Source organism: Grammomys surdaster, unplaced genomic scaffold (genome assembly GCF_004785775.1).
Source record: "Grammomys surdaster isolate TR1022 unplaced genomic scaffold, NIH_TR_1.0 125553, whole genome shotgun sequence".
Classification (NCBI taxonomy): domain Eukaryota; kingdom Metazoa; phylum Chordata; class Mammalia; order Rodentia; family Muridae; genus Grammomys; species Grammomys surdaster.
Genome location: NW_021620402.1, coordinates 1 through 59,072, shown reverse-complemented (window position 1 = coordinate 59,072; position 59,072 = coordinate 1). Strand labels below are relative to the sequence as shown.

The window sequence follows — 59,072 nt, the reverse complement described above, 5'->3', positions numbered from 1 at the left end:
ATAAATAAATAAATAAATAAATAAATAAATAAATAAATAAACAAATAAATTTTCCTGAATTCAATTCCTCTCAACTGAATTCTTCTCAGCTTAGTTCTTCTCAATTCAGTTCAGACACTTTGCTTTACCCTTAGCATTTAAACATCTTTCAGATTACATGATCACATGTTAAAAGTTCATCACAAGTTCACACAAAAATGTCAAATCATCAATTGTAATAGAAGTTTACAACAGAAAGGAGTCAGCAACAGCTGCCCCAAACAGGCAGTAACTGGGACCTATGGGAACTCTGGAACTCACTCCTGGCCAGGGGTACCAGTTCCTTCAGGCCTGTGCCTGAGCACTGAGCCGATCTTGAACCTCAACTCTGCACCCAATCCCACAAAACCCAGAGAAATCTGGATTCCCAGGAACTCTAACATGCTCAGGAACATGGGATTATAGGATCACTGGATCTCAGGAGATTGGTCACATCAGGATTTCAGGATCCCTGAGGCAGCCTGAATCCTAAGAGCTCTTACACCCAGGATCTCAAGTTCACAGGATCACAGAGACAGCTGGAATCTGAGGAGTTCTGACACAGCCAAGATAATAGGGAGACAGGCTCCAGTAAGACACAGTGAGTGCAGGTAGCACCAAAAATAACCAGATGGTGAAAGGTAATTGCAAGAACATAAGCATCTGCAACCAAGTGTACTTGGCATCATCAGAACCTAGTTCTTCCATCATAGCAAGTCCCGAATACCCCATCACATGGGAAAAGCAAGCTACAGAGTTAAAATCACTTCTCATGATGATGATAGAGGACTTTAAGGAGGACATAAATAAGAAATAGAGCAGAACACAGGTAAACAGGTAGATGCTCTTAAGGAAGAAACACAAAAATCCCTTAAAGAATTATAAGAAAACAACCAAACAGGTGAAGGAATTAAACAAAACCATCCAAGACATAAAAATGGAAGTAGAAACAATAAAGAAATCACAAAGGGAAACTACCCTGGAGATAGAAAACCTAGGAAAAGAGATCAAGAGTCATAGATGCAGTCATCACCAACAGAATGCAAGAGATAGTAAAGTCAATCTTAAGCGCAGAAGATGCCATAGAAAACATTGACAGGACAGTCCAAATAATGCAAAATCCAAAAAGCTCCTAACCGAAAATATCCAGGAAATCCAGGACACAATAAGAAGACCAAACTTAAGGATAATGGATATAGAAGAGAGCAAAGATTCCCAAATTTCAGGGCCAATAAATATCTTCAACCAAAGTATAGAAGAAAACTTCCCTAACCTAAAGAAAGAGATGCTCGTGAACATACAAGAAGCCTACAGAACTCCAAATAGACTAGATCAGAGAAGAAATACCTTGCTTCACATAATAATCAAAACAGCAAATGCACAAAACAAAGAAAGAATATTAAAAGCAGTAAGGGGAAAGGTCAAGTAACATATAATGACAGACCTATCAGAATTATGCCAGACTTCTCACCAAAACCTATAAAAGCCAGAAGTTCCTATACAAATGTCATACAGACCCTAAGATGACACATATGCCAGCCCAGACTACTAAACTCAGCAAAACTCTCAATTACCATAGATGAAGAAACCAAGATACTCCATGACAAAACCAAATTTACACAATATATTTCTACAAATCCAGCACTACAAAGCATAATAGGGTGAAAACTCCAATACAAGGAGAGAAATTATACCCTAGAAAGAGCTAGAAAGTACTCTTCTTCCAACAAATCCAAAAGAAGATATCCACATGAACATAACTCCACTGTTAACAAAAAAATTAATAGGTAGCAACAATCACCTTTCCTTAATATCTCTTAACATCAAGGACTCAATTATCCAATAAAAAGTCATAGACTAATGGATTGGATATGTAAACAGGACCAAGCATTTTCCTGCATACAGAAAATGTACCTCAGTGACAAAGAAAGACACTACCTTAGAGTAAAAGGCTGGAAAACAATTTTCCAAGCAAATGACCCTAAAAAACAAGCTGGAGTAGCCATTCTAATATCAAATAAAAACAACTTTCAACTTAAAGCTATCAAAAAAGATAAGAAAAGACACCTTCATACTTGTCAAAGGAAAAGTCAACCACAATGAACTCTCAATTCTAAAAAACTATGCTCCAAATGCAAGGGCATCCACTTTCATAAAAGAAACCTTACTAAAGCTAAAAGAACACATTGCACCTCACACAATAATAGTGAGAGATTTCAACAACCCACTCTCACCAATGGACAAAGCATGGAAACAGAAACTAAATGGAGACACAGTAAAACTAACAGAAGTTATGACCCAAATGTATATAACAGATAGCTATAAAACATTTCATTCCTAAACAAAAGAATATACCTCCTTCTCAGCACCTCATGGTACCCTCTCCAAAATTAATCATACAATTGGTCACACAACAGGCCTCAACAGATATAAGAAAATTGAAACCTGAAACTAGCAGACATAAGTCAGAGCCCAGCAGATCCTGCTGAGATAGTACAAAGGCTATTTGCCTAATCCTCTGCTATTAGACTACAGGTGTTAATTACTGAAACCTGCAGTCTTCTACCCTCAGAAGATTTGAGGACTTTTTACAACTTATCATCAGCATTTCAGTTCAGGTCAGGGAGCCAGAAAGCCCTGAGACCCTCAGACTTTAAAGCCATCACCAGAGTCCTACTCTGTGCCCCTGCCAATACCCTCTCCTGGCCGGGAGGCTCCAGAAGGAAATAATCAAACTCAGCACTGAAATCAACCAAGTAGAAACAAAAAGAACTATACAAAGAATCAAGAGTAATTATCTGGCTAAACATTCATTACCTCTCACAGCTCCACAGGTTCATTGAAAGTTTGAAACCATAACTAAGATATTAGTGAAGTTTTGTGTAGGTAAACACAGTCAAGATTTTATCTTCTGTCCCAGCACCTATAATAAATCATTACTTCCCTTTTTTATGACCTTTGATTAATTGTTTTATGAACTCTTGGAATGTGCTCTGAGTAGGAGAAAGTATAGTTACCATTAGAGAGCAATTAACTGGTGACACATAGGAAACTGACAGAATTCTCTTTGCAGTTTTCACTATCTGAAAAGGACATAATAGCAGTCCCACTATAAAAGAGCTTAGTAATCACTGATATAATTTTCGGAATTCTTATGGGATCATCGTTAAGACTTAAGAAGCCATCTATTTGTCTGTATAGCATCACTAGAAGACAGGACATCTTCATAGATTCAGAGATCTGCTCCAAAGGGGTGAGCTATTACTTAGTGATTGTTATATGTGTTTAATAATAACAAGAAAAACATACTAATAGAAGGAATCTTTCCTAAAATTAATTCTCTTAGGGCCTTGCTTAATAAGAGAGGACCAAAGGAGTGATATAAAAGAGAAGCAGTTATGGTGCCTCAGAGAAGACTTCTCTAAGGGGCCAAAATAAAACTAAAGTGAAGACAAAAGATTCTGAAAATAAGACAGTCATCAAAGATGTCATGGAAGGATTCTGTTATGTGAGTGGGGAAACGTCCACAAAAGTCAGACTGTTAGGACTATTATAACTTCTACTCAAGATATTAGTAAGTACTTATTTCTTCACAATTCTAGTATAAACTGAAGATCAGCTGTAATTTCCTGCAACACAAAATCAAACAGTCCTTGGTTTTTCTAATTATCCTTGGACAAAAGCCTTTCTTGGGACATTCTATTAAATACCCTTTCTATATGCATAGAGAGTCATTCTCTCTATGATTTGAGATATGTTTATCTAGAGAACCTGTACTAATACAAGTGTAGTTTTTCTCTGGTTCATCATTGATGAGGCTGTGCTGGTTAACAATAGTGCTCAACAGTGTTTCTGAAAGCTTTATCGTGCTTAGATTGGAACAGATGACAGTAGACCAGAGGGTTCCATGAGGGGGAGTTTATTAAGAGAGAGTGAGTGCGGGAGGAGAGAGAGAGAGAGCAGAGAGTAGTAGAGGGGTAAAGGCCAGCCATGACCACGTGGAGAGAGGGTAAAGGGGAGGGGGGAGGGGAGAGGGGACAGAGAACAGACAGGCAGGAGTCAATGGAGCAAGAGAGAGAGGAGGGGCCAAGCAGCCCCTTTTATAGTGGGCAGGCCTACCTGGCTGTTGCCAGGTGACTGTGGAGGTGGAGTTTAACAGATTACTAACAGTTTCCCTTATGTTTCTGGCTTTTCTCCCAGGGTTGTTTGATACCTATCATCTGCTGAAAGGGAGTTGCAATTTCCCTGAGCCCAGCTTGAAGCCACAAAACAGAACTGTTGTTTCCTAAAATCCCTCTTTGATGTTAATAGACTGGGCAGTCTTCCATTCCTGAGTCAGATTGATACCTCCACTGCACCTATGAAAGCTATTCACCTTGATTTGAGGAAGAAGAAGGCAAGTGCTGTGAGGAAAGCTCAGGCAAGGTCTAGAGTCAGGTCTTGATGAGTGCAGGAACAATGCTCACAGAGGTGGGGGAATCAAGTATCTGAATAGCCTGAGCTGGAATGGTGAGTTCTCCCCTAGTGTTGGGTGAGGTGAAATTTTGCTTGGAGGAGAGGCACAAATGCTAATGGAGTGCAAAACTCTCCTGAGATCTGGAAAGGTCTGATCCTTAATGGGAAGTAAACTTTAACCTTGAGGAAAATTCACTGGACAATCAGGCCTCTAAGTGGACCTGCTAATCAGACAAAGAGGTGGGATTTTCCAGGTTTCTCTCTGTAAGTTTGCTGTAATTGTGAGGCTTCAATGGTTTTCTGCTTCCTGCTCTGAACTGTGCTGTTGGGTGCTGTGAGAGGACCCCAGGAAAGCTCTGAAATCATAACATGGTGAGTACAGGAAAAAAATGCCCACAATGGGAAGAACAAGTGGCTGAGCATTGGGAGCTGGAGTGATGGGTCCTCTCTGGGGCTAGAGGGAAACCATCAGCCTGATGTGAACACCTGTGTGGTCCCTTGTGGTGCTCCTCACTTGCCAAATCAGGTGGTGACCTATGAATAACTTCACTATCTTCACTATCCTCGCTTATTCTGAATTTGCCCAAAATATTTGGATCACTGACTTTCTTGGAGTAACATGGGTGGTTTCTTTGAGTCTGCAGCAAATGTGTCCACTTTTTCTTTTATAGTATACATTAAGATACAGGTATATATCTAATAAGTCTGCTTTTATATGTTACTTGTTTTTGTTTTGTTTAGTTTTTGTCAATTTTTTTTTTTAGAGGGGTGGGTTCGAGACATGGTTTCTCTGTGTAGCCCTGGCTGTCCTGGAACTCATTCTGTAAACCAGTCTGGCCTCGAACTCAGAAATCCGCCTGCCTCTGCCTCCCAAGTGCTGGGATTAAAGGCATGCAGCACCACTGCCCATTGTCAATTGTTTTGTTTCAGTTTTTTATAATTCTTGATATATTTAGTGTTTTCATTATTATGTGGAAAAGGAACTTTTTTTTTTGGTCCAATCTATTTGCTATTTTGTTTTTGTTTGTTTGTTTGTTTGTTTTTTGATTTGGTTTTTCGAGACAGGGTTTCTCTGTGTAGCCCTGGCTGTCCTGGAACTCACTCTGTAGACCAGGCTAGCCTCGAACTCAGAAATCTGCCTGCCTCTGCCTCCCAAGTGCTGGGATTAAAGGCATGCGCCACCACTGCCCGGCCTATTTGCTATTTTGGATGCTTCTTTACCTTAATAGGCATCTTATTCTTTAGTTTAAGAATTTTTTGATTTATGATTTATTCAAAATATTTTCTAGAATTTGATCTGATATTCTCTTCTTATATTCCAATCATCTTTAGTTTTGCCTTCTCATATGTTGCAGTGTTCCTAGTTGCTTATTGTCACAGTACTGTTAGACTCAACATTTTTGTTTTTGACTAATATGTCCATTTTTGTATTTATTTTCCCTTCTTGTTCTGTGGGTGAACCTTCCCTCTGTAGTTGTAAGTATACAGACAATTTCAATTGCCTGCATTCAGGGACTTAGCAAATTCTTAAGTCATTCCCTGACTGCCCCCACCTGCTGCTGTTGTCAGGTGCACAATATATACATGGACCACCAAATACAGCAGCTCTCTCTGTTTGTTCCCTGTCTCTGTTCTCTGCATATGCCCCTTCTCTATTCTCTGTTTCTACCCTCACGGCTCTCAGTCTGCTCCCTGTCTATCTGCCTGTCTGTAGGTCCTCTTGTGTACCTCTATCCCTTCCTCAGGTTCTCACTTCTCTCCCTTCCCCCAAACAACTTCTTTTGCAAAATATCTGTTACATGTTTTGATTTCTAATGACCTGCTGTGATAGGATAGCTTGGATTTCTTGATGACATACCTTGCTGTTATTTATTATATGCCTATGTTTGTATCTAGGTATCTGGGTTTGAGGTGATTATTGGTCTACTTACTGGTTTCTGCCTTTGTCTTGTTTGTTTGGAAGTTTTGTTCCTGGTTTACTATTTGATTTTTGGATTTTTAGAGAGTGTTGACTGAGTGTTGCTTCTTTTACTGATCTCTTTGGTGGATATGTTCAAGAGGGAATGCTTGCTCCTGTATAAAGCAGGGAAAAAGGTAGGCAGGAAGAGATGATCTCAGCAATCCACAAAGAGACATAGTGAGGAACAAGGTTAAGTTGTCTCTGGTGTTTAGGACAGTGGTAGAGGAAACTCTTTAAATTGCATCTGGGAAAACAAATAGTGTGGTAGATCTATGGAAAGCTAACCTTGCATATTTTCAGGCATGGCATGTGGATGAACAGGGCGTATATGCCTGAGTGGGGGCTAAGACACAGGAATGAGGCAGGAAAGGAAGGGCAGGTGTGGATTATCTTCAGTGTTCATAGGAGCCATGCACAAGGGGAGAGGTACCTTGCACTTGTATACTGTTCCAGTGGTAAGGGCAACTGATATTAGGATCTGCAGTAGCTGATAGTGAGGTAGGTCTTTTGAAAAAGTACCTTTTCTACCAAGCAGGCATGGCTTGTGGTTGAACAGCAGAATCTTTCAATAATAAAGTGCTTAGACACAAAGTTGTGTTTGTAAAGTCCGATCAGTTCTGTATTTGAGAGTGCACAAAATTCAGTTGAGCAAACATTCTATGACAAACTCTTCTTATCAACAGCCAGTAAAGGTACGATGTCAGGAGTAAGCTACATATGGATGACTAATACACCTTACAGAGAAAAATAAAATTAGCTATTCCATCATGATTGTCAGATGATCTTGCACCCTTGTGTGGTTCCTGCAAATTATGCCGGCCATACAGTTTCTTTTTCTTTCTTTCTTTTTTTGTTTTGTTTTGTTTTTGAGACAGGGTTTCTCTGAATAGCCTTGGCTGTCCTGGAACTCACTCTGTAGACCAGGCTGGCCTCGAACTCAGAAATCTGCCTGCCTCTGCCTCGCAAGTGCTGGGATTAAAGGCATGCGCCACTACTGCCTGGCTGTACAGTTTCTAAAATATTAAGTTGCTGACCTGTATGTTAATGCCCAATCTTTCTGTACTACAATAAATGCACAACACCCCTAGACTTGCTTTCTCTGTTTGGACCTAATCCGAGCTTAACTGGTGAGAGTCCTTGTTACTGAGCTCATAATAAAGACCGTTGCGTGTTTGCATTGCAATAGACTCTTATTGGTCTCTGACTTGGACATAATATCTTGATGCATTGACTGGAACCCCAAGACCCTCAGGAGTCCCAACTGAAAGATTGAAATGGTGGCTGTTAAGATAAGTCATTGATGTTCTTTGTGTCAGTGGCTTGTCTGTCTGATTTGTGTCTGTGTACCTTATTTTTCAGATATTTCTTGAGTATTTGTGGAGGGAAATGACTAAAGCAACTGTGACAGTACAGTATAGTGATCGCACTGGAGAGTTGTAGCCAACACTGGCTTGCAAGTTGTTCCAGGGCCTGGTAGAGGAGATGGTGTTTTCTTGGTTTTAATTTCTGGGAAGGTTAGAGCAGACTTGGAACCCTGCTTCATGGCTTGCAGCTGCCATCCTCTCTTCATTTTCTCCTCTGCCAAATACAGGAATCACTTGGGTTACATATACTGCCACCTTGTGACTGTCTGTTATGTGTGTGATACTTTATTATTTTGTGACTAAGCGAGGAAATGAGACTGTTTCAATCTCAGTTGATTTACTTACTAACCCCTCACTTTGGGTGAAATCCTTCTAACCAACAGGACCTAAACCAATTGAATAGTCCATGACGGAAAGCTCTTTGAGATAGCCTTTAGGCCAAAATCAGGCTGTCCGTACCTAGTTTTATAGGGTGGAAAGGAAAAAGAACTCATTTTTCTGCTTCATGATCTACATTCTGCCCAGTCCATATGTAACTCTGTAGTTTTGGAGTTGTTATCTGATGGAAGATTGGTCTTCATCCATTTCAACTGAATTAGCATATCTACCTTGGGCCAGAGATCCTATAATTTGGGGGTGGCCATTTCCAGTTCTGTGAGGCAATCTGCTTCTCTATCCAGATTCCAGCTACTTTAGCCACCTCTTTGGTAGCACTGGCTGGGAAACCTGGTTTTAAAGACACCTTATCCCAGAGCAGCACAACTTCTAAACTCCTCATTCCAGTGTATCTTTCTCTGCTCTGAGTCAGGTGCCCTACTCATTTTGTCTGGCTCAACCACAACTCCACTTCTCTCTTGTGGTAGCAGGGCCTCCTGTAATTGATATGGTTAGATCATTGGTTTTGGGTTTGTTTGTTTTTTTTACTTCCTTATTTATGATTGTCTCTGTGTCATAATCATCTTTGCTCTCAACATGTCAGAGCTACAGTCATCAAAAGGAGCCTCAATTGAGGGCATGCCCTCATCAGAATGGCTGGTTGCTATGTCTGTGACAGATTATGTTGATGATTGATGTGGAAAGGCTCTTGCACTGAGGGTGGCAGGATCCCTAAGCAAGTGTTCCTGGCTGGATGAGAGAGCTAGGTGAGCATGAGTCAGTGACCTGTGAGGTCCCTTGTGATGCCCCTCACTTGTTAGATCAGGCAGTGACCTCTGAATAACTTCACTAAGATGGCTGATTCTGAATCTGCCCAAAACATTTGGACCAGTTGCTTTCCTTTAGAAACATGGGTGGTTTCTGTGACTCTGAAGTACATGTATTCATATATTTTTGTCTTTTATACTATACATTAAGAAGACAGGTATAAATCTAATAGGTCTGGTTTCATATATTACTTGTTTTTCTTTTGTTTAGTTATTGTTAATTTCTTTCTCTTGCAGTTCTTTATATTTCTTTATTTATATGTTCAGTTTCTTGGTTATTATTTTGCAAAGGGACTCTTATTTTTTCTAATCTATTTGGTATTTTTGGATGCTTCTTTTACCTTAATAGGCATCTTCTTTAGTTTAAGAAAATGTTCATTTATTATTTCATATTTTTTTAAGATTTATGTATTTTAAGAATGTGAGTACACTATCACTGTCTTGAGACACACCAGAAGAGGAAATTGGATCCCCATTAAAGATGGTTGTGAGCCACCATGTGGTTGCTGGGAATTGAACTCATGACCTCTGGAAGAGCAGTGCTCTTAACCACTGAGCCATCTCTCTAGCCCTCATTTATTATTTCATTCAAAATATTTTCTAGATCTTTGGGCTGATATTATTCTTCTATTCCAATCATCTGTAGTCTTTGCCTATTCATATGTTTCAGAGATGCTGGCTATTTAGTGCCAGGAATCTTTTAGACTCCATAATTTTTTTGACAGATATGTCCATTTTTCTATTCTTCTCTAATGCCTCAGATTCTCTCTTCCTTTCCTGTTCTGTGTGTGAACCTAGCCTCTGTAGTTGTCAGGGTACAGGCTATTTCAATGGCCTGCTCTTAGAGAGTTAGCAACTGCTTAAGGTAGTACCTGCTTGTACCACCTGCTACTGTTACTAGGTATGCCAGATGTGTGCTCAATATTAGAGGACCACACTCACTGCAGCTCCCTTCATTCCTTGTCTTTGTTTTCAGCCCATGTTCCATCTCTATTACCTTTCACTACCCTCATGGCTCTCTCTCTCTCTGTTCCTTGTCTATCTGCCTGTCAGCAGGTCCTCTTGTGTGCCTCTGTCCCTTCTCCTGGTTCTAAATTCTCTCCCTTCCCCAAAACAACCATTTTGCATCAAATCTGTTGTATGTTTTAATTTCTCAGGACCTTCTGTGAAAGGCGCCAGCCTGGTCTACAGAGTAAGTTCCAGGACAGCCTGGACTCGGACTATAAAGAGAAACCCTGTCTCAAAAAACAAAACAAAACAAAACAAAACAAAACAAAACAAAACAACCAAAAAAAAAAAGAGGGAATGCTTCCTAATGCTGAAAGCTCAGAGGAAGGCCAGGCAGGAAAAGATGATCTTAGCAGTCCAGAAGGAGTCATAGACACGGGAGAGGTTCAGCTGCCTCTGGTGTTTAGGACAGTGTTAGGGTCAACTGTGACATTCGCATCATGAATAACAAATAGTGTGGTAGATCTATGGAAAGCCACCTTGTCTTTTGGCAGGCATGGCATGTGGTTGATCAGGGTATGTCTTCCCAAGAGGGGGCTGGGAAACAGATATGGGGCAGGTGGGCGTTGTCTGTGGTGTTTAGCAGCCATGCACAGGTGGGGGTTGTCTTTGGTCTCTACAGGAGGCATTCACAGGAGGAGAGGAAGCTTCCACTGGTACTCTGTTCCAATGTAAGGGCAACTGATATTTGGGTCTACAGTAACAGATAGTGAGGTAGGTCTTGGAACAAAGTACCTTTTCTCCTGGCAGGTATACCTTGTGGTTGAACAGCAATATCTTTCAATAATAAGGGGCTTAGACATAAGGATGTGTTTGTAAAGCCCAATCAGTTCTGTTTTTGAAAGTGTACAAAGTCCACTTGAGCAAACATGCTATGACAAACCGCCCTTTCTGAACAGCCAGTCAAGGTACAACAGCAGGTTAACCTACATATAGATAATTAATACACATTACAGAAAAAAAAAAAACAATGTTAGCCTACGCATCACAGGTGTCAGTTGATTGTCCCCCTTCTTTGGTTCATGCAAATTATGCCATGTGTACAGTTTGTAGAATATTAAGGTGCTATCCTGTGTTTTAATGTTCCAAACTTGCTGTAACTACAATAAATTCTTAGCACCCCTAGACTTGGTCTCTCATTCTGGACCTGATGTGAGGTTCAATGGTTACTGGTTGTCCTTGTTACTGAGCTCATAATAAAGACCTTTGTGTGTTTGCATTGCAATAGGCTCTTGTTGGTCTTTGGGGTTTCTGTGACTTGGGAATACTCTCTTGGTACATTGACTTGACCCAAACTGACTCACAATTCCCAACTGAAGGGCTGAAAGAGCTGCTATTAAGATACGTCATTGTTGTTCTTTGTGTCAGTGGCTACTCTGTCAGATTTGTGTCTGTCTGACTTGGTTTTCTGATTTTTCATGAGTATTTTTGCAGGGAGATGACTGAAGTGAACATGGAACCATGATACACTGGAGAGCCTTAGTGACAATGGGCTTAGAAGATGTTCCAGAGCCTAGTATAGGGGATGGTGTGCCCATGGTCTTAATTGCTGGGAGGGTTAGAGCAGACTTGGAACACTGCTATATGACTGACAGCTGCCATCTTGTCTTGCTGAATAAGGGCTCACTTGTCACAGATTATATAGTAATCCAAGGCAAGCCATTTCAGGATGATCACCTGGTAATTATTAGCTTGTCCCATTATGGCTCCTGACAGATGATTGATATGGGAATGCTCTTCCACTGAGGTTAGCAATATTCCAAAGGAAGTGGGCATGGGCTGATTGAAAAAGCTAGGTGAACATGAGACAGTGACCAAGGAGGAATGCAAGCCAGGAAAAAATGTTTGTCCACAGCTTTTGCTTTCATCTTCTATCTTCAGTTTCTATTCAGCTCAGAGTATGATGGACTGTGATCTGACAAAACCATTCACAGCAATCATCTGTTACCTGAGATGTTGTTGCTTAGAGGTATCAATTGAAGCAGCAGAATAGCAAGGTAGAACAAAAACAACAGCAAAATGGTATCAGAAAATGATTTTGCTGTCTGACACTATGTTCTCTTTTAGAGGAATGTGAAAATTATCAGAAAATGAGATGGCAAAAGTCATAGAAAGCTGTACATGGAGCTTAACCGGTTATTCTCATAGGACCTGGAAGATTGGAGTGTTCACAGTAATGCAGCCAGAGGATGTTGAGGACATAGTATTTTGTTTAAAATTAGACTCTGTGAAAAGTTTAGCTAGAGGTCATTTGTGTGATACTGTGGGCAAAATTCTTTCATAATATGCTTATGCACTGAGATACAGAATAGGGAAAAATTTAGAAATAAATGTATTCATTCACATTTCTCATTTAATTATATATTCAATGTACATCTCATTTGATATTCCCTCTTTATTCTGCCTTACACACTCCCTCATCTCTAACTCCTCTTCATCTCCCCAGGGAGGGAAGGGACCACCTCAATATTCCCCAATCATGGTATGTCAAGTCTCTACAAGGCTAGGCACATCCTTTCCCACTGAGATCAAAGAAGACAACCAAGTTGGGGGAACAGTTTGCACAGATAGGCAACAACTTAAAAAACATCCCTTGCTCCACCATGTGTTGGGGGACCCATGTGAAGACTGAATAGTACATGTACTACATATGTGTTAGGGACCTAGGTCCAGCCTATGTATGCTCTTTGGTTGGAGGCTCAGTCTCTCAGAGTCTTCTATGGTCCAGGATAGTTGATCCTGATGGTCTTCTTGTGGACTTCCTGTCTCTTCTGGGGCCCTCAATCCATTCCCCAACTCTTCCAAAAGACTCCCTGAGCCCTGTCTAAAGTTAGACTGTGGGTCTATGCATCTGTTTCAGTCAGGTGCTGGATGGAGACTGTCAGAGAACAATTAGGCTAACTTCCTATCTGCAGGTATAACAAAGTATCCTCAGTAATGTCAAGGAGTAATGCTTGCCCATGGGATAGGTCTCAAGTTGGGCAGGGTATCATTTGGCCATTCCGTCAGTCTCTGTTCCATCTTTGTGCCTGCATGTCTTGTAGACAGGACCAGTTTTGTATAGAAAGGTTTTTGGTTCGATTGGTGTCCTTAACTCTCTGCTGGGAGTCCTAGCTGTCTGTAGGATGTGGCCTCTTTAGGGTCCATATCTCACTGTTATGAATTTCAGGTAAGATCAACTCCACAGACTCCTTGGTGCCCTCCCATTCATGGTCCCTGCCACATCCTCTAGGATGCCCCCTCCCCACAGCCAGCTGTAGATTTCAATTCATTTTCCCCCTCTGGCCTTCACTTGTCTCTCACCACACCCATTCCTGATTCTCCACCTATTCCCCTTTCTTATCTCCTCTCACATCCAGTTCTCCCTCTTCCATCTACCTCATATGATTGTTTTATTCCCCCTTCTGAGTGAGATCTACCATGCTCATTTGGACCTTGCTTCTTGTTTAGCTTCTTTGGGTCTATGGAGTGTAGTGTGGATATCCTGTACTTCATGGTTAATAATCACTTGAAAATGAGTCCATACATGCATGTCCATTTGAGTCTGGGTTACCTCATTCAGGATGATAGTTTCTCATTCTATCAATTTGCCTTCAAAATTCATCATGTCATGCTTTTTAATAGCTGAATATTATTCCGTATTATAAATGAACCACATATTCTGTGTCCATATTTCAATTGAGGGGCATCTGCATTCTTTCCAGTTTCTAGCTGTTATAAATAAAATGCCTATGAACTTACTGGAGCACATGCCCTTGTGGGTGTATGTCTGAGAAGGTATCCTAAGTGTAACACTTTCTCCTGCTAAGTCTTAAATTAATAGAAGGAGTAAGCAAAGTGTTTCCTACTCCCAGGAAGGAACTTTAAATAAAGCCAGCTGCAACTCTGGTTAAAGCAAGGCAGGGCCCATCAACTTAGAAGGCAAACTTGACAGAATTACCCATATTGTGCTGCTTCTGGAAACTGAAAGTTGAAAAGTTCAAGATCATGGAGTCTTCCTTTATGGTTTCAGTTTATCACAATTCCAGCCAACTTTTGGCACAGTCAAAGCCACAATGGAGATTCTGTGAAAGTTCATTGCATTGAATTTGTTGAGGGTGATGCCTGGGTTGCATTTTGCAGCTACAATTTGTTGAGATACCTAAGGCATGGAGAAATATGCCATGGAGAGATACATCTAGTGAGAGGAAATATCCAAACTAAGGAATGTATGAATAGTTACAGGAAAAGAGCCCTTTAAGCCTTTAGAATCTGAAGTCCAATTTGAGAAAAACCTATAAGTTTTTGCCCTTCTGTGTTTCTTGCCTTGGTCCAATCTTCTCTCCCCATGTGCACATTTCTATCTATTGGAATGAGAAGGAGTATTCTGTGCCATTGTATGTTGACAAGATATAACTTGCTTTCTGATTTTATAAGATGTGGTTTTCAAGATATTGCCTTGAGTGTCAGAAGAGATTTTAGACATTTGAACAATTTATGTGTTCCTACAGATTATTAAGATCACTTTATAGTGGATATATTTACCTCACAGGATGGACATCAGCCTCCAGTTTCCAGGGTCAGAATGTAGTTGATTGAAACAAAAAGCTTGTAGATAGGCTGGTGGTTTTGAACACTTGTCTGTCATGTCTGACTTTCTTTGTGAAGCTTGTGAAACCTCTTGTGGGAGGAGCCTTTCCAGATTTCTTTTGGAGGATAGGATAATGTATCTATACTTAAAAATGTTTCTTTCTTTCTTATTTTCTTTTTATTATTTTGGAAATAATTCATATATCTATTATAAACCTGATCACTCTCCCTACTGTAAGTCCTGTGCCCTCATAGTCCCTCCTACCAATCTCTTTTGTTTCTCTTTGAGAGGGTGTGGGTCTCATGGGTACCCCACCTGATGGTGCATCTAACAACTCTTAGGTTAAGTGCATCTTCTCCCGCTGAGGCCAGACATGGCAGCCCTGTTAAGAGAACACATTCCAAAGATAGGCAGCAGCTTTAGGGAGAGGCTCCGGCTACAATAGTATTGGACGGTCAAGAAGAATGAGCTGCATATCTCCTACATATGTGTTGGGGGCTTTTGTCCAGTCTGTGTATGCTATTTCGTTTGTGGCTTGGTCACTGAATGTCTCCAAGAGTCCTGATTAGTTGAGTCTCTTGTTCTTCCTGTGTAGTTCCTATCCTCTTGAGGACCTTCAATCCTTTCTCCAACTCTTCCATAACAGTCCCCAAGGTCCATTCACTCTTTGACTGTGGTTCTCTGCATCTGTTTCAGTCAGCTGCTGGGTAGAGCCTCACAGTGGACAATTATGCAAGGCTCCTGTGTGGGAGCATAGCAGAGTATGCTTAATAATGTCATGGATTAGAACTTGCCAGTAAGGTGGGTCTCTAGTTGGGCAAGTTTTCATTGACCATTCCCTCATTCTCTGCTGCAGCATCACCCCTGCATCTCTTTTAGACAGGACAAATTTTGTTCTGTGTGTCTACGGTGTTGTGGTTGAATTTGATCCTTCAGCTTTCTTCTCATGATCTCATACATTCACCATTTGGTCTCACTCCCTAAATCACATGAGATACAGTATAAACATTTTCTATTCTATGTTAATCTATTTTGCATGTCTGTTGGTTTTATATTTTTAACTTTATTCTTTTTGTTTTTCTTTTTCAAGACAAAATTTCTCTATGAAGCCCTTCACATCCTGATAGTAGATATAGACTCCACACAAGCCACCTGACATGTTATTGTAAAAAAAGTACATGCTTCTGTGTTGTTCTTCATCCACATCTTTAATTTTGAAATTCGTCCAAATATATAGGTTATATTCTATTTCTAAAGATGGTATATGCTCATGTTATCAATACTACCTGAGGCTTCAGAGCCATTGGATTCTAGGTGTATGAAGTTCTGCCTTACTCTTCTAATTTCTTCTAAAATTTTTGGACAAATAGGAGTATTTTTCCTGTGTCGATGTATATGAGTATCATATGTGTCTCATCTTTAGTTTTGTCAGAATGTGGCCTCAGAACTCTTGATCTTCATGTTATGCGTAGTTGTAAGCCCCCATGTAGATGTTAGAAATTGACCACCATTATGTGGAAGACCAGCCAGAGCTTTCTACTTCAGAGTTATCTCATTCTCCTGCCCTATGTTGCTTATTATGATCAACATTTATATTACTAAAATTTTCATCTGTCCATTTGTATCTGTTTAAACAAGCATTCCCTTTTGGTAAAATTTTATTAATGTTTCCTTTTAAACTGGTATACTTTATGTTTCTATAAGATGAATACAGAACTACGTTGCATGTATTATTCATTTTAAGAACTTCAGTAAAGAACTGTGAGTTCTCTCTATCATTTCTGTTTCCTTGGTTGATTTTTACAGGAGCATTAATGTCTTAATATGTAACTTTTGCTGTCCTGGATCTTGTTGCATTTGCCGTGCTGGCATCAAACTCAATGACACACCTGCCTGTGCCTCTGGGATTAAAGACATGAGCAAAAACACCGAGGTTATCCATCATTTATGTAGTTACTAATTGTTTATACAATTTCCTTAATGTGTGCTCAGAGCTGTTGGTCTGTTTCCCTCTACATCCCTCTCTCAATTGGCATTTTTCTTGTAAAGCTATATCCTATTCAGTGGGTTCAGTAGCAATACACACATACAATCCTCATAGTATTAATTCCTTCTAAAATGATATAGTGATTAGATTATAATTTCTGTGTCAAGAAATAAATGGAGGTAGCACATGAAATATATAATTATATTGTCTAGGAAGCATACATTTATTTACAGTGATGTTGGTATCATGCTTTATGTTATACATATATTTTAGGATGCAGTGACTTTTGATGATGTATATATCAACTTCACTGGAGAAGAGTGGAATTTACTGGATCCTTCCCAGAAGAATCTCTACTAAGATGTGATGCTGGAGACCTACTGGAACCTCACTGATATATGTAAGACTGTGAATTTTCTTTTGCTTTTCAAAATAAGGAGACAAATATTTCTTGGTTATTGATGATACTCTGTTATTTCAATTGAAAACGAGAAAGATTGAGCAGAGTAAATCATGATTAGTGCTGTGAAAATTCACAGTATCTTGAATTTTGCCGAATTTTTAACAGTATATCATTAAATTTTCTGGTACTGTGTTTTAGGATACAATTGGGAAGACCACCATTTTGAAAAAGAATTTCAACATTCTAAAAGGTACAAAAGGTAATCTTAATATGCAAACTAATGCAAATATGCCTCTGAGGAAATTTTAATATGTCCTGAAAAATCTAAACAAAAGGAAATATGTAAAATATCAGTCCTTTAAGTATAGCTATGATTACAATATTCTCACAAAGCCATGTGCCTCAATGTCACTTATCTGATTTGTGTTTGCAAGGCATTTCTCTAAGGAAGAAGACATAGAAACAATGCTTTAAGAGATACCTTTATTTGATTTGTAGCTCCATTAGAGCTATGCTGTGGAACTACCAATCTGAATAGTCTCATAATATTTAGATGTTGCACATTGAATAGTGATAAATATATATATCAAAAGCTATCCAATAAGTAAATAGTCCATGGCAAATTTGGTGATACTCATATTCTTGTAGTGACATTGCTAAGTTTATTGAGAGATCAGTTTATGAGAGTCAAGAATGTCATCATGGAGAAATCTCAATCCATATACAGTATGTCTACACGAAACGAAAAGTCAAATGGTGTTAATTCAATGTGGAAATCTGTCATTTCTTCATCTTTTTATGGGTATATCAAGTATCATAATGAAAAAAATAATGCAAGCATATGAATATTTAAGGGAGCAATCTACATCTCTCTATTCCAGAACAGTGAGAAGATATGTAGTATTCTGCCTTTGGTAGACTTTCTGAATATGATAGAAGTTTTCAATTAATTGGTTTTCTGACTTTACTGGGAACATCCTCAAAATCACACTGCAGAAAATCCCTGTGGGTACTAGAAATTTGTAAATTTTTCTGTTTTTTTCTGGTTGACAGTGCTAATGTGGTATGATTCACACTATGGGAAATTTATGAATATAATCAGTGTTGTAAAGATCTGCATTTTTCCATTTTCCTCCTGATACATGAAATACAATATATAGAAATCACATATAGAAAAAGGATGTTATAACTGTGAGCCATGTAATAAATATTCTTATCATCACAGGTATTTTCAAAGAGGCAAATCAAGCCATAGTGGTGAGAACACCATGAACATACAAAATGATAAAATCATAAGATATGATTCTCCTCTATTATTAAACCAAACTGTAAATTTAATTCATATTGATTAAATGATTGATCAGGATGATGAATGTGGTAAAGTTTTCACTAGTACCAATATCATGGCAGGTGTGTAAGAAGTCACAGCGGAGAGAAACCATATGAATATAATCAGTGTGGTAAAGCCTTTGCAAAACCCAGATATCTCAAATATCATAAAAGAATACATACTGGAGAAAAACCTTATGAATATAATCAATGCGGTAAAGCGTATTTATATCAAAATGCTCTCCAAAATCATAAAAGAACACATTCTATAGAGAAAACTGATGAATGTAATCAATGTGGTAGAGCCTTTGCAAGTCACAGTAATTTCCAAAGCCATAAAAAAACACATACTGGAGAGAAACCCTATGAATGTAATCAATGTGGTAAAGCCTTTTCACATCAGAGTACTCTCCACTATCATAAAAGAAGACATACTGGAGAGAAACCATATGAATGTAATCAATGTGGTAAGGCTTTTGTATGTCAGAGTAGTCTCCAATGCCATAAAAGAACACATACTGGAGAGAAACCTTATGAATATAATCTGTGTTGTAAAGCTTGTTCCCTTCAGGATCATCTCCAAAGACATAAAACAATACATACTGGAGAGAAACCTTATCAATGTAATCAATGTAGTAAAGCCTTTGCAAGACTCTATCATCTCCAAAGTCATAAAAGAACACATAGTGGAGAGAAAACCCATGAATGTAATCAATGTAATAAAGCCTTTGCAAGATCCTATAATCTAAAAAATCATAAAAGAACATATACTGGAGAGAAACCTTATGAATGTATTCAATGTGGTAAAGCATTTTCAAAACAGAGTACTCTACAATATCATAAAAGAACACATACTGGAGGTAAACCTTAGGAATATAATTAATGTGGTAAAGCCTATTAACAAGGGATACATCTCCAAAACAGTAAAAGACTACATACTGAACGGTAACCTTATTAATGTAATCAATGTGACAAAAGCCTTTTTACAAAGTTATTTTCTGCAAAACCATAAAAGACCCATTTTGGAGAGAAACTATGAATGTAATTGTACTGACTGGTTTTGTGTGTCAACTTGACACCAGCTAGCTTCACAGAGAAATGGCTTTCATTTGAGGAAATGCCTCCATGAGATTCAGGTGTATGGCATTTTCTCAGTTAGTGATAAGCGGGTAGGACCCATTATGGTTGGAAAAATTCCTGGGATGGCAATCTTGAGTTCTATAAGACAGCAGGCAGAGCAAGCCAAGTGAAGCAAGCCAGTAAATAACATCCTTCCATGGCCTCTACATCAGCTCCTGCTTTCTGACCTGCTTAGTTCCAGTCCTGACTTCCTTTGGAGAGGAACAGCAACATGGAAGTATAAGCTCAATAAACCCTTTCCTCCCCAAATTCCTTCTAGTTTATGGTGTTTTGTACAGGAATAGAAACCCTGATTAAGACAGTAATTAATGTGCTAAAGCCTTTGCATGTTCCACTACTCTCCAAAACATAAACGATCCTATACTGGAAAGAAACCTCATGAATGTAATCAATGAGTTAAAGACTTTTCACAACCTTGTAGTCTCTATTATTATAAAAGAACACATACCAGAGAGAAACTTTATGAATGTAATCAGTGGGGTAAAACATTTGCAAGTCACAGTCATCTGCAGTCATATAAAAGATCCTTACAGGAGATAAACCAAATGAATGCTATCAATGTAGTAAAGCCTTTGCATGTCATGGTTTATTTTGTCTTTACACAAAATAAATCACACTGGAAAAAACTCTATTAATGTAATCAATGTGGCAAACCTTGTCAATTCGCTGTCATTTACAACTACATAATAAAACAGAGACAAGAGAGTAACCCTATGAAGATAATCAGTGTACTAAGCCCTTGAGAGTTACAGTTATTCTTGAATACATAAAACAAAATGTACTGTAAAGAAACTGCATGAATGTCGTGAATGAGGTAAAGCCTTTCCAGGACAGTCATCTCAGAATACACAAAAGAAAATGTCCAGGAGAGAAACCTTATGAATTTAATCAATGTGATAAAGCCTTTGCATATCACAGTAGTCTCCAAATACATGAAGGATCACATACTTTCCTATGAGGAATGACTGTGAGTATAATGAATGGGGTAAAGCCTTTGCATGTCACTGTGCTCACTAAATACTTAAGGAACACACACTTTAAAGAAATTTTATGAATGAAATGAACATGGAAAAGCCTGGGCATATCACTGTGGTTTCCAAAGACATGAAAGAACACATATTGGCCAGAAACCTTGTGAATGTACTCAAGTTGAAAAATCCTTTACATGCCACAGTAATCTCTGAATACAAAAATGAACACATACTAGAGAGAAACCTTCTGAAAGTAATCAATGTGCTAAAGCCTTTGCATGTCCTAATCATATTTAAATACATGAAAGAATTCATCGTAGAAATAACCTGCAGTGATTTCAATATGCTTGGACCTAAGAAGTGACACTATTAGGATATTTGGCCATGTTGGAGTAGATATTACTGTCTTGAAGGAAGTGAATTCCTATGGTGGAGGTCTTGGGAGCATCTGCCAGAACAAAATAGACCCTCCTACTCTTTGGCTGGAAGACCATCTCTTCCTGGCTGCCTTCTCATGAAGATACAGAACTCTTGAGCTCCATCTCCAGCATCATGGGTGCCTGCATGTTGCCATTGTTCCTACTGTGATGGTAATTGACTAAAGATTTGAAACTGTAAGCCAGGCCCAATGAAATACTTGCCTCTAAAACAGTTGACTTGTTCACAGTGTCACTTCTTGGCAATGAAAATTCTATCTAAGACAGAAATTGGTACCCCAGACAGAAGTATTTCTATCAGAAGCTTGACCATGTTTTTGTTTGAATCAATGTGGATTTTTAGACTTTGGATTGATACATGCATTAAGTGGAACTTAATGGTCCATTCTAGTAGGAAAATAGAACACATATGTACTAAGAGTGATTTGAACTTTATATGTAGGTTTTATGATGTTTTGCTGAAGAATGTTGCTGCCTTTTTCCCTTCTCTGAAGAGAGTCCTTGTGTCTAAAGTAAGGAGGTTTATGTTGACTGCATTGACAAATAAAGCATACCGGTTGGCCTGTGTTTGCTCTCATGGTGAGTGTTTTGGTCAAACATAGTAATCTTAGAAAGGAAAAATATAAAATGTTAGATTCAAAGAGACAAGGCTCACCAGGAAGTTGAATGAAGCTAAATCCTGTGTTCAAAGATATCTGATGGTATTAAAGAAATGGTAATGATATGGCAAGATTCCATCTACCTAAACATATGGATGTAAAGTTGTATGAAGAAGAACTGTATCATGATAGGCATTATTATTACCTGATTATTGCTTCCATGTGGACATAAGGAGATACAAGTATGTGTCAAATTGACAAAGGATGGATTTTCATTCTATTTTGGGTTTTCTTTTTCTTTTTTTTTTTTTTTTAATAATTTACTTATTTGTTTCATATGAGTACACTGTCGCTGTCTACAGACACACCAGAAGAGGGCATCAGATCTAATTATTGATGGTCGTAAGCCATCATGTGGTTGCTGGGGATTGAACTTAGGACCTCTGGAAGAGCAGTCAGTGCTTTTAACCACTGAGTCATCTCTCCAGGCCCTTGGGTTTTCAATTTAAGATATAAAAGTGAATACTTAGGCTCAGGCATGGTGGTACATACCCTAAGTCCCAGGAGATGAAAGTCAAGCAGATTTCTGGTTCAAGTCATCCTGGCCCAGAACTAGATTTAGGTAAAGAAAAGCTTAGGTACAGGCAAAGTACACACATCTATTATACCAGCATTGAGGAGACAGAACCATACATAGCTCTGACTTCAAGGTTAAACTACTGAGTAAGTTCCAGTTTAACCAAGCTTAGGCAGTGAAGTTGTTGAAAATTAGAAAGCTGGTGATAATGTAATAGAAGGGGCCATGTTCCAGCCCCAGCAAGCAGCAGAACTCAGCAGCTTTGTCCATATGGCTCTGGCTTTAGAGGCAAGACTAGAAGGGACTACTGACACAGTTGATACTGGTTAGCTATATTAAAAATTTAGTGGTGATCAATAAGAAACCAGCATCATTGAGGAGAAATCTTTTGGGAAGTGTTTTCTAAGATGACAATGAAGCTCTGTTTCAGAGATAGCCAAGACTGTACCTTGTGGTACTGCTGGTCTTGGTCATGTGTAACTATCACTAACATAGCACAGGTTTTAAGGCATGAATGTGTCATGAAGAACAGCTAAAGCTTGGCACCATGAAGGAGAGGAAAGTAGTGAAGCCTAGTTGCTGCAGAAGAACCCAGTATATTGAATATGTCAGTGCCATGGGATGAGTAGAAAGTCCAGCAGCACCAGTATAGTGGTGTCAACCAGAAGCTAGAATAGAACTATAGAACTATATAGTCAAACAACTATAGAGGGAAGAGCTAGAGAAATGACCCAATTTCTTTTGAGATGCACAGAAGATCATGTTTGGATCCCAGATAATGGAACATGAAGCTGTAATACTAAAGTTACCTCTGAGACCACAAGATTTTGAGGTGCCACAGCTGTGGCTTACCTGCTCAGGAAAATTGTTTTTAGAGAATAAAACCAGCCAAAGAGAAAAAGTTTTGCTGCAGCGAGGAAAGCAGAATGGACTCAGGGTTCTGAAGAATGTACTGACATCAGACATGGAGGTGCAGATTTTGGAGATTGCCCTGCTGGCTTTTGGCCTTCTGTTGGCAAAGTATTTCCTCACAATGGCATTTAGAAATGATGAAGTATATTTCCTGTGAATTTGGATGTATATGATGTGCTATTTGTTTGAAAAATATAGGGGACTACAGTTACATGATTAGATGAATCTCAGGAGGGACTTTGAACTTTTGACTGTTAACATTTTTGAGACTGTTATAGATGATGGAGACTTTTTAACTGAACCTCATGTATTTTGCCTCATGCTATTTTAAAATATGGTTCCCATACACTCATATGTTTCAACAAGCATTTGAGGGCCAGGAAGTGGAATGTGGTAGTTTAAATATACTTGGCTCAGCCGGGCGGTGGTGGCGCACGCCTTTAATCCCAGCACTCGGGAGGCAGAGGCAGGCGGATTTCTGAGTTCGAGGCCAGCCTGGTCTACAGAGTGAGTTCCAGGACAGCCCGGGCTATACAGAGAAACCCTGTCTTGAAAAACAAAAAACAAAAAACAAAAATAAATAAATAAATAAATAAATAAATAAATAAATATACTTGGCTCACGGACTGGCACTATTATGAGGTGTGGCCTTGTTGGAGGAAGTGCATCACTGTGGTGGTGGGCTTTGAAGTTCTGCCCAGTGCTGAATGGATCCTCCTAGTAGCTCCCTGATGACAGTCTCTTTCTGGCTGCCTGTAGATCAAGATTCAGAGATCTCATTTTCTTCTCCAGCATCATGTCTTCTTGTATGCCTGCCATGCCTTTTCCTATGATGAAAATGGACTAAATCTTTGAAACTATAAGCCATCCCCAATTAAATTGTAGCTTTTATAGGAGTTGCCTTGTTAATGAAGTCTCTTCATAGCAATGGAAACTCAAAGACAGAAACATTGTGAGTGTATTTAGTATGGTCAACCCCTTGCACAATACTATAGTCTTCATTATCATGAAAGAATATGCGCTAGAGAGAAACCTATGAATGTGTTTAGTATAATGAAGCCTTTACACACCTCTGCAGTCTTCATCATAAAAACCATTCATACTTGAGAAAAATTCTATGAATTTTAGCCATAGGGTAAATCCTTTATGTTATGAAGTTCACTGAGATCCAACATAATTCAAACACCAGGACAATACAAGTGGTAAGAATTTTTGTACTCAACTCACTACTAATTAATCAGGACCACAAATATATACTCAGAAGCTTAGCTGAATCACCCCTCCCCATCCCCACTCCCACCTTGAGCCAGAAAGTGATAAAGATTTCAAACCTGAAAACCAAAAATATCAGTGCCACATTACAGCTACATTTCACTCCAATCAGGGTTTACGTCTGTTTTTAACCTATGTCAAACTATACAGAATGTAGGTTTTATGGTTTAGCCTATCACACCCATTTTGTGGTTAGGAACAGGCAGTTAATTTTGAAGAATAAAACATGAATAACAAATATTATGGTTAGGAACAGTCTTTGTGTTTTGGGGAACCAAACATGAATAATGACAACTGGCCAGATATTGTTTAGTATACAAGTCCCCTATGACCTACGACTTGAACTTCATTTCAACCTACAGTTAAATGGAGGTTGATAACAAAAGGCAATCCTTAGCACAAGTTTTTTGGGGTTTTTTTTGTTTGTTTGTTTGTTTTTCTTTTTGTTTTTATGCTGGTTCCCTACATTTAGATATCATAGTCATCTTTGAATACATAGCAGAACACATATTAGAGAGAAATCTTACAACTGAAATCAATGTGATAATAACTTTCACAACACATGTATCAAAAAACCCAAAAAACTATATATAAATAAATAAATAAATAAAATTTAAAAAATTAAAAAAAAATTTAAAAAACCACATGTATCAATGAACATAAAAGAACATAGCCTGTAGAGAAACACCATGAATAAGCAATGTGGCAAAGGCTTTGCATGAGAAAATGTCATAATGCAGAGAAACCCAATAAATGTAGTCAATGTGTTAAAGTTTTGTGCTTTCTGGTATCTTTAAACAAGGGCAACTATTTAGTAGGTAATCAATTTATTAAACCATTTTCATATTACAGTAGTCTTTGGGGACCTTTAATAATACCAAAAGTAAGCTGTGACTACAAAGAATTTGGTAAGATCTTATCCAACACAATTGCATTCACTTACTCAAGGTTACTTATTATGTAGAAAAAATGTGACAAGCAACAATAATCAACTTAACGTTTATGATGTCTCTCTATTTTGTTTGCACTTACAAAATCTTTTGTATATGTGAAGGCCACGAATTTTCTTTCTATTTTTAAGTTAATTATGTATCTAACAAATATGCTGAAAGTGTTTATCAGCCCTAGGAGTTGCCTTTGGGAAGTTTTGGTTCACTTATGCATACTATCAAATCACCTGCAAATAAAGATAATTTTACTTCCTCCTTTCTAGTTTACATTACCTTCATCTTCTTCAGTTTCATTAGTCTAGCCAAACATTTAGATAGCAAGTGGAATAGATATGGAGATAATAGACCACCTTGTCTTGTTCATGATTTAGTGGAATTATTTAGAATTTCATAGATTTAATTAGGTGTTAGCAATAAGCTTGCTGTAAAGTTAATTAATTATGTTTAAGTATGTCCCTTGTAACCTTAATCACTCCAAACATTTTATCATATATGTTTTTTTTTCTCAGCATCTCATGGTATTTTCTCCAAAATTGACCACATAATCTGTCACAAAGTACATCACAACAAATAAAAGAAAATGAAATAGCCTCATGAATCGTATAAAATCAGGACAGACTAAAGCTAGACTTCAATAACAACAAAAACATGAGAAAGCCATATACTCGTGGAAATTGAACAACTATATTGAATGATAACTTGGTCAGTGAAGAAATAAAGAAATGAAAGACTTTCTAAAATTCAATGAAAATGAATGTACAGCATACCCAAACTTATAGAACACAATGAAAGCAGTGGTAAGACAAAAAAATGCATAGCACTAAGTGCCCTCATAAAGATACCAGAGAGATCCTACACTAGCAACTTAAAAGCACACCAGAAAGCTTTAGAACAAAAAGAAGCAAATACACCTATGAGAAGTAGACAGCAGGAAATAGTCAAACTCAGGGTAGAAATCAACCAATTAGAACAGAATGATACAGAGAATCAAAAAGCCAAGAGCTAGTTCTTTGAGAAAATCAACAAGATTAAAAGCACACTAATTGGAAGACATAGAAACAGTATCCATGTTAAAGAAAAAACAGAAATGAAAAAGGAGTCATAAGAAGAGAAACTGAAAAAACATTTTTTTCTTAATAGATTTTTTTTGCATTGTAAATTTTTTATTGGATGTTTTATTTACATTTCATATGTTATCCCCTTACCCCATCCCCCAACCACCCAGGAACCCCCATCCCCTCACCCCTCCTCCTGCTTCTCTGCAGATGTACCCCTACCTACACCCCAACTCCCACCTCCCCACCCTCAAATTCCCACCCCCCTGGGGTGTCCAGCCTTCATGAGACCAAGGATCTCTTCTCCCACCTATGCCCAGCAGGGCCCTCCACCCTTACATATACAGCTGAAGCCATGGATCCCTCCCTAATTGCTCCCAGGCTAGTGGTTTAGACCCTGGGAGCTGTGGTTGGTTGGTATTGTTGCTCTCCTCATGGGGCCATAGACCCTTTCAGCTCCAACAGTCTTCACTCTAACTCCTCCATTGAGGACCCCATGATCAGTTCAATGGCTAGCTGTGAGCATCTGCCTCTGAATATGTCAGGCTTTTGCAGACCTCTGAGGAGACATCTATATCAGGCTCTTATCAGCATGCACTTCCTGACTTCCACATCAGCATCTATCTTTGCTGACTGCACATGGGATGGATACTCAGGTGGAATGGTCTTCAGACGGCCCCCTCCTTCAGTTTCTGTCCCTCACTTTGTCTCCATATTTGCTCCCTTGATTATTTTGTTGCTCCTTCTAAGAAGGACCGAATCACCCCCACTGGTCTTCCTTCTTTATGAGCTTCATGTGGCCTGTGAGTTGCATCTTGGGCATTTCAAGGTTCTGGGCTAATATCCAATAATCAGTGAGTGAATACCATGTGTGTTCTTTTGTGATTGGCTTACCTCACTCAGGATGATAATTTCTAGTTCCATCCATTTACCTAGAAACCTCTCGAATTCATTGTTTTTAATAGCTGAATAATACTCCATTGTGTAAATATACCACATTTTTTGAATCCATTCCTCAGTTGAAGGACATCTGGGTTCTTTCCAGCTCCTGGCTATTATAAATAAGGCTGCTATGAACATAGTTGAGCATATGTCCTTGTTATATGTTCGAGCATCTTCTGGGTTATATGCCTAGGAGTGGTATAGCTGGATCCTCAGGTAATGCTATGTCCAATTTTCTGAGGAACCGCCAGACTGATTTCCAAAGTGGTTGCACCATCTTGTAGTCCCACCAACAATGGAGGAATGTTCCTCTATCTACCATGTCAGGAACGCCACACTGAGAACAGACCACACTAACTGGGATAACACCCAAGCAAAGCAAGGAACTAGGCAAAGAACTGACAAAATTAAATCCATTTTCTTTGTAAATTCTACATACCTTATCCTAAATGAGGACAAGTCTTGAACTATACCAAATACAGCCCTAATGTGACTATATGCCATAAACAGCAGGGCAACATAACCCCTATACCTCTAAATTTAGAAGGAAAATTTACAAACCAGACCATGTTTGTAGAACCTTGGATTAAGCAATCAGAAATGGCCAAAGGGTCTCATAATCTTACTTACTTACTTACACAGGAATTTTACTTACACCGGATTCCAGAATAAAAACGTATGGTGGAACGGATGGAGACAAGTAAACTTAACCAACCCAATGATAGACTATTACATCCCAACCATAGTCAGACAAGACATGGCAAAGACTGGCTCCTACTCATATTTTTGGTCAGTAACTAACCCACATAAAGATGATGAGCTTAGAGAGGCTAAAGCATGGATCACATTCACTAATAATTTTACCATGAATTTAGAGTGGTTTGAAACCATGAATATTATATCATGGAAAACTAAAAAACTAATTCACAAAGGCCTACCTTACTATAGCTATTTACTAACCACCCACTCTCAGACCCATGAATGGGTCCAAACAGATATCATGACCCACAGACTCAAAGGAATGCAGGTCTATGACCAAGACAATTGGGATTATGTACTATACATGCCCCTCTCAGGGGACATATGGCCTAACACTACAGATACACAACCAAGACTGTTATATAGAGGAACAATAACCAGGAACCACACAGAATACCCTTTATATAGCATTCACTACAAGCAAGGACTTGCAATTCCACCAAAAGGTACACCAGGAGTAGTCCACACACCCATGATAGTGCCAGATTTAACAACCCCAGCTAAGGTAATCCTAACATCAATTGATCAATTTCTATGGACATCAGTAGATGATATACCAGCATTTATACCAATGTCTGATTGCATAGAAATGGGAGCAAACACATATATATACCTACACAAAGCAACAACTAAAATAGAACAGACCAGATTGACTACTACCATGCTTTATGATACAATTACATCTCTGGGGGACCATAACTTTTTCATATGCTCAAACTACCCCCAGAATGGAACATGCACAGACCTTAATACCACATCCAGAACTTGGGAAACCTTCATAATACCATTAGCAGAAGGATGTTGGATAATACACAAGTGCAGCATGCTTCAAATACTAAACCAAACTTTAGTCACCAGCCTATCTAGTGAACATCATCATACAATGACTGGAGACAGTAATTGGGATGACACAGTGGACATGGATGCTTACAATAGATTCAAAGAAGACATGAACAAATTATACAGCAATATAGAACATAACAAAAAAAAAACAATTTAAAGGTATTCACAACACAATTACCAAAGCAGAAGCTGACCTATCACATTTGCAAACAGATTTACATAACCTAGTAGGCATCTTAAGAACAAATACCTACATCCATAAAGACTGGGATAAAAAACTTGAAGAATGTTCTTTCTGGCATTACTTAGCAAGACTGAGCCAATTTGACCTAACATTTCCCCCAATATACAATTTGTGGCAATGGATAAAACAAACAACATGGCTAATAATCTACATATTGATAGGTTATGTTACATTTAAGATCATGATGTGCATAAAACCTCTCTTCCAGAATGCCAGGCAGAAGAAGAAGAACACCAAAACATTATGGCAACCCCTCTGGTAGAAAATTTGATTTCCTGCAGAGCAGAGGAATTAAAAAGGCACTTAAATTACTATGGATCAAACATTGGTGACCCTTAGAAGATATTTTTGCAAGAATGGGCATAATACCCATTGTTTTGGGAGGAACTTGCCATTTCTGCAAACACAGGTATGCCACCTTTTACCTCTCACCTAGACAATCTGATCCATTGGCAGAGCTCATAAACCACATACTACACCATGAAAATCACAACAGAACTGCTAGAATGAATAAACACCCACTTGACCATTTATGTCACTTGCTCAGTAGCATGATTATTTGCTACTTAACTAAGGGCAACTACTCCCATTATGAGCTATGCAGAACAATGATAAGACACAACACTTGGGAAGCACTGCACCTCCTAGATGGAGATTGGCACTGTGCTATGAATTACTTAGATAGGACACACTCACCCAAAAGCAAAGAATCATTTGTTAGGAGAACACTGGTTAGACCACTTATGATTTATTGTTTAAATTTGCAGCATATTTAGATTGGTACCTAGTTTGGAGAACATATAAAATAGCCAAAAAAAAAAAAAAAAAAAGAAAGAAAGCTAATAATATATGAGAACATCCAATAGATTGTATGAAGGGAGACTATGCAGTAATGGATATGATGGATAGAAATTATCAAAGAGCCTTGCATGGAAATCATGTAAATCCTCCAAGTGCGTTTGCTGAGTGGATACCTTTCATGTTGACATCATTTCAGGTGTAAGGGATGGAATGTAAGGAGCAGGCCCCTAAACACGATCAACTCCGTTTTGTAATAGGAAACTTGTTAAGACTAGTCTAGTACTTGTAAAGACAAGTCTGGAAGTAAAAGTTGTGCTGTGATAACCAGCTGTGATGAGGTCAGAGCCTGGCGATAACAGACACGAGTGGTTATCTGCCATGCTCGGCAGCAGTAGCCAAATCAAACATAAAAGAGGAGCCCATCTGGAGCACTTCCTCACACTTGTAGCCATGACTGTCCAATGTGATCCTCTGGACAAAGCCTCCTTAGCACCCGGTCATCAGAGAGTTAACCAAGAGACCAATGCCTCCAGCTCCTTCCTGGTCAAGTAACCTAAGAGGTCAAATTAGCAATTCAACTATTTGGAAGCCCCAGCATGACACCCCCAACCCCCTTCCTGGGCTCTGGACCTGTAATCCTAAACCATCAAAAGGACTCAGTTCCTATAATCCATGAATGAATGATGTGCTTATTGCAATGCTTATTTCTTTGGTAATTAGCAATTAATTATTTCTGTTCATTGTGTATATTGTTAGAGGCAATGCATAGGAAATATGCCAATACATTGTTGTAGCAATAGCCTTAGCACTGGTGATAATATATTGCTTGCTGTGCATTATTTATTAAAGAGTAACTGAATTCCAAATCCTCTGTTTCTCTGGCATACTATATCTTCCCCATCTTGGAGCTGAAAATCTCACAGTCAAACCCAGTATACAATCCCTGAGTGGAGAAAGACCTGTTGCTCCTCTCCCCTCGGGGGATTCTAACCCCTTATCAATAGCCTGCTCATAACAGATAAGAGTCCCTGCTCCCAACAGTTCCAGTCAGCATCTCTGGTTTTCTTCAAAGGTCCAAAAAATGGAATTCAGATCCTCTGGTTTACATGTCCACAACAAATACTGGAACTACCTTCCTTACCTCATTTGAAGAAATGGTTGTATGGCAATGTGTCTTTCATTTCTGTATTTAGTCTTTCCCAATCTTCAGTTTCTCACAAATGCTCCTGTCTTTCCATGAATTCATCACTACTGATGCTGTGGCAAGATGAATATGGGGATTGCACTGTAGTCAGACTTGAGAGGATATCTGTACTCTTTAATGTTTGTAAAATGGATCATCCTACATTTTTATACTGACCAAAGCAGTGATATAAAAGAGCAGCAGCTATGCTGCTTCAGAGAAGAGTCCTTTAAGGGGCCAAAATAAAACTAAAGTGAAGACAAAAGATTCTGAAAATAAGACAGTCACTGAAGATGTCATGGAAGGACTCTGTTATGTGAGTGGGAAAACATCCACAAAACTCAGACTGTTAGGACTATTATAACTTCTACTCAAGGTATTAGTAAGTACTTATTTCTTCACAATTCTAGTATAAACTGAAGATCAGCTGTGATTTTCTGCAACACGAAATCAACCAGTCCTTGGTTTTTCTAATTTCCGTTGGACAAAAGCCTGTATTAGGACATTTTATTAAATATCCTTTCTCTATGTCTAGAGTCATTCTCTCTATGATTTGAGATATGTTTATCTAGAGAACCTATAATAATCCAATGTAGTTTTTCTCTGCTTCCATCATTGACGAAGCTGTGCTGGTTAACAATAGTGCTCAACAGTGTTTCCCTTATGTTTGTGGCTTTTCTTCCAGGGTTTTTTGATACCAATCATCTGATGACAGGGAGATGCAGTTTCCCTGAGCCCATTGTGAAGCCACAAAACAGAACTTTTGTTTCCTAAAATCCCTCTTTAGTGTTAATAGACTGGGCACTCTTCCATTCCTGGATCAGACTTATACCACCACTGCACCAATGTAAGCTATTCACCTTGATTTCAGGAAGAAGAAGACAAGTGCTGTGAGGAAAGCTCAGGCAAGGTCTGAAGTCAGGTCCTGATAAGTGCAGGAACAATGCTCATAGAGGGGGGTTGGATCAAGTATCTGAATAGCCTGAGCTGAAAGTCCAGGTTCTCCCTCAGGGCTGGGTGAGGTGAGATTCCTCTTGGAGGAGTGGCTAATGGAGTGCAGACCACTCCTGAGATCCTGAAAGTTCTGACCCTCAATCACAAGCACACTTTAAACTTGAGGAAAATTCACTGGCCAATCAGGCCTCCAAGTGGATCTGCCAGTCAGACGAAGAGGCAGGATCTTCCGGGTTCCTCTCTGCAAGTTTGCTGTGACTGTGCAGGGTGCAGGTTTGGATGGTTTTCTGCTTCCAGCTCTGAGCTGTGTTGTCGGGTGCTGTGAGAGGACCCCAGGAAGGTCTGAAACCGTGACATGGTGAGTACAGTAAAAAAAATACCCAATATAGGGAGGAATAGGTTGCTGAGCAGTGGGAGCTGGGGTGGTGGGTCCTCTCTCCTTCTGGAGGCAAACCATCAGCCTGATGTGACCACATGTGTGGTCCCTTGTGGTGCTCCTCACTTGCCAAATCAGGTGGTGACCTATCAATAACTTCACTATCATGGCTTATTATAATTTGCCCAAAATATTTGGATCACTGGCTTGCTTGGAGAAATATCAAATGTGTCCAAACACTTTTTCTTTTATATTATACATTAAGAAGACTGGTATATAACTAAAATACAAAACAAAACAAAAAGAAAAATATGCCAGGAAGTGGTGGTGCATGCCTTTAATCCTAGCACTTGGGAGGCAGAGGAAGATGGATTTCTGAGTTCTGGGCCAGCCTGGTCTATAGAGTGAGTTCCAGGACAGCCAGGGCTACATAGAGAAACCCTGTCTTAAAAAAACAAAACAAAACAAAAAAACAAAACAAAAAACAAAAAAAACCAAGAAGACTGGTATATATCTAATCTTAGTTCTGCTTTCTTTTTTTTTTTTTTTTTTTTTTTTCCCACAGGGTTTGTCTGTGTAGCCCTGGCTGTTCTGTAACTCACTCTGTAGACCAGGCTGGCCTCAAACTGAGAAATCTTCCGGCCTCTGCCTCCCAAGTGCTGGGATTAAAGGCATGCACCACCAGGCCCATAGGTCTTCTATTATATGTTACTTGTTTTTGTTTTGTTTAGTTTTTGTCAATTTTTTCTTGCCGTTTTTTATAATTTTTTTGTTGTTTTTTTGTTTTGTTTTGTTTTTCAAGACAAGGTTTCTCTGTGTAGTTCTGGCTGTCCTGGAACTCACTCTTTATAATTCTTTATATGTTTAGTTTTTTGATTATTATGGGGCAAAGAGACTTTTTTTTTTCCGTCTAATCTGTTTGGTATTTTCGATGCTTCTTCACCGTAAAAGGCATCTTCTTTACTTTAGGAAATTTTTCATTTATGATTTCATTAAAAATATTTCCTAGACTTTTGATCTGATATTCTCTTCTTTTCCAATCATCTGTAGTTTTTCCTTTCTCATATGTTGCAGTGTTCCTAGTTGCTTATTGCCACAGTTCTGTCAGACTCAACATTTTTGTTTTTGACCAATATGTCCATTTTTGTATTTATCTTCCCTTCCTGTTTTGTGGGTGAACCTTGCCTCTGTAGTTGTCAGTGTACAGACAATTTCAGTTGCTTGCATTCAGGGACTTAGCAAATGCTTAACTCATTCCCTGTTGCCACCACCTGCTGCTGTTGTCCGGTGCACTTTATATACATGGACCACCAAATACAGCAGCTCTCTCTGTTTGTTCCTTGTCTCTGTTCTCTGTCTCTACCCTGGTGGCTTTCTCTCTGCTCCCTGTCTGTCTGACTGTCTGTATGTCCTCTTGTGTACCTCCTTCCCTTCCCTAGGTTCTCACTCCTCTTACTTCCCCCCAAACAACCTCTTTTGAAAGATATCTGTTACATGTTTTTGATTTCTCATGACCTGATGTGATAGGATAGCTTGGATTTCTTGATGACATATTTTGCTTGCTGTTACTTATTATATCTCTATGCTGGTATTATCTAGGTATTTGAGGTGATTATTGGTCTAGGTACTTGTTTCTGGGTTTGTCTTGTTTGGAAGTTTTGTTCCTGGGTTACTATTTGATTTTTGGATTTTCAGAGAGTGTTGACTGAATGTTGCCTCTTTTCCTGATCTGTTTGGTGGGTATGTTCAAGAGGGAATGCTTGCTCCTGTTTAAAGCAGGGAGAAGAGGTAGGCAGGAAGAGATGATCTTAGCAATCCACAAAGAGACATAGTGAGGAGCAAGGTTAGGTTGTCTCTGGTGTTTAGGACAGTGGTAGAGGCAACTCTAGAAATTTCATCTGGGATAACAAATGGTGCGGTAGATCTATGGAAAGCTAACCTTGCATATTTTCAGGCATGGCATGTGATGGAACAGGGTGTATCTTCCCAAGTGGGAGCTGTGACACAGGGATGAGGCAGGAAAGGAAGGGCAGGTGGGGATTATCTTCAGTGTCCATAGGAGCCATGCACAAGGGGAGAGGTACCTTGCACTCCTATTCTGTTCCAGTGGTAAGGGCAACTGATATTAGGATCTGCAGTAGCAGATAGTGAGGTAGGTCTTTTGAAAAAGTACCTTTTCTACTAGCAGGCATGGCTTGTGGTTGAACAGTAGTATCTTTCTGTAATAAGGAGCTTAGACACAAAGTTGTGTTTGTAAAGTCTGATCAGTTCTGTATTTGAGAGTGCACAAAATGAAGTTGACTAAACATCCTATGAGAAACCCCTCTTATCAACAGCCAGTCAAGGTACAATGTCAGGAGTAAGCTACAAATAGATTACTAATACACCTTACAGAGAAAAATAAAATTAGCCTATCCATTATGGTTATCAGATGATTTTGCCCCCTTGAGTGGTTCCTGCAAATTATGTCAGGCATACAAGTTCTAAAATATTAAGTTGCTGAGCTGTATGTTAATGTCCAATCTTTCTGTTCTACAATAAATACACAATACCTCTTGTCTTGGTTTCTCTGTTTGGACCTCATATGCGAGGTTACCTGGTAAGAGTCCTTGTTAATGAGCTCATAATAAAGACCTTTGTGTGTTTGCATTGCATAGACTCTTGTTGGTCTCTGGGGTCTCTGTGACTTGGACATAATATCTTGATGCATTGACTGGAACCCCAAGACCCTCAGGAGTCCCAACTGAAGGGTTGAAAGGCTGGCTGTTAAGATAAGTCATTGATGTTCTTTGTGTCAGTGGCTTATCTGTCAGATTTATGTTTGTGTACCTTGTTTTTCAGATATTTCTTGAGTATTTGTGGAGTGAAATCACTAAAGTGAATGTGGAAGCACAGTATACTGAATGTACTGGAGAGTCGTGGCCAAAAAATGGCTTGCAAGTTGTTCCAGAGCCTGGTAGAGGAGATGCTGTTTTCTTGGTTTTAATTTCTGGGAAGGTTAGAGCAGACTTGGAACCCTGCTTCATGGCTTGCATCTGCCATCCTCTCTTCATTTTTTCCTCTTTCTAAGTGGAGGAATCACCTGGGTTACATATACTGCCACCTTTTGGCTGTCTGTTATGTGTGTAATACTTTATTATTTTATGACTAAGAGAGGAAATGAGACTGTTTCCATCTCAATTGATGTACTTACTAACCCCTCACTTTCGGTGAAATCCTTCTAACCAACAGGACCTAAACCAATTGAATAGTCCATGACAGAAAGCTCCTCGAGATAGCCTTTAGGCCAAAATCAGGCTCTCTCTACCCAGTTTTACAGGGTGGAAAGGAAAAAGAACTCATTCTTCTGCCTCATGATCTGCCTTCTGCCCAGTCCACATGTGACTCTGTTGTTTTGGAGTTGTCATTAGATGGAAGGATGGTCTTCATCCATTCCTACTGAGTTAGCATATCTACCTTGGACCAGAGATCCTATAATTTGGAGGTGGCCATATCCAGTTCTGTGAGGCAATCTGCTTCTCTATCCAGGTTCCAGCTACTTTAGCCACCTCTTTGGTAGCACTGACTGGGAAACCTGGTTTTAAAGACACCTTATCCCAGAACAGCACAACTTCTAAACTCCCAATTCCAGTATATCCTTCTCTGCTCTCAGTCAGGTGGCCTATTCATTTTGTCCTGGCTCAACCTCAACTCCACCTCTCTCTTGTGGTGGCAGGGGCTACTGTAATTGATATGGTTAGGTCATTATTTTGGGGTTTTTACAACTTCCTCATTTATGATTGTCTCTGTGTCATAACTGTCTTCACTTCTCAACATTTCAGAACTACAGTCATCTGAAGGAGCCTCAATTGAGGGCATGCCCTCATCAGTATGGCTGGTTGCTGTGTCTGTGAGAGATTATGTTGATGATTGACATGGAAAGGTTCTTGCACTGAGGGTGGCAGGACCCCTGAGGAAGTGTTCTGAGCTGGATGAGAGAGCTAGGTGAACATGAGTCAGTAACCAAGCAAAAAACAACCCAGGAGACAAGTGTTTGTCCATAGCTTCTGCCTTCATTTTCTAGCTTCAGTTTCTATTCTTGGCTCCCAGTACAGTGAACTGTGATCTGACAGAACCATGCACAACAAACATTTATTACCTCAGATAGAGTTGCTAACTTGAGGTCATGGTATTTAATGGAAAATAGACTCTGAAAAATTTAGCTAGAGTTCATTTGTGTGATATTTTGGCCAAACATCTTTAGTAACATACTCATGCTCTGATATACTGAATAGGTCAAAATTTAGAAATAATGGGATGATTTCAATATTTTCATTTTATTTTTTTGTATTTTTCCACTTTTGTCATTTTTTATACATTCAATTTATATCTCAATTGCTACCACCATCCATTCATTCTTACACTCTCCCTCATCCCTGACTCCTTTTTATATCCCCAGGGAGAGTCGGGACCACTTGCATGTCCCCCAACCATGCCATATCAAGTCTCTGCAGGGTTAGGTACATCCTTTCCCACTGAGATCAACAAGTTAGTCAAGTTAGGGGAATAGCTTGAACAGACAGGCAACATCTTAAGGGACATCCCTGCTCCAATTGTTGGGGGACCCATGTAAAGATTGAGTAGCACACACATGTACTACATATATGGTAGGGTCCTCTGTCCATCCTGTGTATGCTCTTTGGTTTGTGACTCAGTCTCTGAGAGTCTCCTAGGGCCCAGGTTAGTTGACTCTGAGAGTCTTCTTATGGACTTCCTGTTCCTTCTGAGAACTTTAATCCTTTTTCCAACTCTTCCAAAAGATTCCCTGAGCCCTGTCCAATGTAAAGCTGTGAGTCTCTACATCTGTTTAAGTCAGGTTCTGGTAGAGACTCTCAGAGGACAATTATGCTAAGAGACTCTCTGCAAGTATAACAGAGTATCTTCACTAATGTCAGGGATTGGTGCTTGCCCCTGGGATGGGTCTCAGGTTGGGCAGGGTATAGTTTGGCCATGCCCTGAATCTCTGCTCCATCTTTGTTCCTGCATTTCTTATGGACAGAAACAAGAAAGAATGGACATGTTTTTGGTTCAGTTGGTGTCCTTAACTCTCCACTGGGAGTCCTGCCTGGCCGTAGCATGTGGCCTTTTTAGGGTCTATACCTCACTGCTATGCATCTCAGCTATGATCACCCCCATAGACTCGTTGATGCCCTCCCATGTGTGGTCTCTGGTAATCCTAAAGATGCCCCTACTTTTCCACTCACACTAACTAGAGATTTTGATTCATATTCCTCATCCTCTTGCCCTACCTTCTGTCTCACCATACCTGTTCAGGGCCCCCCTTTACCTTTCTTGTCTGCTCTTTCATCCTGTTCTCTTTCTTCCATCTGCTTCGTATTTCTATTTTTTCCCCCTCCTGTGTGAGATCTACCATGCTCATTTGAGCCTTCCTTCTTGTTTAGCTTCCTTGGGTCTATGGAGTGTAGTGTGGATATCCTGTACTTTATGGTTAATACTCACTTGTGAGTACATACGTGCATGTCCTTTTGGATCTGGGTTACCTCAGGAAGATAGTTACTAGCTGAATCCATTTGATTGCAGAAATCATGATGTCCTTGTTTTAAATAGCTAAATAGTATTATATCTTGTAGATGAACCACATTTTCTGTATCCGTATTTTGGGTGAGGGACAGCTGGATTGTGTGCAGTCTCTAGGTGTAGTACATAAAACACGTATGAACTTAGTGGAGTACATTCCTTTCTGAATATATGCCTAAAAAGGTTCCCTAACTGTTGCACCTCCTCCTGCTAAGTCATAAATTAATGGAAGGAGTAGGGAAATTAGTCCCAGGAAGAAGCCTTAAATAAAACCTGCTGCAACTGTGCTCCAAGCACAGCATAGTCTATCAACTTAGAAGCCAAACTTGACAGGATCACCCATATTGAGCTGCTTCTGGAAAATGAAAGATGAAATTGTCAAGATCATGGATTCTTCCTCTATGGTTTCAGTTTATCACTATTTCATCTATCTTTTGGCAGAGTCAGAGTCCCAGGGAAGTCTCTGAGCTGATTGCATTAAAGTTGTAAGGATGATGCTTCTGTTGCATTTTGTGCCTACAACTTGTTGAGATACCCAAGGCATTCATTAATCTGCCATGGAGAGATACATAGAGGGAGAAGAAGTACCCAAACTGAGGGAAGTATGAAAAGTTACAGGAAATGGGCCTTCAAAGCATTTAGAAAGTGAAGTCCAATGTGTTTGAGACAAAGCTATAGGATTTGGTATTTTACAAGATGTGACTTGCCAGGTATTGCCTTGAGTTTCAGAAGAGACTTTAGGCACTTGAACACTTTATAGGAGCTCCTTCAGATTATTAGGATCACTGTAGACTGAATTCATTTTCATCAAATGATGAACATGAGCCTATAGTGTCCAGGGTCAGAATAAAGTTGATTGAAACAGAAAGGTTGTAGATAGGATGATTTCTTTGAATATTTGTCTGTCATATCTTGCTTTCTTTGTGGAGCTTTTGGAAGCTCGTGTAGGAGAAGCCTTTCCAGATTCCATTGGTGGATAGAATAGTTTGTAGTCTTAATAAAGTTCTTTCTTTTGTTTTTTTGTTTCTGCAATAATTTATATATTGATTATAACCCTGATCATTGTCCCGACTCTTGGTCTTCTGCTCTCACAGACTTCCTCCACCAATATTCTGTTTCTCCTTTGAGAGTGTGCTGGCCCCATGTGTATCCTCACACCATGGTGCATCGAGTCTCAGCTCAGTTATGTGCATCCTCTCCCACTTAGGCCTGAGAATGTAGCCCTGTTAAGACAACAGATTCCCAAAGATAGTCACCAGCTTTAGGGACAGCTCCTGCTAAAGTTGTTGGAGAACCCTCATGAATACTGAGCTCCACATCTGCTATATATATGCCAGGGGCCCTAGTCCAGCCTGTGTATGCTGTTTTGTCTGTGGCTTAGTCACTGAGTGTCCTCAAAGGTCCAGGTTAGTTGAGTTGGTTGGTCTTCCTGTGTAGTTCCTATCCTCTTGAGGACCTTCAGTCCTTCCCCCAACATTTCCATAACAGTTCCCAAGGTTGATTCACAGTTTGACTCTGGTTCTGTGCATCTGTTTCAGTCATCTTCTGTGTGGAGCCTCACAATGGACAGTTGTGCAAGGCTCCTGTATGGGATCATAACAGAGTATCCTTAATAATGTCATGGATTAGAGCTTGCCTATAAGATAGGTCTCCAGTTGAGCCAGTTTTCATTGGCCATTTCCCTCATTCTCTGCTGTAGCTTTTCCCCTTTTAGACAGGACCAATTTTGTTCTGTGTGTCTACTGTGTTATGGTTAAATCTGATCTTTCAGCTTTCTTCTCATGCTCTCATACATTCACCATTTGGGCTCTGTCCCTAAATTACATAAGATACAGTATAAACATTTGGTATTCAATTGTCAGCCATTTTCCTAACTCCCTAACCCTAATCCTAACAACCCTTATCTTAATCCTAACCATAACCCTCTAATCCCCTAACCCTAATTCTAATGCTTGCTGTGGGGAATATTTCTTAACTATACCTTTTGAAGTAAGAAATCCTGTCTCTGTTTTTGTTTTAGTTTTTTTGTTTTGTTTTTTGAAACAGGGTTTGTCTGTATAGCCATGGATGTCCTGGAACTCACTCTATAGACCAGGCTGGCCTTGAACTCAGAAATCTGTCTGCCTCTGCCTCCCAAGTGCTGAGTTTAAAGGTGTGCACTACCACTGCCTGGCAAGAAATCTTGTCTTAATCTTGATTTTTTTGAGGTGTTTAGATCAAACTTTGATCTAGGCTATAGATTCTTTTGGCAACCTACATATGTAAAGGTCATTGAATAGGATAGTTCTTTCGTTTTTTCTACTTCCCCTACATTTTTACAAAACAAAGGTAATTTATTTGTTTGCTTGTTTGTTTTTTAAAACAGGCATTAGAAAGTACTTTTTTCTTCAAAGTTTTGAAATATACTGAAGATGAGCTGTAATATCCTACAACATGAAACCAACCAATCCTTGATTTGTCTAATTTCCCTTGGCCGACTGCTTTATTGGGACATTCTATTAAAGACCCTTTCTATATACCTAGAGATTCATTCTCTCTATGATTTGAGATACAATTATCTAAAAACCTGTACTCATACAACTGTTGTTTTTCTCTACGTTGCCACTGATGATGACAAGCTGGCTTACAATACTGCTCCACAGTGTTTCTCCTATGTTTCTGGCTTTTCTTCCAGGGGTGTTTCATATTTATGACCTGCTGAAAGGGAGCTGCAGTTTCCCTGAGCCCACCATGAAGCCACAAAATAAAACTCTCGTTTCCTAAAATCCCTCTTTAATGTTAATAGCTTGGGTACTCTTCCACTTGGGAGTCAGATGGACACCTCCACTACACCTTGAGCAATAGGCTATGCAAGTTATTAACCTTGATTTCAGGAAGAAGAAGGCAAGTGCTGTGAGGAAAGCTCAAGCAATGTCTGAAGTCAGGTCCTGGTAAGGATAGGATCATTGCTCACAGAGGGAAGGAGCAGGGAGCTTAATAGCCTGAGCTAGAATGGTGCATAATCACCCAGGCCTGGAGAGTCCTCTTGTGGGACAGGCACTAATGCTAATGGAGTGAAAAACATTCCTGAGACCTGGAAAAGGCCTGGTCCTGGACCAGAAGCACGCTTTTAACCTTGAGGAATACTCACTGGCCAATCAAGTCCTCCAGGCCGACCTGCCAGTCAGAAAAGAGGCAGGGTCTCTAGGTGCCTTTCTGCAAGTTCACTGCAGTTCTACAGGTTAGATGGTTCTCTGTGTTCTGCTCTGAGCTCTGCTGTTGTGTGCTGTGAGAGGACCTCAGGGAAGCTCTGAAATCAAGACATGATGAGCACAGGATCACTGCTCACAATGGGTAGGCACAGGTGTCTGAGCAATAGGAGCTGGGGTGGTGGGTCTTCCCTGGGGCTGGATGGGAACATCAGCCAGGTGTGATCACCTGTGAAGTCCCTTGTAATGCCCCTCACTTGTTAGATCAGGCAGTGACCTCTGAATAACTTCACTAAGATGGCTGATTCTGAATCTTTCCAAAACACTTGGACCAGTTGTTTTCCTGTAGAAACATGGGTTGTCTCTGTGACTCTGCAGCACATATGTTTAAGTATTTTTGTCTTTTATAGTATACATTAAAAAGACAGTTATAAATTTAATGGGTCTGGTTTCATATATTACTTGTTTTTGTTGGGTTTAGTTATTGTTAATTTCTTTGTGTTGCAGTTTTTTATGTTTCTTTATTTATATGTTCAGTTTTTTGGTTATTATGTTGCAAAGGGACTCTTATTTTTTCCAATCTATTTGGTATTTTTGGATGCTTCTTTTACCTGAATGGGCATCTTCTTTAGTTTAAGAAAACTTTCATTTATTATTTCATTGAAAATATTTTCCAGACGTTTGGGCTGATATTTTTCTTCTATTCCAATCACCTGTAGTCTTTGCCTATTCATATATATTTCAGAGATGCTGATTGTTTAGTGCCAGGAACCTTTTAGACTCCATAAATTTTTTTGACTGATATGTCCATTTTTCTATTCTACTTTAATGTCTGAGATTCTCTCTTCCATTCCTCTTTTGTGTGTGAACCTTGCCTCTGTAGTTGTCAGGGTACAGGCTATTTCAATGGCCTGCTCTTAGACAATTAGCAACTGCTTAAGGTAGTACCTGCTTATACCACCTGCTACTGTTGCCAGGTATGCCAGATATATGCTCAGTATACAAGGACCACAGTCACTGTAGCTCTCTTCCTTCATTCCTTGTCTCTGTTTTCTGCCCATGCCCCATCTCTATTACCTTTCACTACCCTCATGGCTCTCTGTTCCTTGTCTGTCTGCCTGTCTGCAGGTCCTCTTGTGTGCCTCTGTCCCTTCTCCTGGTTCTAAATTCTCTCCCTTCCCCAAAACAACCATTTTGCATCAAATCTGTTGCATGTTTTAATTTCTCAGGACAAGCTGTGATAGAATAACTTGGCTCTGCTGGTGATACTTGCTATGACGAACGCCCCTTTCTGAACAGCCAGTCAAGGTACAACAGCAGGGTTAAGCTACATATAGATAATTAATACACCTTACAGAAAAAAACAATGTTAGCCTACGAATCACGAGTTGGTTTTTTACCCCTTGTTTGGTTCATGCAAATTATGCCAGGCATACAGTTTCTAGAATATTAAGATGCTTACCTGTATTTTTTTTTTTTTTTGAGACAGGGTTTCTCTGTGTATCCCTGGCTGTCCTGGAACACACTCTGTAGACCAGGCTGGCCTCGAAATCAAAAAAATCAATTTGGAGGCCTTTGCCTCCAAATTGCTGGGATTAAAGGCAGCTTACCTGTATCTTAATGCCCCAATCTTGCTGTAACTACAATAAATACTTAGTACTCCTACACTTGGTCTCTCATTCTGGACCTGATGCAAGATTGAATGGTTACTAGTTGTCCTTGTTACTGAGCTCATAATAAAGACCTTTGTGTGTTTGCATTGCAATAGGCTTTTGTTGGTCTTTGTAGTCTCTGTGACTTAAGTATAATATCTTGGTACATTGACTTGACCCAAACTCACTCAGGATTCCCCACTGAAGGGTTGAAAGATCTGCTGTTAAGATATGTCATTGTTGTTCTTTGTGTCAGTGTCTTGTCTGTCAGATTTGTGTCTGTGTGACTTGGTTTTCTGATTTTTCATGAGTATTTGTGCAGGGAGATGAATGAAGTGAACATGGAACCATGGTACACTGGATACACTGGAGAGTCTTAGCCACAATGGGTTTAGAAGATGTTCCAGAGCCTGGTATAGGAGTTGGTGTGCCCATGGCCTTAATTGCTGGGAAGGTTAGAGCAGACTTGGAACCCTGCTATATGACTCACAGCTGCTATCCTGTCTTGCTGAATAAGGGCTTACTTGTCACAGATTATATACTAATCCAAGGCAAGCCATTTTAGGATGATCACCTGCTAATTATTAGCTTGTCCCATTATGGCTTCTGACAGATGATTGAAATGGTAATGCTCTTCCACTGAGGCTGGCAATATTCCTAAGGAAGTTGGCCTAAGCTGGTTGAAAAAGCTAGGTGAACATGAGACAGTGACCAAGCAGGAATGCAAGCCAGGAAAAAATGTTTGTCCATGGCTTTTGGCTTCATCTTCTATCTTCAGTTTCTGTTCTCAGCTCCGAGCTTGATGTACTATGATCTGACAGAACCATTCACAGCAATCATTTGTTACCTGAGATGCTGTTGCTTAGAGGTATCAATTGAAGCAGCAGAATAGCAAGGTAGAAAAACAACAGCAAAATGGTATCAAAAAATGATTTTGCTATCTGACACTATGTTTTCTATTAGAGGAATTTGGAAAATATAAGAAAGTGAGATGGCAAAAGTCATAGAAGGCTGTACATGGAGCTTCACCGGTTGTTCTCATAGGATATGAAACATTGTTCACAGTAATCCAGCAAGAGGAAGTTGAGAACATAGTATTTTGTGTAAAAATAGACTCTGAAAAGTTGAGCTTGCCAGGCGGTGGTGGCGCACGCCTTTAATCCCAGCACTTGGGAGGCGGAGACAGGTGAATTTCTGAGTTCGAGAGTTCGAGGCTAGCCTGGTCTACAGAGTGAGTTCCAGGACAGCCAGTGCTACACAGAGAAACCCTGTCTTGAAAAACAAAAAAAAAAACAAAAAAAAAAAGAAAAGAAAAGTTGAGCTAGAGGTCATTTGTGTGATACTGTTGACAAAAATGTTTCATTATATGCTTATGCACTTAGATACTGAATAGGGAAAAATTTAGAAATAAATGTATTTGTTCTCTTTTTCCTATTTAATTATATATTCAATGTGCATCTCATTTGATATTCCCTCTTTATTCTGCCTTACATACTCCCTCATCTCTAACTCCTCTTCATCTCTCCAAGGAGGGAATGGACCATTTCAATGTTCCTTAACCCAAGCATGTCTACTCTCTGCAAGGCTAGGCACATATTTTCCCACTGAGGTAAGACAATGCAGCCAAGTTAGGGGAACAGTTCGCACAGATATACAACAACTTAAGGGACATCCCTTTCTCTACCATGTGTTGGGGGACCCACATGAAGACTGAATAGCACATGTACTACATGTGTGGTGGGGACCTTAGTTCAGCCTGTGTATGCTCTTTGGTTGGTGGTTCAGTCTCTGAGAGTCTCCTATGGTCCAGGTTAGTTGATTCTGATAGCCTTCTCGTGGACTTGCTGTCTCTTATGGGGCCCTCAATCTATTCCCCAACACTTCCAAAAGACTCCCTGAGCCCTGTCTAATGTTAGACTGTGGGTCTATGCATCTGTTTCATTCAGGTGCTAGATGGAGACCATCAGAGGACAATTATACTAAGGTCCTCTCTCCAAGTATAACAAAGTATCTTCAGTAATGTCAGGGAGTAATGCTGCCCATGGGATTGGTCTCAAGTTGGGCAAGGCATCATTTGGCCATTCCTTCCATCTCTGCTCCATTTTTGTGGCTGCATTTTTGTAGACAGGACCAGTTTTGGGTAGATTGTAGGTTTGGTTGGTGTCCTTAACTCTCCACTGGGAGTCCTGCCTGGCTGCAGGATGTGGCCTCCTTAAGGTCCATATCTTACTGTTATACATCTCAAGATCAACCCCACAGATTACTTGCTGCCTTACCATTCATTATCTCTGCCACTTTCTCTAGGATGCCCCCTCCACCCAGTCAGCTGCAGATTTGGATTTATTTTCACCCTCTGGTCCTCTCTGGTCTCTTACCACACCTGTTCCTAATCCTCCCCCCATTACCCTTTCTTATCTGCTCTCACATCCAGTTCTCCCTCTTCCATCTACCTCATATGACTGTTTTATTCCCCCTTCTGAGTGAGATCTACCATGTTGATTTGGACCTTCCTTCTTGTCTACCTTCTTTTGGTCTATGAAGTGTAGTTGGATATCCTGTACTTTATGGTTAATAATCACTTGAAAGTGAGTCCATACATGCATGTCCATTTGGGTCTGGGTTACATCAGTCAGTATATTTCTCCTTCCATCAACTTGCCCGCAAATTTCATCACGTTATGCTTTTTAATAGCTGAATAGTATTCCGTATTTTAAATGAACCACATATTCTGTGTCCATATTTCAGTTGAGGGGCATCTGCATTCTTTCCAGTTTCTAGCTGTTATAGATAAAATGGCTATGAAATTAGTGGAGCAAATATGCATGTGGGTATATGTCTCAGAAGGTACCCTAAGTGTAACACTTCCTCCTGCTAAGTCTGAAATTAATGGAAGGAGTATGCAAAGTGATTCCTAGTCCTAGGAAGGAACTTTAAATAAAACCTGCTGCAGCTATGGTCCCTGCAAGGGAGATCCCATCAACTTACAAGGCAAACTTGACAGAATCACCCATATTGTGCAGCTTCTCGAAACTGAAAGATGGAAAATTCAGGGTCATGAAGTCTTCCTTTATGGTTTCAGTTTAGCACTATTCCAGCCATTTTTGGCAGAGTCAAAGCCACAGTGAAGATTCTGTGAAAGTTCATTGCATTGAATTTGTTGAGGAGAATGCTTGGGTTGCATTTTGCAACTACAACTTGTTAAGCTACCTAAAGCATCGAGAAATATGCTATGGAGAGATACATACAGGGAGAGGAAGTACCCAAAATGAGGGATGTATGACTAGTTACAGGAAAAGAGCCCTCGAAGCCTTTAGAATCTGAAGTCCAATGTGTCTGAGACAAAGCTCTAGGATTTGGATGTTTGCCCTTCTGTGTTTCTTGCCTTGATCCTATCTTCTCTCCCAAGGTGCACATTCCTATCTATTAGAATGGGAAGGAGTATTCTGTGCCATTGTATGTTAGAAAGATATAACTTGCTTTCTGATTTCATAAGATGTGTCTTTCAAGATGTTGCCTTCAAAGTCAGAAGAGACTTTAGACATTTGAACAATTTAGGAGCTCCTACAAATTATTAGGATCACTTAATATTGAATGCATTTACCTCACAGGATGGACATGAGTCTCTAGTTTTCAGGGTCAGAATGCAGTTGATTGAAACAAAAAGCTTCTAGATAGGATGGTGTTTTTGAGCACTAGTCTGTCATGTCTGGCTTTCTTTGTGGAGCTTGTGGAAGCTCTTGTAGGAGGAGCCTTTAAAGATTCCTTTTAGGGGATAGGATAGTGTGAACACTCTTAAAATTTTTCTTCCTTTATTACTTTCTTTTTTTCAGCAATAATTTATATATTTATTATAACCTTGATCACTGTCCCTACTGTAAGTACCCTGCCTTTCTAGAGTCCCTCCCACCAATCTCTTTTGTTTCTCCTTTGAAAGGGTGTGGGCTTCATAGGTATCTCCACTCCATGGTGCTTCAAGTCATGGGTTAAGTGCATCCTCTCCCACTGAGGCCAGCCATGGCATCCCTGTTAAGAGAACAGATTTCAAATATAGGCAGCAGCTTTAGGGACTAGCCCTGCTACATTAGTTAGGGAATGATCAAGAAGACTGAGCTGCATATCTGCTAAATATGGACTCAGAGGGAGCCTTAGTCCAGGATGTGTATGCTGTTCTGTTTGTGGCTCAGTCACTGAGTGTCCCCAAGGGTCCTGATTAGTTGAGTCTGTTGTTCTTCCTGTGGTTTTTCTATTCCCTTGAGGACCTTCAATTCTTCTCCCAACTCTTCCATAACAGTCCTCAAGGTCAACTGAAAGTTTGACTGTGGTTCTCTGCATCTTTTTCAGTCAGCTGCAGGGTAGAGCACCACAGTGGACAATTATGCAAGGTTCCTGTGTGGGAGTGTAATAGAATATCCTTAATAATGCCATGTACTAACCTTACTATTTGGGTGTGTCTGTAGTTGGGCAAGTTTTCATTGGCCATTTCCTCATTCTGTGCTGCAACTTTACCCCTACACTTCTTTTAGACAAGACAAATTTTGTTCTGTGTGTCTACTGTGGTGTTGTTGAATTTGATCCTTCAGCTTTCTTCTCATGATTCCATACATTCACCATTTGATCTCTGTCCCTAAGTCACATAAGATACAGTATAAACATTTGCTATTCATTATAAATATAATTTACAAGCCTGTTGGTTTTATATTTTTAACTTTATTCTTTTGTTTTTGTTTTTCAAGATAAATTTCTCTGTGAATCCCTTCCTGTCCTGATGGTAGATAAAGAATCCACACAAGCCACCTGACATATTTTTGTTAAAAAAACAAAAACAAAAACACATGCTTCTGTGCTGATCTTAATCCACATCTTTAATTTTGAAATTTGTCCAAATATATAGGTTATATTCTATTTCTAAAGATGGCATATGGTCATGATATCAATACTACCTGAGGTTTCAGAGTCATTGGATTCCAGATGTATAACGTTCTGCCTTACTCTTGTGTTTCTTCTAAAATTTTTGGATAAATAGGAGTATTTTGCCTGTGTGAATGAATATGATTATCATATATGCCTCATGTTTAGTTTTGTCAGAATGTGGCCTCAGAACTCTTGATCTTCATGTTATGGGTAGTTGTTGGTCCCCATGTACATGTTAGAAATTGACCACCATTATGTGGAAGACCATCCAGAGCTTTCCACTTCTGCGTTATCTCATTCTCCTGCCCTATGTTACTTATTAATGATCAACATTTATATTACTAATATTCTCATCAGTTTATTTGTATCTTTTTAAACATGCATCCCTTTTTAGTAAAATTTTATTAATGCTGCATTTTAAACGGGCATACTTTATGTTTCTAGAAGATGAATACAGAACAACTTTGAATGTATAATTTATTTTCAGTGATGTTAGTATCATGGTTTGTGTTATACACATATTTTAGGATCCAGTGACTTTTGATGATGTACATATTAACTTCACTGGAGAAGAGTGGAATTCACTAGATCCTTCCCAGAAGAATCTCTACAAAGATGTGATGCTGGAGACCTACCGGAACCTCACTGATATAGGTAAGACTGAATTTTCTTTTGCTTTTCAAAAATAAGGGCACAAATATATCCTGGTTATTGATGATATTCTGTTATTTTAATTGAGAAGAAGGAAGATTGAGAGGAATAAATCAGGGTCGGTGCTGTGAAAATTCACAGTGTCTTGAATTTTGCCTAATTTCCAATACTATATCATTCATTTTCTGGTACTGTGTTTTAGGCTACAATTGGGAAGACCACCATTTTGAAAAAGAATTTCAACATTTTAAAAGGTACAAAAGGTAATCTTAATATGCAAACTAATGCAAATATGCCTCTGAGGAAATTTTAGTTTCTCCTGGAAACTCTAAAAAAAGGAAGTATGTAAAATATCAGTCCTTTAAGTATAACTATAATTACAATATTCTCACAAAGCCATGTGCCTCAATGTCAGTTATCTGATTTGTGTTTGCAAGGCATTCCTCTAAGGAAGAAGACATAGAAACAATGCTTTAAGAGATACCTTTATTTGATTTGTAGCTCCATTGGAGCTATGCTGTGGAACTACCAATCTGAATAGTATCATAAAATTTAGATGTTACACATTGAATAGTGATAAATATATATCAAAAGCCATCCAATAAGTAAATAGTCCATGGTAAATTTTGTGATACTCATATTCTTGTAGTGACATTGCTAAGTTTATTGAGAGGTCACTTTATGAGAATCAAGAATGTTGTTGTGGAGAAACCTCAATCCACATACAGTATATCTACAAGGAACAAAAAGTCAAATGGTGTTAATTCAATATGGAAACCATGCATTTCTTCTTTTTCTGGGTATATCAAGTGTCAGAATAAAAAAAAAAAAAAAAACATGTGAGCACATGAATATTTAAAGAGCAATGTACTTCTCTCTATTTCAGGATAGTGAGAAGATATGTAGTATTCTGCCTTTGGTAGATGTTCTGAATATGATAGAAGTTTTCAATTAATTGGTTTTCTGACTTTACTGGGAATATCACCAAAGTCACACTGCAGGCCTGAGGGTACTAGATATTTGTAAATTTTTCTGTTTTTCCTGGTTCACGGTGCTAATGTGATATGATCCACACTACGGAAAATTTATGAAAAAAATCAGTATTATAGTGGTCTGCGTTTTTCCATTATCCTTCAGATACCTGCAATACAATATATAGAAATCTCATATAGAAAAACGATGTTATAACTGTGAGCCAAGAAATAAATATTTTTGTCATCACAGGTATTTTTCAAACAGGCAAATCAAGCCATAGTTGGGAAGAACATCATGAATCTGTGAAGAGATAAAACTTTAAGATATGATTCTTTTTTTGTTTTATTAAACCAAACTGTAAAATTAATTCATATTGATGAATTGCTTGATCATGGTAATGAATGTGGTAAAGCTTTCACTTGTGCCAATTATCGTTGCAGGCATGTAAGAAGTCATAGCCAGGAGAAACAACATGAATGTAATCAATGTAGTAAAGCCTTTATAACACACAGTCATCTCAAAAGACATAAAAGAATACATTCGGGAGAAAAATCTTATGAATGTAATCAGTGTGGTAAAGCTTTTTCAAAGCAGAGAAATCTCCAAACTCATAAAAGAACACATACTGGAGAGAAACCTTATGAATGTAATCAATGTAGTAAAGCCTTTGCAAGACGCGATCATCTCCAAAGTCATAAAAGAACACATACTGGAGAGAAACCTTATCAATGTAATCAATGTAGTAAAGCCTTTTCACATAAGAGTAGTCTCCAAAGTCATAAAAGAAAACATACTGGAGAGAAACCTTATGTATGTAATCAATGTGGTAAAGCCTTTGTTTATCAGAATAAGCTCCAATGTCATAAAAGGACCCATACTGGAGAGAAACCTTATGAATGTAATCAATGTGGTAAAGCCTTTTCACGGCAGAGTACTCTCCAAAGTCATAAAAGAACACATACTGGAGAGAAACCTTATGAATGTAAACAATGTGGTAAAGCCTTTTCACAGCAGAGTACTCTCCAAAGTCATAAAAGTACACATACTGGAGAGAAACCCTATGAATGTAATCAATGTGGTAAAGCCTTTTCATATCAGAGTAGTCTCCAAAGTCATAAAAGAAAACATACAGGAGAGAAACCTTATGAATGTAATCAGTGTGGTAAAGCATTTTCAAAACGGAGTAGTCTACAATATCATAAAAGAACACATACTGGAGAGAAACCTTATGAATGTAATCAATGTGGTAAAGCCTTTGTTTGTCAGAATAATCTCCAACGTCATAAAAGGATCCATACTGGAGAGAAACCTTATGAATGTAATCAATGTGGTAAAGCCTTTTCACAGCAGAGTATTCTCCAAAGGCATAAAAGAAAACATACTGGAGAAAAACCTTATGAATGTAATCAATGTGGTAAAGCTTTTTCCTGGCAAAGTACTCTTCAAAGTCATAAAAGAACACATACTGGAGAGAAACCTTATGAATTAAATCAATGTAATAAAGCCTTTGCAAGATCCTGTCTTCTCAAAAGTCATAAAAGAACACATACTGGAGAGAAACCTTATGAATGTATTCAATGTGGTAAAGCATTTTCAAAATGGAGTACTCTACAATATCATAAAAGAACACATACTGGAGATAAACCTTAGGACTGTAATTAATGTGGTAAAGCCTATTTACAAGGGAGATGTCTCCAAAACTGTAAAAGATCACATACTGGAGAGAAATCTTATGAATGTAATCAGTGTTATAAAGCATTTGAAAGTCATAGCCATCTGCAGTTTTATAAAAGATCCTGAAAGACCCCTCAGAGCAGAGACCCTCACTCAACTCTTGGGAGATCATGGCCATCCAATGACCCTCGAGACACCGTTCCTGATGCAATCAGCAAGAGGTTTATTTCAGGAAATCAGCTCGCTGAGGCCTAGACTCCTGACCCATGCAGGGGCAGAGGATCTCGACCCCCAGCTCAAGTAGAATAGGGTATTTAAAAAAAATAACCACAAACCATGGGGAGTGAGGGGTGTTGCTGGAAAGTACCAGTGGAAAGTCCCAGTCTATTATTCAGCATGTGACAGGGTTCAAGGAACAATCATGGCGAAGTATAGATTTTTTTTCTCAAGAACTCAATCTTATACAACCATATCATCTACTTTGTGGTCAGACAAATTCTTGGAACACAAAGCCCAGATGTAGCTCACCTGCTGTCTTGGCTCTATTCTATCTGCTAGTCTGCTAGGGGTAAAAATTCTATTAACCTTTCAATCCATACAAGAGATAAACGACATGAATGCTTTCAATGTGGTAAAGCCTTTTCATATCATCTTCTTGATAAGCAAAAAATTGCTCTGAAGAGAACCCCTGTTAATGTAATCACTGTTGTAAAACCTTCTCAATTCACTGTCATCTGCCAATACATAACAGAACACATTCAAGAGAGTAACCCTATGAAGGTAATAAGTGTTTTAAGCTCTTGCGAGTTACAGTTATCGCCCAATACATAAAAGAACACATACTGTAGAGAAACTCCATGGATGTCATGAATGAGGTAAAGCTTTTCCAGGAGAGCCATCTCTGAATACACAAAAGAAAATGTGCAGGAGAAACCTTATGAATTTAATCAATGTAAGAAAGCCTTTGTATATCACAGTTGTCTCCAAATATATGAAGGAGCACATAGTGAAGAGAAGCCCTATGTGTGTAATGAATGTGGTAAAGCCTTTGCATGTCACTGTACTCTCCAAATACTACAAGGAGCACACACTTAAAGAAACCTTATGAATGAAATAAACATGGAAAAGCCTGTGCATTTCACTATAGTTTCCAAAGACATAAAAGAACACATATTGGATAGAAAACTTGTGAGTGTTCTAAACTCACCTCTACCAACATCCCTTTGCCCTGGGGCATCAAGTTTGTGCAGAGTCAAGTGGATCCTCTCCCAGTATGGTCAGACAAGGCAGTCCTCTGCTACACACATGCCTAGGGCCATTAACCAGCCTCTGTGTGCTCTCTGGTTATGGTTTACTCTCTGTAAGCTCTGAAGTGTCCAGGTTAGTCAACACTGTTGTTCTTCCTATGAGGTTGTCATTCTCTTTATCTCCTTAAGCCCTTCCTCTGACTCTTCTATATGGAACATTTCACCCTTAAACAATTATACATATGTATTAGTATTCTCATCACCTCATGGCATTTTCTCCAAAATTGACCACGTAATCTGTCTCAAGGCAAGCCTCAACAGATAAAAGAAGACTGAAATAGTCTCATGCATTCTATAAAATCACTACAGACTAAGCCCCGACTTCAATAACAAAAACATGAGAAAGCCACATACTCATGGTAATTGAACAACTCTCTATTCAGTGATAACTTGGTCAAGGAAGAAATAAAGAAATGAAAACTTTCTAAAATTTAATGAAAATGAATGCACAGCGTACCCAAACTTATGGAACACAACTAAAGCAGTGGTAACACAAAAATGCATAGCATCAAGTGCCCTTTTAAAGATACCAGAGAGATACTACACTAGCAACTAGGAAATAATCAAACTCAGGGTAGAAATCAACCAATAAGAAACAAAAAGTGATACAGAGACTCAATAAAGCCAAGAGCTGATTCTTTGAGAAAATCAACAAGATAGAAAAACACGACCTGGAAGGCACAGTGACAGTATCCACATTTTAAAAAATCAAAAATGAAAAGAGAAACAGAAAAATTTTTGAAATCATCTGCTCTTTCTATTTACTGGAAAATCTAGATGAAAAGGATAATCATCTAGACAGATACCACAAACCTAAGTTAAATCAAGCTCAGGTAAATTATCTAAATTGTTCCATAGCCGGGCGGTGGTGGCGCACGCCTTTAATCCCAGCACTTGGGAGGCAGAGGCAGGTGGATTTCTGAGTTCGAGACCAGCCTGGTCTACAGAGTGAGTTCCAGGACAGCCATGGCTACACAGAGAAACCCTGTCTCAAAAAACCAAAAAAAAAAAAAAAAAACTAAATTGTTCCATAATCCATAAGGAAATCAAGGAACTCTTTAAACCCCCCCCCCAAAAAAAAAACTAGTGCTAGGTAGTTTTAGAGAAGAATTCTACCAGACCTTCAAAGAAGAGCTGAGACAGAAGGAATACTACCTAATTCTTAATTTTTTTAAATGCCAATTATTGGTTTCAAATACATCACTGCTTTAATTTTTGTTGGTTTTCATTCCTCTACATTCCCAGGTCTTTAAGAATTTCTTTACTTTTTTTTCAAGTCCTGTTGATTATTGATTTCTGTTCACAGGAATGATGCCTGTAGCTGAGACTTGCCACTTTGTATGTAATCGAGAATTACTTTCAGCACTCAATCCTTTCTCTTCAGCTCAGTGAATTATAGAGTGTCTTGCAACTTTTCAAGACTGGTCCTTGCCTGGTCAGTGCAAAGCAAAAATAAAACACTGAGTAAGTTTCCTCCAGTGTCTCTAGCTTTTCTTAGGTCTTAATATGAACAGAGGCCTGTGCAAGAATCAAGTCCTATGACCAACATTGAAGCAGCGTTAGTCCCAGTACAAAAAGATGGAAAAGGAGTGTGAAAGCTTCTCTGCTTTGACAGTGATTGATGTTACCAAAGAGTTGTGAGGTAGTTAATTTTAGACGAACAATATATGTCCTTATTGGCCTTTCCTTGTGTCTGCACACTAGGCAATCAGGAATCTTGATAAAAAAAAACTGAACTTGCCGGGCGGTGGTGGCGCACGCCTTTAATCCCAGCACTTGGGAGGCAGAGGCAGGCGGATTTCTGAGTTCGAGAGTTCGAGGCTAGCCTGGTCTACAGAGTGAGTTCCAGGACAGCCAGGGCTACTCAGAGAAACCCTGTCTCGAAAAACCAAAAAAAAAAAAACAAAAAAAAAAAAAAAAACAAAACTGAACTTATGTTAAACCTAATTAATGTAGTTACACTACTTCAACCAAAATAAGAAGCCTAGGTATCAATGATATGGCACTATCTAAATGGACTCTTATATTCTAGGTTTAAAATGTTAAAGCCCGAGAGAAAAAGTATAAGTAATATTTGATTTGCTCTAATACAAGATCTAAGACTCTGGACACATGGCCATAAAGCCTGGTGCAACATTTTACAATGATTCTTTTCTGATTATAATTACATCATTACTATCATTTTTTTTTCCTGCCTTGAATGATTGCTTAATAAACACACCTAAAGTCTAAAGCTGGGGAGAAGAAAGGTAGAATGTGCTTCTGTTCCCAGGTTTGGTGTCCAGAGAAGGGACCATGAAAGAGGGAGAAGAGGAAGAAGGTGCCATGGGGTAGGTGGGTTGTGAGTGCATGGACAGGAGGGCTGGCCTAGGAGTATGAACAGGCTAGAGAGAACATGACAAGTGCTACCTCACAGTTATTAACAGGGAAGTAGACAAAATACCATAAAGGGTTGATATCTGCCCAACTCTGGTGCTTTAATGCTTATAAATACAAAGTCTTTTGTGTCTTTTATTTGATACCTCCTTGATTTAATTTAGGTAGAGACACCCAAATAGTATTCACCACAAAAAGATAGATGTAATTATGGTTTGAGTCTGATGATGGAAATGGAATGGAAAGTAAGGTGGTAGAGGATAATCCTGGCTCTGGTTCTTTCTAGAAAGTGTCATACAGTGCTTTCAGACAGCTTTTCTTTAAAGAAGATGAAGGGGAGGGATTGTTCCAGTAACCCATTATCAGATACTGAACTTGAAAACCACTGTGCTGCCCCCTGTGGTGGTGCATGCCTATAATGTCAGAACCCAACAGACAAGGCAGGAAGATCAGAAGGCCAAAATCCAGCTCAGCTATCTAATGAATTTTTGACTAGCCTAAGCTAAATTAAACCCTGTCTTACTTTCACCTCAAATATTTTCATCAAAACTGGTTAGAAAAAGTGTCATGTGAATACATACATCCACACATATCTCTTTCTACTTAATGTTTCTATATGTGGATAAAAGCATTGGGAAAACAAGTAGAATCAATAATAAAATATTAAAATAAATTTCTAGGGGGAAATTTAAGTTTACTTTAGCTTTTGTATTTTCTGTTTTGCATCTGTATTTTTGTCATTTTCTGTATCAAACATACATTCCTTGTGCAGTTTAATCAAAAGCACAATCTGTGACAAATAGTCTACACAAAAGGTATGGTGTGTCATGTGTTATAATTTCATTCTAATTCCTATGGATTTGAAGAAACGGTTTCAAATACACATTTGTAGCCCAGCTTCAGGGGTCACACATGGATCTGGAGATTCTCTAGTAGGAGAAGGCCAAGAAAATCTCTAGTGCTAGAGATAAATCACATAATACCCAGGATGAGATTTTGTTTTCTCATTAAGCAGCAGCAAAGCCTGTTTCAGAGTAAGACACTTACATTGCTTATTGCAAGAAGAGCTTAGTAAGGTGAAAGCAGAGCTTGAGAGCAGGAATAAGAGCATCTGAATATGACAAATCAAAACTGTGTAGAGCAGTTTCCAGTTGAGATATCAACAGTGTGAAGGACAGTGAAGAGAGGAGGCAGCAAGGTCACAAGGTGACTGAGTGGCATCCTTACTCGAGAAGATGAACACATACATCTCTTGCTACATGGTGTGCAGTTACTGATCTAGTGAGTGCCTTTTTGTCACTATGTCTCCATTAACATCACCAGAAGCAATTTGCATTATTTGGCACTGCCACTTGTATTCCTTTACAGTTTTGACTCGAGGATACATTATCTTATATTTACGACAAAGCCCTGTGTCATAACTTAGAAGGGACCTTGATCATCTGTGTTGTCCGTAAAATATGATATTAGTGGTCTAAAGTGCACATTATATAGAATTGACCTAGTGAGCATCGAGTGTCACCCAATTTGGACTAATTGGTAACCCATATGGGCATAAGGATTGAAAATAAATCCAACTAAAATTTAACAGTCTTCTAATTTAATGAAATGCTTAGGAATCTAGTAGTATTGGGAATTCAAAGACATTAATACCAAAGTGAAAGATAGATCATTGCACCTGGCCACTCCCACTACAAAGAAAGAAGCACAACAGTTAGTATGGCTTTTAGGATTTTGGAGACAGCACACTCCTCACTTCAGTGTGTTACACCAACCACTAAGTATACCAAATATCCCAGAAAGCTACTAGCTTTCTCTTGGGGGCCAAGAACAGGAGAAGGCTCTGTAACAGAACCCAGCTGCTGTGCAGGCTATTCTACCAGTTCCATTTTCAGAGAAGACTGTTGTTTGGAGCCTTTGGCAGGCCCTCATTGTGAATAATAGATTCTGATCATTTGAGCAAGGCTCTACCATCAACTCTGCCCAACTATTTTGCATTTTAAATACAGATCTTGGCCTGCTATTCCATCTTAGTAGAAAGTGAACAGACAGTGAGCCACCAAAGTTACCATAAAACCTGAATTGACCTTGATGAACTGAGTGCCATTAGTCCCAACCAGACAGCAGTAATATGACCATGTCCTGACTGCACAAGAAAGTTACATAGAAAGTTGCCCAGATGCCTATAGTTTCTACTCCTGTACAATGCCCTCTGCTATCATGCATGCACCAAGGCCTTCCTGGGATATGCCCTATCATTAAATGACTGAGGAAGTGATAAGTCCATCCTAGTTTACTAAGAGTTCTGTTATGCAGGCACCATCCAGAAGTAAACAACTGCAGCATGAAAATATGTTTCCAATACAACCCTGAAAGGCACCAGTAAAGGGAAATTTTCATATTACTCAGAGTTTCATGCAGTAGTCATTGTCATACATTTGTTTGAAAATGTGTGATTATGCACTGAATCATCAGCTATAAACACTGGGATGCTTAACTGCCAGAGACTTGGAAAGAGAATGATTAGAAAATTGTTGAGTCATAAAAGAAGGAAGTATGTGGATAGATCTCTCAAAATGGTCAAAAGATGTAAAGATATTTATGTCCCATGTAAATACTGATCAAAGGTAAGTTCAGCTGGGCAAACATTCAGTAATCATGTAGGGAGGATGATTCATTCTGTGTGAAGTCAGCCTTGTCCTCAGCAATATCTGTCATTTTTCAATGAGCCCATGAAGATGGTGGCCATCGTGAAGCAGTGGGGTTTATACACAGGTACAACAGTAGCCTGACATGGCCACCTCTCCTGGTGAGTGCCAGTTCTACCAACAGCAGAGACCAACACTGAGCACTAGATATGGAACTATAACTTGGGTTGACCAGCCAGAGAGTTGGTGGCAGGTTGACTACATTGGATCATTTATCATGAGCAAAGGAGAATGCATTCATCTTTGTGGAGTAGATATGTATTCTGCTTATCATTTTATTTGTATGCACATATTACTTCTGCCAAAACCACTATGCATGAACATGCTGAGTGCCTCATTGCCCACAATGGCATTCCACACAGTATTGCTGCTGACCAAGGAACTCATTTCACAGCAGAGAAGTGAGACAGTGGGCCAATGATCATGGATTCTAATGGTGTTAATTACCATGTTCCTTGATACCCTGAAGTACCTGAACTGACAGCTTGATACCCTGAAGTACCTGAACTGACAGAAAAATACAATGACCTTTAGAAGACACTTTTACATAGTCAATTATGGGACAGCCTCCTGGAGATCTGGGCAGGTTCCTAGAGTATATATATTTTCAAGCAGCATATAGTACTTGGTATGTTTTCTCTCATAGCCTAGATTCATGATGTCAGGAGTCAAGGTTTTGGAAAACCTGTGTGAATGGCGCAGTCCTCCATATCTCAGTGGAACTCAGCTGAAAATGGAAGACTCCCTTTATCAGCAGGGCTTCCATTTCTCTGCCTGACTCTGTCTGGACACTGTTCCTGAACAAAGGTGTCTGTCCTTAGCTAATGAATGTCCTTGTGCAAGCTGCTTAAACTCAGCACATAAGCCCCAACCTGGCTTCCCTGCCTACATGATAATTAGGTATACTATTATGACCAATTAACCCTTTCCACATGTACCCCTAAAAGCCTTCATATACCATATTCCTGAGACAATAAAATAAAGTAAAATTCACTCACTGTGCTGGTCTCAGGAGATTATCCTATACTACTCACAGCCGTCTCAAACCAGATTGCCATGGCAGCTCCCTTTGTCCTCACTGTTTGGTGGCTAAAACCACCCAAGGAGAAAGAAGACACACCAATGCTGTAGCCCTTAGTGGCCTGGAAGTGGAAAAAAATGATTCATTTCCCTATGACCTTAAGTTCTGTTAATTGATAATACTATGTCTTCTGATTAAAGACAATGGGAACCTACAACAGCCTTTTCCAGATAGAATTACAAAGGGCACAGACTCGTCCAGGAAAAATGCCAGATCTGCTGAGGTTATTACCAAGGTTGAGGAAAAATACAGAATGGGTTGTAGAGGAAGGTACTTATAAAAATAAACAAAGGCCTAATTGCATGACTAATTGCAGAAATGAGGATTATTAGTGATGTGAGTGTTCAAGTCATATTTGATAATGTTGTTTATCTAGAGATAGTTGCATTTTCTTTCCTCAGGTCCAGAAAATCAGTTAAGAGAATATCAATGGTCATCACAATTGAAGTTGAGACACTGAGAAAATGTTCTCATGATGCATTATAATATCTTTATGGGTCTGTGCTTGTACAAGGGTTAGTTCAATCATTTTAGGCCAATAAATAATGCTTTTCCTTACTCTTTAAATAGTAACATTCAGAGCTGGAGAGATGGATCAGCAGTTAAGAGCACTGACTGCTCTTCCAGAAGTCCTGAGTTCATTTCCCAGCAACCACATGGT

The 59,072-nt window shown here is 39.2% G+C and overlaps 1 protein-coding gene across 1 annotated transcript; it reads left to right on the top strand.

Annotated features, from left to right (window-relative positions):
- Window positions 1-17,165: 17,165 nt before the first annotated feature.
- Window positions 17,166-58,681, top strand: LOC114638175 (zinc finger protein 431-like; the record flags this gene model as incomplete). Its single annotated transcript, XM_028786553.1, has 10 exons — window positions 17,166-17,226; window positions 18,378-18,616; window positions 18,686-18,847; window positions 30,127-30,341; window positions 35,153-35,308; window positions 48,167-48,293; window positions 48,493-48,553; window positions 49,706-50,402; window positions 51,498-51,719; window positions 58,552-58,681. Coding segments are annotated over 10 exons (2,070 nt in total), but the record flags the coding sequence as incomplete, so codon positions are not given.
- Between the last annotated feature and the right edge of the window lie 391 nt (window positions 58,682-59,072).